This window comes from Dendrobium catenatum, unplaced genomic scaffold (genome assembly GCF_001605985.2).
Source record: "Dendrobium catenatum unplaced genomic scaffold, ASM160598v2 fragScaff_scaffold_1521, whole genome shotgun sequence".
Classification (NCBI taxonomy): domain Eukaryota; kingdom Viridiplantae; phylum Streptophyta; class Magnoliopsida; order Asparagales; family Orchidaceae; genus Dendrobium; species Dendrobium catenatum.
Genome location: NW_021319983.1, coordinates 568,726 through 640,814, shown reverse-complemented (window position 1 = coordinate 640,814; position 72,089 = coordinate 568,726). Strand labels below are relative to the sequence as shown.

General features: G+C 33.5%; 3 protein-coding genes across 11 annotated transcripts; all 3 read left to right on the top strand.

Moving 5' to 3' along the window:
- Positions 1-23,834: 23,834 nt before the first annotated feature.
- LOC110096689 (photosystem I subunit O) lies at positions 23,835-24,816 on the top strand. The gene is made up of 4 exons (XM_020822751.2): positions 23,835-24,032; positions 24,104-24,176; positions 24,257-24,436; positions 24,526-24,816. Exons 1-4 carry the CDS (start codon positions 23,939-23,941, stop codon positions 24,614-24,616), a joined length of 438 nt encoding a protein of 145 aa, XP_020678410.1. The 5' UTR covers positions 23,835-23,938; the 3' UTR covers positions 24,617-24,816.
- Positions 24,817-31,503: 6,687 nt separating this feature from the next.
- On the top strand, positions 31,504-44,583 carry LOC110096684 (putative pentatricopeptide repeat-containing protein At5g37570). 8 transcript variants are annotated; one of them, XM_028700458.1, is made up of 3 exons: positions 31,504-33,973; positions 36,869-38,221; positions 38,348-38,778. In XM_028700458.1, exon 1 carries the CDS (start codon positions 31,715-31,717, stop codon positions 33,425-33,427), a length of 1,713 nt encoding a protein of 570 aa, XP_028556291.1. In that variant the 5' UTR covers positions 31,504-31,714; the 3' UTR covers positions 33,428-33,973; positions 36,869-38,221; positions 38,348-38,778. The 8 variants fall into 8 exon arrangements, with proteins under 8 accessions (XP_028556291.1, XP_028556289.1, XP_020678403.1 ...); XM_028700456.1 differs by adding an exon at positions 35,572-35,690 and having other exon boundaries at positions 38,046-38,769; XM_020822744.2 differs by lacking the exons at positions 36,869-38,221; positions 38,348-38,778 and adding exons at positions 35,572-35,690; positions 35,886-35,998.
- Positions 44,584-46,724: 2,141 nt separating this feature from the next.
- Positions 46,725-60,989, top strand: LOC110096669. Of its 2 annotated transcripts, none has more exons than XM_020822725.2 (3): positions 46,725-47,064; positions 49,826-50,012; positions 60,492-60,989. In XM_020822725.2, the coding sequence occupies exons 2-3, from the start codon at positions 49,854-49,856 to the stop codon at positions 60,657-60,659; spliced, it is 327 nt and encodes a 108-aa protein (XP_020678384.1). In that variant the 5' UTR covers positions 46,725-47,064; positions 49,826-49,853; the 3' UTR covers positions 60,660-60,989. The 2 variants fall into 2 exon arrangements, with proteins under 2 accessions (XP_020678384.1, XP_020678385.1); XM_020822726.2 differs by having other exon boundaries at positions 46,731-47,064; positions 49,830-50,012.
- Positions 60,990-72,089: the final 11,100 nt, after the last annotated feature.

Here is a 72,089-nt window from a genome sequence, read left to right as displayed (position 1 = left end):
CTACATTCATTTTACTTCAACCCAAACAAAAAAAGTAATTCCCCCGTTTGTTTTACATTCATCTAAACAATTCCAAAATATTTAAAATACGCTACATTACTTTTACATTGTATTTCTTTTACACATTTTTCCATTTTAAGTCAACCAAATCGCCTCTTAAGTCGATTTGGAAATGATTTTAAAGCTTTATATTCAAATGAATTTTCTGAAATTTACTCTAAATATGCTTTAAGTCTTCATTGGAATCTATGAAAAAAAATTCAAGTATTTAGTGAAAAATAAAATAATAAGTTCTAAAAAAATTCTTTCCTTCGCAAAAACTTGCACCATTTAGAATGTTCAATCTAACTTTGTCTATGGGTGGTACTCTGGATCTTGCTCGCAAGATTGACTACGAAAATTAGAGAAGCAAAGATGGAAAGGGAGAGAATATGAGAGAAGTCTCATTAATTATATGAGTTATATCGACATAAATAAGTTACTTTGTATCCTTAGGCTTGCCCGCTAGTCTCTATTTATAGGTGAGAGTAGAGGCAATACTAAAAAAAATACATTAAAAGATAAATGCATGAATGTCATAATATATCTTAATAATATCTTATCATAAGAAGAATATATGCTAGTTATATCTCATTAATTATATGAGATATATATTAAAACTTTCCATATATAAGATGAGGTCGCATGTAGCCACATGAGCTTTCCAGATATAAAAAATAATGATTTCGCTAAATTCTTTTATTAAAAACCCATATATATTTAAACTCTATAAATAATTTTGAAACATCTTTAATATGATGATTTAGGCTTCATTTGAGACAATTTTCTTGCTAATTTTTAAAATAAATTTGTATAGTAATTTTTTTTAAAGCAACCAAAAAAAGTTTTAAAAAGCTGTCCTAAATGAAGCCTTAAATTTCTCAAATAATACAAGTGAAGATGAGAACACTTTATAAATTATCTTTTATATGTTCAAATAACCAAATGAAGCCTAAATCAATTATAATAGACGAAATTTTGTTTGAAGATCCAACACATACAGAGATAGAGAGAGATGCATCAATCATGATAGACCAAAATTTTTATGTGAAAAGTCCAATAAAGGGAAAAACTACAGGGTCTGGCCCAATTAAAATGAGTAAACTAGTGTTTTTCGTTGATTACAAATATTGTCATTCCTCAATGTTGCAAAAAAAATATCGCATAAAGCAAATTACATGATTGGGATTGGAAGAATATAATGACATGAGAGCCATTCTCAAAAAAATGTTGGTCTATTTGTTTGGTTTGTAAGACCATAATCAGGAGACTGTGCACATAGGGAACGTAATCGAGCGAATAAGATTGAAGGGATAGTTGTCGGGTGACAAAGATATGAGAGACCGTTGTAAGTGATGGTGGTTGGAGGGATTGTGGACCTCCAAACAGACATAGCCGGCTGCAAAGTGCAGAGGGTATTCGACCGCTCCACCCCGAGATAGTAATATATACGACATGATCTTGTCACAGGTTTCCCCAACTTGATACATTAGCTTGAGTGGGGTTTATTTGGTGGTGGAGTTCCGTTTCCCACGGGCGCAAGCCCCCGTGGTTAATTACGTCTCTTTCAATTTCTTCATGATAATAATAACAAAAAAAAGAGGCTACAACACCAACTATTATGTTGTTCAATAAAATACAATAACTGTTGTGGCTTCTTTGAATACATATTTTTCTACATCTCCACAATATTTTACATACAGACGAAAGCTATAAATACAACCATTAGGTTGTAAGCATAATTTAAAAGAGTTTGGAACAAAGACTTCAAATGATCACCAGATTGACCATAGCTTCCTGAGAAAGAAGGGACAACTGATATTTTCCATGATTGCATTAAAAACACACCTAATCTACTAAAAAAAATACATTTTCCTTATTCCTAGTTTCTAGAATGTCTGGAACTGAATATACAGATACAAAATGACTCCAACCTACCTCACCAGTTTGCACAAGACATGTCCCCAATCTAACGCTAAAAGGTCACAAGAGTGCCATGTTCATCAATTTCAGGCACATTACCATCTATGAGGTTCTCCCAAGAAATATAGTGCACTATAAAGATACACAATTAAGTCACCTAAGAAACCCGATAAAACTAAGTTATGCCTAACAAATGATTCAGTAATCGCCGTTTCTCTTTTCTATTCCGATCGGATCTTAGTATCGATTCTCCTGTTCTTCCCCTTCTAAATCTAAAATGTGAAATTAATGATTGAGACCGACAAGAACTGCTAGAAAGTTGAAAACTTGAAATGAGAATCTAACCCTAGTAGAGGAGATTTATATAAGGATATTGGATCAACATCACCACACCTGACTAACGCAGGTGGGCATGGACCCAATATCACCTATAGAAAAAGGATTTGAATTAGGGATATTGGATCAACATCACCACACCTGATTAACACAGGTTGGCATGGGTCAATGCCCACTTGTGTTAGTTAGGTGTGCTGATGTTAATCCAATATCCCTATATGAATCTCCTCTACTAGGGTTGAATTCTCAATTCAAGTTTTCAACTTTCCAGTCGTTCTTATCGGTCTCACTCATTAATTTCACATTTTAGATTAAGAAGGGGAAGAACAAGAGAACCGATACTAAGATCCGATCGGAATAGAAAAGAGAAACGGCGATTACTGAATCATTTGTTGGGTATTACTTAGTTTTATTAGGTTTCTTAGGTGACTTAATTGTGTATCTTTATAGTGCACTATATTTCTTGGGAGGACCTCATAGATGGTAATGTGCCTGAAATTGATGAACATGGCACTCTGATGACCTTTTAGAGTTAGATTGGGAACATGTCTTGTGCAAAATGGTGAGGTAGGTTGGAGTCATTTTGTACATGTATATTCAGTTCCAGACATTCTGGCAACTAGGAATAAGGAAAATGTATTCTTTTGAGTAGATTAGGTATGTTTTTAATGCAATCATGGCAAATATCAGTTGTCACTGCTTTCTCAGGAAGCTAAGGTCAATGTGGTGATCCTTTAAAGTCTTTGTTCCAAACTCTTTTATATTATGCTTACAACCTAATGGTTGTATTTATAGCTTTAGTCTGTATGTAAAATATTGTGGAGATGTAGAAAAATATGTATTCAAGGATGCCACAACAGTTATTGTATTTTATTGAACAATATAATAATTGGTGTTGTAGCCTCTTTTTTTGTTATTATTGTCATGGAGAAATTAAAAGAGATGTAATTAACCACAGGGGCTTGCGTCCGTGGGAAACGGAACTCCACCATCAAATAAACTCCAGTCGAGCTGATGTATCAAATGGGGAAACTCGTGACACGATCAAGTCGTATATATTACTATCCCTCGGGGAGGAGCGGTCGAATACCCTTTGCACTCTACAACTGGCAGTGTCCTTTCGGAGGTCCACATGTTTCTGGCGACCATGGTGGGACTAAGGTACTGAGAAAGTGGAGAAAAAAAATTATGCACTCAAAGCATCCAGAGAGAAAGGATGGAAGTGGCATCATCCATGTGATGCGGATAAGAAAGATTTATAGTCCTTGAAGAGAAGGAACTCACCCACTATTTAGGCACACTACGAGATGTCAAGTGTAGTAGCCTCGATTCTTAGATCTAAGGTGGGTTTAGTGTTCTACCCAACACTAACATCTGTGTCATAGCTAATGCACCTAGGCTTATACCCTGTCTAAAAAGCGATGACAGCTAACCACCTAAGCGCTTCAAATCCATGCAGTCGAGTCTTTATGAAAGATGGGTAGGTAATTTGAGTATTTTGAAAATAATTGGCCCCAGACTTATGTTGGGTGAATGCTCCTAGAATTAATATAATTAAAATTTTAATTAATGAGTTTCTAGTATAATGCATGCTAATTGAAGTCTCCAAATCAGATATACATAAAATTTTAAAAATAAGCTTATATAAAAATAATTTTTAGAAAAGACTTAGCCTCCCCAGGTCCGACACTTCATCCTTATAAGCCAAATTATCCAGACTCTACCCGCAGGCGGGGAGGTGTCTTATCAGAATAAGAGAGAAGAATAAATCGATATGCATGCGACCCCGGATGATTCTGGCTATTCCATAGGTCGTTAAATTTCTATATTATTTAATTCTTAAAATTTTAAAATTAGATTACGAGTAGAAAAATAAATTTTTATCCTAAAGAGCCTAGCATAAATTAGGCTAAGAACATGCAAGAAAGAAGCATAGGAAAAACATGCAATTTTTACTGCATAAACAATTTAAACACATTAATATAAATCCAAAACATAGTAAAGTAAAGTCCATGACAAGTGTCATATAAGTACAACCCAACTGCAGAAAAGTAATGGTGGTCACGCTCCACCGACAACAACCTGGATTCTAATCCTAATAAATGACGCAAGTCTTAAAAGCTGGGCATTTCATCTTCAAGTACTCTTTTTCTTCGAGTGGATCATCTTTCTTCGGATCATTTCCCTTTGGATCATCTCCTTCATGCTCCTTCTGGTTCATCCTCCAGTAAGGTACCTAAATGACTAAGAAATTTCCAGAGAAGGGGCCTTTCTTATTCTTTTTGGGTACCTTATATTTGAAATGCTGAACTTTTAAACTTTCACAACTCAATGAATAATAAATTATATTATATTTTGAAAAAAATAAAATCTAGACCTGGACTCCTGCAAGGTTATCCTAATAAAAATCATATGTATTTATAATATTCCATATCACAAGTATTTATATAGGTGCTGAAAAGTAAACACGCTTGTCCACACTCTTTTAATTTTAAGGGGGCTAAGCAGTCTTTGGAGCATCTACAAAAAACAATATTAGTATTTAAAGCAATAATAATTACAGCCCCCTTTATTTTAGCACTGCATGAGCGTGACCACCTACATAAGACTGAATTAGTATAAAAGTGACCCTAGCTCATGAGCATTCTAACGCACAAATCACATCACAGAAAGAAAAGTATAGTAGGAAAACAAGAGATCACAACAATCATCAAATCAAGCCAGAGCAAATCAAACAATCACACGTGCCACAAGCAAGATCATCACATAAAGCAGAAATAAAAGCAAAAAAAAAAAAAGTAAACATCAGCCCTAATCCTAGAGCTAAAAATGGGGCCCTAGCAAACAAATTTATGTGTGTGATAGGCTTGTGTGGTTTTGGATAGGTCCTATGTAGGATAATTAGTTCAAGTTACATAAGATTAGAGTTTGTTAAAGACTAGAAAAGAAAAGTTTAATTAATATTTAAATATTAATAAATTAGGGTCAATTTTAGTTAATTTAATTTTTTGGTCCATTTTAATGCTTAGGATAGTGATATTGGAAGTTTAAATTATAATAGTCAATTTTAGAAAGTCCCGAGTCCTCCTATGTGCTAGGCTGAAGGGGTCCAGAAGGTCATTATAGGAAATAGGCTGGGTTGGGAAATCCTAGCATTTTTATTAATTATTAGACCCTAAGATGAGTAATTAGGCTTTGGGTTTGGTGGATTTGGAGTTTTCTAGATCAAGATATGAATTTTAGAAGATTCGGGCAATTAATGAATTATTAAAAATTGCTTAATTATGGGTGATTTTAGAGTTTTTATATAAATTAACTCCAAACTGATTAGAATCACTCCCAAAGGTCATAAATAACCTAAGAAGATGTTTTCAAGTGTTGGGAAAATTTTGAAAATTTTAATAATTTTTAAATTATCTAAAAAGAGAAAAAAATATAATTTTAGTTAAAGTTTAATTAAGGCTCGGATTGAAGTCCAACTAAAGGGTCTTAATTATCTAAGATTAGGGATAGAATTCTGGACAATTTGAGGTATTATAAGAAATTTTTTGAGTTGAATTGGATTTATTAGAATTTTTGCAAGCTATTGAGACCAAATTAACAGGTTAAATTAGGGTTTATTAATTAAGGGGTCTAAAAGATCCTAAAAATTCTTAAAAAATTCTGAGAGGTTTCAAATGTCACTAAGTTTAAATGTTGAAAGTTTCATGCCAATCAATGATCTATCCTTGCTCTTAAAATATTTCTAAGTTTACTAGACGGGTCCTTAATTATTGTCCTTAGTGTGTCACTATACGTTATATGGGTTTAAAGTAAGTTTTGGATTAACCCTTAGAATAACATGTAGGGAATATATAAATAAATAAACACACCAATCCTAAAATCTAGGAGAGCCTAAGCTAGGTGTTCGTGCATCCTACACATACAAAGGATGGTAAAAAGAAATGTAAGCGCACTTATCAGTGAGATTAGTGAATGATTGGGACTCAACCACCCACTAATTCACCTCTCCAATGAATGTCATTCATGAGTAAAATTCATGTTTAAAATTCCAAGAGGTCTCCCAAAATTACGGATATAAATATATATAATTTTAAAACCATTTAAAATACATATACTAAATAAATAATTTTTGGAAAGTAATTTAATTCAAAATAGTTCAATGTAAATGCATGAATGGGAGATCCATCGGCCACCCAAGAGATGATTCAAAATAGTGTGAAAATAATTTGTAATTTCAAAATAATTATTTAAATATTAACAAAATAATTAACTAATTAAATAAAAATAAATTATAACATAAAAATATGTTTTGATATCTAAAAATATTTTAAATTAAAATTCATAATTTTCTAAAAAGAATGAGGTATTATGCGTCAAAATCAAATTTAAAACGGAAAAGATACGAATTTCCAAAGTTTAATATATTAAAAGGGGAAAGTTTAAATAATAATAATAGTAATAATAACAAAAATAGTTTACATAATAATAATAATAATTTAAACTATAATTAATACTAATTTTATTTTTAAAATAAAGAAAATAATTTTTTAAAAATATTATTATAAAATATGTATTTTATTAATTTTAAAATAATTTATGATAAATATTTAATGAAATCTATATTAAAAAAAGAATTTAAAATTTAATTAAAAAAATGGCTGCTCGTGGGCCATATGGCAAGCGGTGATTGGCCTGTTAAAACCGTGGACGCGGTTTGGCAATCGTTGTCAATGATTGCACTGCCGCGCAATCATTGGCAATGATTCAACATTGCGGAAATCAGTGTCGCGGCACTTAAACACGTCGGTGAGGTTCTGTGGCCGTCAGATCCCCCATAATATAGGATCAAAGGTCGTGATTTAGTCGGACAGAGATCAGAACCGCAGGATCAGATCCCGTAGTTGAACTGAACTGCAGAGCGACAGAATCCTTGCCGTTGATCGAAAGATCAACGAAATTGATCTCGTTCCATTGCATGCATGCACAAACCGAAACCCTAAACACCAATTCACTTCGTTTGATTGATTGAATCAATCAAATGACACGAAATTTTAAACACATAACGTATAAACGAAGAGCATTCATGGGGTATCCATATCATGTCCAAGAACGTGTTATGCAAAGAGTTTTTTGAATCTAATTGTCCTAACCTAGGGCTAGGGTTTTACCTCAATCCAATTCATGGATTCAGTAGATCTTGGGTTCTCTGAATTTGTAGACTATCCACGAATATTTTCCCTGTTGAACTCAAGCCTTGAAAAGTCCTCGATCATCGGGAAAATTATTTGGAACTTATTTGATCTGGGTTAGCCGGAGATCTTGTCGCCGGCAACCTTTGACCGATATATTTGAGTGGGGAAGGGTGAGGAGGAGTCCAAGGAGCTCCCCCAAGCCAAAACTCCGGCTTGGGGGCTCTTGGAAGAGAGAAAAGAAAAAAAAAGTCCCCCTTATTATCCCTAAAAGGCCTATTTATAGACTTAGGATTACGATCAATGGCCTAGATCTATTCTAAGATTAATGAGGAGGGAATTAGGAGTTGTTAGGCCGTGGCTTTAAAATAAAACCCATTAGGAATCAATTCAAAGCACTTAGGAGCTTTGATTTGACCTAAGTAGGTCAAATTTGACCATATAGGACTTGGGTTGACCAAGTCAAAGGTCAACCCAGTCAATGTGGTCAAATTGACCTAAAGGGTTGGAGGGTTGAACTGATTTGAAATCAATTTGGACTCATTCAGGCTTAATGGGTCAACTTGGGTTCCTCACAGAATTGGTTTAACCCACTGAACCCAATAGAGGGGGTCTTAGGGTCTAGCTTGGTCAATTTGACCAAGTTAACCCCCTTAACCCAGGCGTTTGAGCAAAAAGTAGTTCAGCAGGGATCATAGTCAGTTGATTATGGTTGGAGGAGGGAGTGTAATCGATAAGCAACTGTAGTCAATAGGACCATAGTTGGCAGGAAACAAAGGTCCAAATGATTGTAGTCAACGGGCAATAGACATAAAAATGAACATAGTTAGACGACGGATGTCGGAGGGACCTTAGTCAATGATGGTGGTATGAGGAACCGTAGTTGGGTAACAGAGTTCGTAGGGACTATAATCAAATGAATGAGGTCCAAGTACCGTAGTTAGGCGACGATGGTCAGACGAACCGTAGTAGATGAGTGACAGATGTCAGAAGAACGATAGTTGACATGCAATAGAAGTCAGACAGAGACCCTTCAGTGGCAGTCGGATGGAGCTCCAACGGTGATGGTTGGGCGTATATCCAACAGTGACGATCGAGTTAAGGTTCGACGACATTAACAACTAGATGGACGTCTAACAACGATTATCTGGTGAAAGTCACATGACAACAACCAGGTGGAGTGTCATACTTCAGTAAAGCTTACCAATAAACAACGAAAATAAACATAATTTTATTTTTGTCTTATTTTGAGTCTCATATCATAGAATCCTTACACTTTTTTGAAAACATGTCAATCACATAATGAGCATATAGACTACTAAGTAATTAAAATCTTACAACTGAAATCAATATAAGTTAAAAGAGCATAGCATAATATAATTATATAAAGAAATGTATGTATCAATTAATGTCTATACTATATCAAATTATCATTCTATAGTTCATAACATCTCAATCTATTACATAATTAGTCACAATATTAGAAACAATCAACAGTAATAACACTAGAAATAATATTAGTATCATGAACAATAAAGTTAAATATTATTAATGATAGTAAATAATATTAGTGTTAGTCACAATATGAGTAAAGTATTCATAATAGTGTCGGTATCAAAATTCATATATTCAATGAATGTATTTTAAGGGTATTTTTCTCATGCACTTTTTGACTCGCAATTAGTCGCCCTTATAACTCTCAATCAATGCACTCCTTATAACTCTCATTGAAACATGCGATTTCATTGAAACACGTGACTCTGTCACCCCAACTCCTTATAAGTCCCAATCAATCTCCAACTCCTCATAACTCTCAATCAATAAATCACATGGATCAGTTCACATGAAGTTATCATATCATGTATTTAATATCATTTAGTATTTCATTTAAATTTCAATAAAGTTATATTAAATCATTCATAATAATTAAATCTGTAATATATCCAAGCTTGCATAGTAAAAGCTTATGAAATCAGAAGATAATGTAATATTTGTAAATTTATAAGAGATAAAATTCATAGAAATCAAAATCATAAAAAACATAAGTAAGATATTAGTCACTTATAATGAATAGAGCAAAATATATAACATGAATGACTGATAAATATGATCAAAAAAACCTTTTCTCTCTCCTCTCTCATCTCTCCTCTCTCCTCTCTCCTCTTAATCTTATTCAATTTCTTTATGACCAAGAAATCAAATATATTGTTTATGGCCGAGTTCCACAGCGCTCACCAGATTAGCACAAAAGCATTCTAATTTAAATTTTTTCATGTTTTTTAAATAATTTATTTCACATATTTGAGTCATTACATAAAAAGGGTTTGGCAGGGGTGGTGCTCCGTGATTTATGCCTTAGAGGTCTCTTGAATATCTAGCCCAATGTCCCATACTCCAAATGTCTCCTTCATATAAAGAGTGATGGTCTATTTATAGATTTTTCGAGCGACATATTCCATAAATATATAATCTTTTTCTTTTGAAATAAATAAACAATTTCTAACATGCTCCGTATTATATATGAAGAAGGTCCAATGCAAATTCGTAGTGCTACATCATACAATTCATATTAATTCCCATGATCATGGAGTATTCATTCTACATTTAATTGCTATAATGACGTGGGAATTGAGCGATCATAAGCTTGTTGGATTCGTCTCGTCGAGCCGCTCGATTCGACTATAAGCATGTTATATTTTAAGATCATTTAGTGACCCAATTAATATTTTGAAGTTTCTCAATATGCTTCAAGCTAATGATTTGGGCACATTTGGACTTGGATTGGACCAATTTTGGTGTCGTTGGATTCGGCTCATCGAGACGTCTAGTTAGACTATAAGTTTTCTGAAATTGAACTATAGAAGACCCCAAATTTAAATTTTGAAAATTTTTAAGTCAAATGTGCATCAAGATAGGTAGCTAGATATTGCTAAGATTGAGACAGTTTTCTCCTTAAAAAAAATTTAACTAAAAAGTTATTTTGAAAAATAGTGATAAAGTTATCTCAAATGACGGCTAAGGCTTCATTTAAGACAAATTTTTTATTATTTTTTAAAATATAGAACTAAATTTTTTTTAACTAAAAAATAGTAAAAAAATTATTCCAAAAAAGCTTAAGTCATTATCCCAACTCCCAAGCTTCGTATGAAAATGGGACTTGTTGGATTAAATAATATATAATACGTCGAACATTTATGAAGTAGTTTCAACTTTTTATTTTTATTTTTTTTTTTATTTTTATTTTTTTATAGGTAGTTTCAACTTTGAACACGTCCAAATATCGATGCTTACCTATCAACCGGCATTAAAAAAAAATGGCGGTGTCTTTGATGCTCTTCTAATATATAATATTAAGTTTCATAATCATTAAACTAAATCACTTTTTAAAGCTTAAATAAAAGTTTTTTTGCTCATAGTATTTCAAATAATTTAAGATATGCCATATTTTATTTGATGAATATTATGACTGCGTTTGGGACGGTTTTCTTACTGCTTCTTAAGGTGGCTTTCTAGTATAAAATTTTTGATTTTTGCACTAAAAAGTAGGAAGATAGCTATTTCAAACGAAGCCTATATCATTTATTGCCATCATAAAATTCTCAAAGAGAAGAATCTCACAAATCTAACACCAATTAATTCTAATATTATCATGGCACTTAAATGTCGTAGAAATAATCTATAATTGAGAGAATTAATATGAGTTATAATGAAGTGTTAGAAGACTTTTGGTTTAAATTAATAAAATGTGACTTTGTGACCTTGTGGTAGGGGTGTCAATATTTGACACGACACGAAAACCCAACTCGGACCCGACACGTTTGAAAAACGGGTCGGGTTCGCAAATTCGACCCGTTTGAAAAAATGGGTCAGGTTCGGGCAACCCGAAAACCCGTTTATTTTAAAAAAATTTGGATTCCCGCGGTGATCATATGGTGCTCCATGATTCTTGGACCCTACAACTAAAGTCAATGTAGAGATTGGGGGCATATTTGATAGATTTTTGAAACTGACATGCCTATAAATATAGAGAAAATTCAAAAAACTCTATCAGACGACTCATATTGATTCATTTGTCATAAAAAATTTTAAGTGCATTATTGATGCTGAAATTAAGCGATCTTAGGCCAAATATAAATCGTCTCGTCTTTCCACTCAATTCGAATATAAGTATACCAAATTTAGAGATTATTTGATCATCTAATTAATGCTATAAAGTTTTGATTTTGATTTAGGCTCTTGAATTTGGCTCATTCGGTCTTGGGTTAAATCATTTTTTATGTCGTTGGCTTCTTCTCGGTGAGACTTTCAGTTCAGCTCTAAATTTGTTGAAAAGTTAGAATGATCCTAAATTTATTTTTGAAAGTTTTTAATTCAAATACGCCTCGCCAAAAATGATGTTTTTATTTATAAGGAAATGTTTATAAAAAGCCATTTGCTATGATCAATGATTTTAATTCATTAACTTTTTAAAGAAAATTGCTAGCCCATCTCGTAGCACCAAATTTGGAGCTGAGCGCCGCAACTCCGAAGTTCGGAGCACTGCATCGTTCTACCCTCTGTCTATCTCGAAGCAAACTATACAGTGCCACAACATGGCTGCAATACTAAGCGGTTGTACAAAAAAAATCATGTGCAAAGCACCAGAACCCGAGCAGTGGGAGGACCCTTTGCAACCTACCAATGTGCTCGACTAATTAAAATGAGATCTGAGACAATAGTGCAACACGATTGATAGACACAATCATATTCCACATAAACCAAACATCAATAAATACCCCCCTAGGAGTACAAGAAAAACACAATTCTCTTACGTTGCTTAAAGTTTTCTCTCATAAATTGAGATAAAAACTGTCTAATAAGAATTTAGAAACCGTCGATTGTAATAATAACTTAGTCCTCTAACACACACTCTTATTTTCTCTTATAAAAGGGGGGAAGATTGTCATGAAGGAGTTTAAAGACCGTTGATGTCAATAAAGCTTTAGATCTCTAACGCAAGCTCCTGTCTTCCCCCATAAAGGGAGGGAAAATTATCTTATATGAGTTTAAAGATTGCCTACAATGATCAAGGCACGGTCCTATGATGCAGGCTCCAATTCTACTCTTTAAAAGAAGGAAACAAATTGTCCACCATAATTTAAAGAATGTCGACAGCGATTGAGGTTGTGGCAATGATAGGTGACGACAACCTGGCAGAGGTAGTCAAGTGGTGCATTGATTTTCTTTTCTTTTAGATTCATGTTACACATATTTAAAAAGTTAACAATTTTATTGCACTCATCTCTAACAAAATTCAATTGATTCTAATCATGTTTTGGTAGGAATATTAGATTTAGATATCCTAAATAAATTTTGTTTAAAATGAATTTTAAAATCATTAATCTTGCTTTAAGATGAGTGCTCTACATGGATAAACAATCAAATCTTATATTGAACCCATCTGAGCAAAGCAAATTCAAAGACTTTAAAATTCAACTTGATCAATTTCTAATCAAGGTATTCTCATCCAAATTTTCTCAATATTTTAAATGAACAAAAAAAGAGCTACATAAAAGATATATAACTAAATAGAATTTAAGGTTATACAAAATTTAAAAAGCAACATAAGTGGCTATAACTCACTAGTCTTCTGATCAGTTCGATTCATAGTTAAAATCAATTTTGTAGAACTGGGAAGAACCCATGATAAAAAATAGGAGGATTTACATACATACCACTTTATTTCATACTATTTATCAATCTAACATCTGAAATTTTAATATCGTATGACTACAACCCATAGAACAAATATGGATGCAATAAATGAAATATTAAAATTTATAGAGTGGTATTTGTCGTATGAATGAAACATATGAGTGACATATTTAATATTAAAGTTGTTTAAGGGTGGCAGACATGAAATATTAAAGTTTTGATTATTAGATATGTAGATAGCATAATATAAAGTAGTATGTATGTAAATCCCCTAAAAATAAAGGAGTCAGTTGCAATTTCATTGAACGCACGGTTCATATTATTATCGTTTATTTTAACTCAATCAGTAAATACTTAATCATATAAATAATTTAGAGCCTAAATTACTAAATAAATTATATAACTACAAAATTTTAATTTATGACTACAAATGAAGAAGTTAGCCACTTTAATATAGGTTGGGTTTAAATTTAAATGGCATAAGATATATATTTTTGAATATATATTCAATACTTAATAAAATAAATTTTTAATTTTTGGTGACATATTTGTTTCATTAGTATGCATTATAATAATATTTGAATAATTTGATATTTATGATCTAAACTCCAATTAAATTACAACTGAAATTTTGAATTTTGATTTTTTTTTTCAAATTTAATGTTTAATTTGATTTTCAAAATCTTAGATGACTATAACAAGACAAAAAGGCATATACATTTTCAAAATAAATACCATGACAAATATGAATTCACCACCTCCTCTTCCAAATCCATGGATGCCTCATACTTATTTAAATAAGAATTATTGTTCCTTATCCCCTCATTTTCTCCAAAAGATGATCAAAATAAGACTTGGCTTATCTTATTGCTTAAATCTAATGAGAATTTGATGACTTGTTAGTTTATTAATTAGCCCCCATTATTTTTATGCTAATAGAACCATATAATATGCTTCTCAAATTTTCTATAATAAATTTTAATTATGTATGGAAATCCTGACATAAGATCTGTTTAGGATGGCTGTAACTTTTTATAAAGATGATTGTAAAGTTTAAGTCTTCGTTTGGAATGGCTTTCTTACTATTTCTTAAAGCAGCTTTTTAGTTCAAAATTTTAAAATTTTAAACTAAAAAGTTGCTATAAGAAGCAATATAAATACGATTATGAGAATAATTTATTTTGGATCAATTCTTTTAGATGATTTGAAATGAAAATATATTATGCTTTTAATTTAGAGTGGATTCATAAGTTTTTTAATGAATTTTTTAAGGAGTATAATATTTCAATTTTTTTAAGAAAGAAAAAGTAAACTTTTTTTCTTTATTTAAATCGGAACTAGTTGGTTACACAGTACTGGGCGGCAGTTAGGGAATATTTTTATTTTTTTAATTTGTTTATTTAAATTTTAAAAATTAATAGATATCAATTTTTAGATTTTTAAAAACATCTAAATTGTAGTTTTTTTTATTTGTTTATATGATAATATTTTATTTGATTTCCGCATATAATTCAATGATAATATTCATGCTATATTTTCCAATGTTTAATTTTTAAATTTAATTTTATAAGAATTATTTCGATGAATAAAATGTGTAAGCAATGGTCATATTTTAATCTAAAACTTATTTCATTATATGCATTTTTTACTTAAATTAAATGTGTATATCAAATAAAACATTACCAAACATAAAATTTTGCTATAAAATAATTATTTTCAAATACTAAAAAAAAAAGTATTAACATTTTAAATTTCATACATTCAAATTAAAAAAAAAAAAATTAACTAATTCCCCATTAATCTCTCTACTTTTTAAAAATTTTTATGGAAAAAAAAACTCCTTTCTTAAAGTATAGTAGAGAATTTGCTTTCTTTAGAGTAATTTTACTATCAATTTTATAAAACTTCGAAGCCGTCCTAAATAAAAAAAAACTTATTCTGTGCTGATATGAATGTCATTCGGAGGCGAATCAGAACGCTCCACACCACTCGTTTACTGTCTACCGGGTGATGTGACGAGTTTTAATTCGTTTCCGAACGGTCCGGCCAACTTCTCCCTACTGTGTAAATAAAAATAATTCTATAACTTAAAAAAATTGCCTAAAAAATTTCCAAAGAGATTGTTTTGAAACGATACTCTCTCGCCATTTTTCTTCTTTTTGATGCCGAATGGTAGCTAAGCGTCAAATCTTCTGACGTGTAGAAACTACTTTATATATCTGCAGGCTTCGACGTAGTATTAGATAATATTTTATTAAATATGTCCCATTCTAAAATGACGTCTGGGGTAATGGCTTATTAATATTCGGCCTTCTATTTTTGACTCGTGATTAAGAAAGTGATTATCTTCAGCTTTCAGCACCCTTTCTATTTTATTTTATTTCGTTTCCTTTGAAATATAAGCAGCTTTTGGAGAAGAAGATAAGCATGGATCTAAACTGCTCCATATTAATTATGTCAAATTTGAAAATTTTGCCTAGTTATATAGTTAAAGCTGCAGTTTCAGTATTGTTGCATCCTCGAGCATTCATGATGGTAGAGAAATAAAAAGTTTAATGATTGAGCTTTGAAAAAGATTTCAGCACAGACACATGAGAGAGAGTTGATTCTGAAAAAGTTTATATGGAAAATTCTGAAAAATGGAAAAAATCACGGGTCTTGGCCCTGTTAAGATTCTACTAATTTTTGTAGTTGATTACAAATAATGCCTTTTTCTCGGAGAGAAGACTTTGCTCAATGTAACAAATATAAACAATGTAGAGTGTATTACATGATGAGAGTTGGGAAAAATCAAATGATATGAGAATTATTTTCAAAAGAATGTTGGTCTGTCTATTTGGTCGGTAGGATCATAGTAGGCGGATGACAATGGTCTGACGAATCGTAGTTGGCAGGCGACATAGGTCACATGGATCATAGTTTTCAGGCGATGGAGGTTGGAGAGACTAGAATTGGTGGGTGATGAAGGTCGAAAGGACCGTAGTCTGAAGATGGTGCTCGGAAGGACCATACTTGGACGACGATGGTCGGAAGGACCGTAGTCGACGAGTGACAGTGGTCAGAAGAACATACTTGGGAAAATATGGTCAGATGGATCGAAGTTGGGCGAATGAGGTCGAAAGGACCTTAGTTGAGTGATGGTGGTCGGGCAACGGTGGTCAGAAGAAAGTCCGATGGCGATCTGCGATTAGGTGGAGATCAGGCGGTGCTAGGCGGCGGGGCGGTACAAACTTGAGAAAGCAATAGAAATCCTTTGTTTTTCATCTATTTCTCCTCCACATTTTGTGAAAAATGAGGGGTCTATTTATACTTTTTGGGAGTGGCATGATTATTAAATAAGGAGAAGATCAACAATATGTTGAGAGTGTATAAAAGGACGACCAATATTAACTCCCTTAATCATGGATATTTTATTGAACACTTGAATGCCTTAGTGATGTAAGAATTTGACGATCTTGGGCTAGCTGGATTCTTCTCGTTGAGCAGCTCTATTCAACTATAAGCACGTCATATTATGATATCATTTGATCATCCAACTAATGCTTTGAAGCTTCTAAATAGGCTTCGAGTCCTTAATTATGACTCATTTGGGTTCGAATTAGACTAAATTTATTGTATATGAGTTCATCTCATCGAGACGTTCAGTTTGACTAAAAGTTTGTAGAAATTAGTGTTCAAAAGGTCATGGACTTAAGTTTGAAAGTTTCATATTCATATTTGCAGCAAGATTTGTGCCCGACCAAGATAATTTTTAATGACATATCAAGTATCATTAAGGCTTCATTTGGATAGTTTTAGGCCACTATCTTTTTATTACTTCTAAGAAGTTTTTACTAAAAAATTACATTAAAAAAGCATTAAAAAAACCGTCCCAAATAAAGCCTAAGTATAAAAAATGCCAGTTAAGATGGAGTGAAGTGGTTGAAATCAAGATCCTAATTCAGTACTTCATCTCTATCAGATCATGCTATTTTATCAGCATGGTTTGATTAATGAGTATAGTTGGTATGTCAATTGCATTATCTTAAATTAGGTTGGATTAATTATATTACAAGGCAACTTATATTAATTATATTAGATCGATAGTCGATTCGGATCCTAATCTATGCAATTGACATCAAGTGCTGGTGGAGGCTGCTATAATTTATCAGACTCTCATTAAATTAAGCCAATTGATCTAAATTAAAGGCTTATTTGATTGCTTCAAAGACATAAAAGATAATTTAAGAAGCGGTGTCTTTGTCAGTTTGTCTGCACCTTTTTTATGTGAGGAAATTAAATCATTAGATTTTATATTTCAAAACATGTTGGTACTTGTTTATATTATCTTTAAAGGGAGAAATTATTCTATGCTGAGGCCGAACGTAGCTCTACGTCCGGAGGAGAATCAGTTGCAGCCACGTCAGCATTACCGAGCCGCGGTATAGAACGAATGGGTGACGTGGTGCATTCTGATTGGTCTTCGGACGGCATTTGGCGTTCGCACAGAATAATTAATCCTTGAAAGGAGGGGAAGATTTTACACAATCAGAATCATCCATTCTTTCAATGATGATGAAGTTATACAAGAAGGATAGGTTGTAATGTCTGCATCGCCTTCTGGTATGAAATTTTGTGTCAAGTAAAATAGGTGAGGAGTGATTATCAGCAAATGCTGCAGTTTAGTAGTTGTTTTAAACTTTCCAACTAAAATCAGGAGAACTGTTTGAAGGAATAGGGAATAAAAGAAGTTGAAAACAACCCAAATGACGGATTAATTATTCTGTGGGGAAATCGAACATCATCTGAAGATAAGATCAATCATAATGCGCCACATCATTTCATGTTCGATATTGTTGACGTAGCACATCCAGATTGATAGTGCTCCAGGTTTTAGTGGAAAGTTGAAAGCTGCTACTGACTGCAGCAGTGATCAGAATCGCAATGAATAGTTTTAGTTGGAATTATTCATTCTGAGAAATAAAAATCAAATAAATTCAGAGAGCCAAGTCAAACCAGTTGCAGTTATTCAGTGAGGTCTAATCGGCTATGATAATTGCAGTTTTTAATTGAATCTGCTGCAGTGGCAGAAGTGGCAGGTCTCAGTCCTCTACTGCTTGCGATTAAGGTGCCAGATGTTGACTTGAGATGGAAGAGCTCAACGGGCCTAAGATTTGGGAGCAGACAGAGGGCCGAGGCCAGACCTGAAAGGTTTAGAAAATGTTAAATCTGATTATGTTGATTGAATTGGATTATACTATTGTCATAAAATTCAAGTCTGGCTATCGTGTTTGTTGGGTGAGTGCAGGGGTCCTCCACTTAGGGAATTTTTATTGCGTCCTCTCACCCGACGTAGAGATACGTCCTCCCAGAGCTAAATTTGTTCTAAAAAATGAGAAATACCGAGCAATACCAAACAATAACGAGGAATATCATCATGTGAAGACCAATACCGAGTTATACCGAGCTATACTGAGCAATACCGAGCAATACAAAAAAAAACCTAGTTTTTCCTAGAAAAAACTCGATATTTTTTTTGTATTGCTCGGTATTGCTCGGTATAGCTCGGTATAATTCGGTATTGGTCTTCATATGATGATATTCCTAGTTATTATCAAATAATACCTAGCAATACCGAGCAAAAATCGAGTTTTTTTTGGCGGTGGGAGGACGTATCTCTACGTCAGGTGGGAGGACGCAATAAAAATTCCCACTTAGGACACTAAAAAGTTTTTTTTTTTTACAATGTTTAGTGCTATGTATGTGAGCGCTTCGGTGCTATGTATTCGAGTATTCGACACTATATAGTTCAAACTGGCAACGCAACATTGTAAGGTTGGCAAAACAATTTTTCTTTCTTGTTTTTCTTAAGGTTGTCATCCCTTGATGGTGTGTATTATATCTTTTTGTTTGTTCTTAGTAAGAGAGCAAGAGAGAAAAGAAGCAAAAATAGAGCAAGAGAGATATATACAAATTTCTCCTAATTTTCATAATATATTTCTTGGTGTGGTGTAGCTCCATGATTTTTTTTTCCGGTTTTGAATTTTATCATGTTAAATCCGGGTGTTCTTTACTTTCCGTTTTATTTTCATTTTTTTCTTGTTTATTTTGTTGCATGGTTTACGTCTACCTCCAACATAAACGACATGGTATTTATCTTTAGATATTGTTGATTTAGGCTTTGGTTGGGTTGGGACGGTTTTCTCTATGTTTTATAAACTTATTATAAAGAAAGTACATTTTAAAAAATGTTGCATAAAATTATTTTTTAGGATAATTATTTTAAAAACAACAAAAAAATAATAGTAAAAAAAATTTATTTTTACTAGAAAGTAACTTTAAAAAGCAATAAATAATTTTATCTCAAATAAAGCCCAACTTATTAAATGAATATTAAGTAAAGGTTAGTGTTTTCCTATAAGTGTGTGATGCAGGAGATCTAAGCATTAATTCCTGCACCTTATGTGAGCATCTGATATTGTTGTTAATCAAATAAATAGCACATGAAGCACTTATGGAGGTTGGTAATTGTTTTGTAATATGTGATGTTAAATTTTGTCAGATTAACTAAAGTTATTAGGGGCATTTGCTTCATAAGTAAGATATTTTAGGAATCTACAGCTTGTGGGTTCTCTGATATTGTCTTGCATGATATAGGCTTTAAGATATTATATATTGCGCAAATGCTTCAAATACATTCAATTTGATTGATTTAGAAAACATCTCAATCAAATAAATAATAGAGAAAATGATAGCATTCATGCCAATCTTATATAAAATTATTTAAAAGATTGAACATAAGTCCAAATATAATCTCCAAGTGATTTCAAGTTCTTTAGCTGGAGCAATTATTACATCCGGTGTCCGAATGCGTTCAAAGACCAGTAACCACGCACCACGTCACCTAAAACTCAGTATTTTGGACTCGGTGTTGCTCGGTATACATTCGGACCGTTCGATTTTTGAGCGGATGTAATAATTTCTCTTTTAGTTGACCCTAGTCAGCCCATCTCCTATTCATATTCCAATCTATTTATTTGTGTGGTTACCGAAGGCCCTTGCATTACTCCTACAACAACTTCAAGCCTTAGGATAAGTTATTTCAAGGCAACATCACTTTTTATCAAAAGTTTGGGTCACCATATTATTATTTTATTTTAATTATTCTTGATCAAACTCTCTATAGATGTTTTAAGATATCTAATTTGTGGTGATAAAAGAAATCAATATAGTGAAAATATGTTTATTATTTGCAATAAGATAATTATATGTTGGGAATGAAAGTAAGCACGATGATAAAACAAACAAGAAAGTAAAAGTAGCAGAAGAAAAAGAACATTAGGATTTAACGTGGAAAAACTTGAAATAAGGAAAAAACTACAAAGCGACACCACATCAAGAAATCCACTATCGAAATGGGGAGAAATAAGTACAAATCTCTCTTCTCTCTCGCTCTCTCCTTGCTTCTCTTTTCTCTTACACAGTTCTCACTCTCTATACACGAGAAAAAAATTACCATACACCAAGAGATGACATCCTTAAGAAAAACGAGAAAGCAAACTAAAAAGTCCATCTTGAAGCACTGCGACACCAATTTAGAGAGCTGTGGTGCTCAAGCCTCTATTATCGATCCATCTGACGATGTTGAAGCAGCGTTCAAACCCATAGCGTTGCGATACTACAATCTCGTGATGCCAAATCTAGCGTTATTGTAAATTTCAACTAACATCTTTTCTAATTTAAAGTTGCCGTTTGCGAGAAGTGCTGCAAGATCTGAATGCGCCATATGTGGTAATTTTCTGCAGTGAGTGGGTGAGGAATGAGAGTTTTAAGGTTGGAGATCAAGAATTTGAGTGGCGCCGGAGCTGTGTAGTCGGATGAGCTGCTGGAGAGGATGTGTTGATTCGGTGAGGAGGACACGGCGGAACCTTGTTCAGCCATGAAAGAAGCCAGGGAGAAGCCTGGGCTCTGATACCATGAAAGAGATGGTACAGGAGTCTTGGAAGAAGCAAGAAAGCAGAGAATAGAAACTGTGAATTGTGAATAATATTAAAGTAAAGGTATACAGGCCTTTATATAGGCAAACAGAGAAATATAAAGTATTACAAGTGTAACCGGTACAGGTATAATATTGATTCCTAATAAAATTTATATGTGTGATTAATTGATAATGGAAAATTAAGGTTTTGCTTGTGACTGCTTTCTTCCTGCTTCTTAAAGATGCTTTAAAAAGCAGCAAGAAAGCCGTCCCAAACGAAGCCTAAATTTGAGGCGATCAGTGATGAAACTTACAGTTCTTCGATTTAACAAATTAGAAGAAAAAATGAAGATGATGGAATAAATTGGAAGAATTTTTTTTTTTTTCAAAGAATATAGATCTCTCTCAAATAATTTTATTGATTATAAGTAGGGCACAAAGTCGATTACGAGACAAATAAAAGCATGACATATAAAAGCTAGAGCACATAAGTAAAAATATATCAATGAATTATTTTAATCAAAATAATCAAGAGATGACAAATATTTGGGGAATATATATGGAAAATTAAAAGGATGAAAAAAAATAAAAGGATGAAAAAAGTTAAAATAAAATATCAAATCAAATGATGAAATTAGTTTAACAAAAATCATCCAATGAGAAGAAATATATAGAGAAAAAGAAAAATCAACATCTATAAAAAAAATTAACTTTATATGCATGCCTCGAAAAACTATTGTTTGGATAAATATGACTGATAATTATTTGGAGAAATAAGACCAAAATTTTATTTTTGATGAAAATATCATAGTTATTGAAGTATGAGTCATAGTCTGTTTTTGTCATTCGAACAATTGAACAAGAAAGATGCTCAAATTTTCTCTTGCAACCACCTTCTCCGGTAGGGATGTCAATTTCGAGTCACGGGTCGGGTTCGGGTCGAATCCGAAACTATTCAGGTCAACCTGAATCTAACATGTTTTTGCAAACTGGTCGGTTTTTCAGACCCGAACTCGACCCATTTTGGGTCCGGGTTAACCCGACATGACCCGATGCCAACAAAAAATTGCTAGTTTTCGGGTAAAAAAATGGGTCAATCTTTGATTTTCGGGTAAAAAATCGTCAATCTCGGGTTGTCGAGTCAAAATGGGGTTTTTGGGTCAAAACATGTCAATTTCGGGTCAAAAAGTCAACCCGAACCGACCCAATTTTTGAAACGGGTTAAAATGTTGAACCGACCCTAACCCGAAATTTTTTGGGTTTTCAGATCGTGTCAAATATTAACACCCCTAATCTCCAGTGGTCTCAATACTCGAGTGATGGGTATGCTGTAAATCTTCGGCACAACCTGTTCAATTTTCTCTTCACGATGATCCCCTAATTAATCTTCTGTTCAAGATTAGTGCTTAAGTATCTTTCATCATTTAGGTAAGAATGCATTTATCGCCCCTTACAATTATAGCAATTGGGGTAATATTAAGAAGCAATTAAAAGGAAAATCATATGTCGCCTCCTTCGACGTTCATAACTTGATCGGTTTTGAACTTTGTTCAAACCTTACTCGAACGTTCTACGTATTTTGTGTTTTATCATTAGCCTCTAATTGGATTATTATTTAATTGATTAAAAGTATTATTATTAAATTGGTTGGGTTTATGCTCTTCAAATTAAAGGTCAAGTATTCTTTTGAATGAAGTATGAAATATTTTTTCAATTAATCATGCCCAAATCTCGATACATTTTGGGATTATAATTTTTGAAATTAAATTTGGGATCATCTTAACTCTAATTTTAATAAATTTATAGCCAAGTTGAGTATCAATTATAATCAAAGAGATATAGTAATTGAAACATTTCAACTAGATCAGGTCATATGATTTTTCCCTTATCATATTTTTCATATAAAATATTAATGTCTCTTACTACACTACTTTTATTGATATGTGCTGATTCTTCATATAAAATTAATATGTTACAAACTGTCTTTCAACCGTTGCAAATTTTCTAGCAAGCAACAATAGTAATATAAATTACATATATAAATTTCATAATTATTCCCCTTTCTTATTTTATATATAAAAAATTATAGTATTTCTTATAACTGAGATGTTAAATACTTATATGAAATATAATAGTATAATCCTTAAAATATCTCTTTAGAGGAGATCTTTAGCTTATATAGATTTTACTTCATGTTGGCTTGATACATGTTGAATGTATTCAAATCTTTAGCTTATTTAGATTTTTCTTCTGATGGGCATTTATAGGTCAATGCGGGAATATTAGCATTATATGCTGGTGTGAAAACCGATTGAACCTGCAAAACAAAGGAAAGGAGAAGCAGGGGGAAAAGAGAATAACAGAGGAAGAGAAGAAACACAAGGTTAGCAGGAAGAAGCAACTAGGGGTGTCAATTTTTGACACGACACGAAAACCCGACCCGGACCCGCCGGATTGGACCCGACCCGATTTCAAAACGGGTCGGGTTCGGGTTCCAGAAATCGACCCGTTTCAAAAAACGGGTCGGATTAGGGTTGACCCAACCCGTTTAATTCAAAAAATTTATAACAAGTACCCCACTTGACAAATATAAGATGACTTATCCACATGTTCTCCATGTGGCATCACTCCATTTGCTCATTTCCTGCTCTCTATCCTTGAAATCCATCTGAAGTATTCCACATCACAGATACCAATCAATCTGTATCCAGTTCTCAACAATCCATAAGCTTCCCAAGTCTTTGAACATTCAAAAAACCAGCTATCTCTGAAACAATCCAGTTTGGAAAAGAAGCAGATGGCAGCCATGGCAACCTCAACTACTATAGCTGGCTTTTCTAAATCTCCTCTTTCCCTCCCGTCCCGTTCTTCAAAGCCATCTCTCACATCAGGTAAAATCTTACTGATCAATTCCTGCTGACATGACTAAGAATAATGCTTCTGTTTTTCTAAAACTTCATAGGCTTCGTAAGGCCTCAAGTTGCTATTAAGAATCCTTTGAGCCAGAAACTGGCTTCAGGTGGAAAGTTCACCTGGTGAGTGTATCAATATAGAATATAATTAGTTAGTATAAATTGTTGACTCTAATATGTTGATTTTCCTTCTGTGAGATCAGTTTTGAGAGGAACTGGCTTCGCACAGATCTGAATGTCATTGGATTTGGCTTGGTTGGCTGGCTTGTGCCGTCGAGTATTCCGGTGATCAACGGAAACAGCCTCACAGGACTATTCTTCCAAAGCATTGGAGATGAACTTGCTCACTGGCCTAGTGGACCTGCTCTCACTTCTCAGTTCTGGTAAATAGTAATTTGATTATGTAATATATATTTAGCAATTTAGATCACTCCAGGTTAAACTAATTAACTTGAACTTGATTATATTGCAGGCTGTGGTTAGTCACATGGCATCTTGGGTTGTTCCTTTGCCTCACATTTGGTCAGATTGGTTTCAAGGGAAGGACTGAGGAATACTTCTAAGAAGCTCATAGAATTTCTTGTAATGTTCTTGTTTATAACTGAATTATGTTATGCTGCTTTCCTTTAATGCATTGCCTTATCAATGTTTTTGGTAATTTTATGACTTAGTAAGGAGGGACAAATATCAGTAATAAAATTTGTCATAGACCACCATAGTTTTGATTGTTGAAACCTTAAAATAGAGAATAATTGGTGCAGAAGAAGGATTCCTATTGCAGAGTCTAAAGATTGTTTATAGTTGTTTTGTGTGGCTTTATGTATTTTGGTTAAGGAAGAGAGGATGTTTTGGATGATTAGGAACCTTTGTATACATAATGCTGAAAGGACATAGACTGGTAGAACAATTTTTCATGGAGTTGTACGCAAATTTAGCCTGGACAAGAGTTTCATCCCAACATTTACGGTGCATTTTCCCTAAGCAACTTAGCTCATTCGTCAATGTGCGGTTCATCACTTCTATTTGCCTGTCGGTTTGGGAGTGATAGGCGGAGCTAAGTTTGATTTCAGTGTTTAATTTCTTCCATTATTCACACCAAAGGAGGTTAATAAATTTTACATCTCGATCAAAAGTGATGCTGTGAGGAAAGCCATGAATGCTCAAGATTTCTTGAAAAAATAGTTGAGCAATTTGGTAAGCACCAAATGTCTACTTACAAGCTATGAAATGTGACATTTTTGAGAACCAGTCATGATATAATCTGCTCCTTTTTTTGGTTTTAGGTAGCCCCAACACAAATCAGTACTTAAATCCTTCAAAATAGAATCTGGAACTCGTAGAGGCGTGTAAAGAGCAGTGTTTTGACTGAACCCCTTATATTCTTGGCAAACTAGGCATCGTTCGATGAAACGAGCGACCTCAAGGTCGAGATCTTGGAATGAACCCGTAGAATCAATTTATTTTATGAAGAGATATGCCCCCATGTGGTTGAGCAAGCTTTTTGCACATAATATTAAGGGATATTAACTATTTTATATTTGAAGGGGAGTGATGGCTGATGTATAAGCTTCCATTTAAAAGAGAAAATTGTTGAAGGCACATGAAACTTTGTGCTCGAACTTACATTTGATGGTAAACAAAAAAATAGTGTTCAAATACCTTGCTTTCACCTACAAGTTTATGCTTTTGAGTTGAAACTAGTTCAGTCACTTTCTCCTTTTGGTTTATCCCGGTAACAGAACAATCTATTCTGACATCTTTGATTTCTTTAGAACAGTCGGCCTATTCTGAATAGAAATGATAAAGTAATCTAAGTGAACAATTAATAGAAGAAAATTAATCTGCTTGCCGATTTAACAAGGCTGCAATTGCTCTTTCTCGACCATTCAGCTTTCTGAAATGAGTTTGATCTTGTGCTGAAACTCTCAATTGGTTCACCTTGAAATGCCTCTGGAATGCAGGAGATGACAAGGAGTAGGATCTTCGATGTTTTCCAGCAGTATGGAAAACCTTAACAACATGAGAAAATTTATGTTAGTGAATTATATATAAAAAAAACGTCTACATTTCAACTGGAACCAGTTATTCAGAACAGATTCTCTAGTCAAGATTAATGTAACGAATAACAGAATGCTAATCTCCATAGTCCATCTTTGATATCTGTGTGTTGGAAAATATTTTCACAAACTACGAAATTGCTAAGAGTTTTTCTCCACACCTGAAATTTTCACAGAAAATTTCACAGCAGGGACTCTCAAGTTGCAAAAAATTCACCAACTACTGAAATTTTCACAGAAAAGATGCCTCCAAGCCGTAGGAGGGTTTAAAATCAAAGTTGTTTTATGTAGGCATGGTCATTATAGACCTTGGTGTGGCATTTTCTGCCATCTTGAACTGTCATCTAGTCGTAAGAGCTCCAAACCATATGTTCTACACTAAATATTATGATGGCGATGTGTTGTTAGAGAGGAGCAAGGTGATCAAAATTATTATTATCATCAAAAGTCTGTGAGCAGATTATTCCATGCAGCACAAGATTATTATAATTTTTTTGAACAAAACATATAAAAGATCTCGAATCGAAGACATCTTGATTGAATAAGATAAGGTCGGTTTTGTTGGGGATGGAAGTAAACCATGTGATGACACAAACAAGAAAATAAAAGCAGTGGAAAGTGAAAAGACACTACCAAAAACTAGCCCTATCGCAGCACAATTTTTGACCTATCGCGGCGGTTATAACCGCCACAACTTTCTTCACAGCAGATTTAAAACCGCTGCACCCCCGCTTATCGTCCCTGCTTGCCAAATTACTGTTGCTTTCTTTCCTTGGGCCAGACGGACGCGGGATGTCGAGGGGGAGCTAGGACACAGGGCGGGAGGGAGAGGGGAGATAGATTTTTAAATTGTAAAAAATTTGTGGCGGTTTTGCAAACCACATCTATAAAAAGATCTGTGAAAATTTTAAGTTTTTGATAATTTTTTAGCAGCGGTGAAAAGCGCTGCTTATATTAATTTATAGCAGCGGTTTTAAAACTGTTACTAATAAGTGCTGCGAAAATCTCACATTTTTTGTAGTGAGATACTAGGATTTAACGTGGAAAAACTCAAAATTTGGGAAAAAATCACGGAGCGACACTACACCAAAAAAATTCATTATGAAAATGGGGGAAAATAAGTACAGGTCTCTCGTCTCTTTCATCCTCTCCTTGCTTCTCATTTCTCTTACACTGTTCTCACACTCTAATCACAAGAAAAGTTCCAAGTTAATAACACAAAGGAATGCCACCCTCCAGCAATATGAGAAAGTAAACTGGCTAGTCCACTTTGAACTTTTTTATTTCCTAAACACGGAGCGCCGCAGCGCTGTGACACTCCACTTCACTGTGACGCCCAATCTAGAGCTTTTTGGCACTCTGCTCTTTGATGTTTCTACTCTGCAGCCCTGGGCGATGCACGTAAAAAAAAATTCAAGTGTAAAGCACCCAAACCCAAACAGACGGTAAACCCTCCGCAAACCCCCAACGAGCACTAGAAATTACCTTGAGGTACGAGGCAACAATACAACTCGATTGATCTACACAATCAATTAATCATATTCCACACATACTAACATGTTTGGTATGATTATCATTGTTGGTGAGGAAATTTCAAAAGAAAATGCTCCTAAATGAACTGAAAGTAGTCTATTTATAGATTTCTCTGAGTGTCATCTTAGTTCTCATTTGACATATTTTCCTGCATTGTATAAAGAGGGTCAAATCCCGGCCTGATTGAAGTTCTATTAGATGATCCCTGTCGTAGGTTAGCCCATCGAACCTCTTTGTACTCGGGCTACTTTGAATGGCTAATGGCAGCGAATGGAATCAACTAAAGCCAGTAATTTCTTTAATCTTAGATTTGAACATGCAATATTATATAGGCCATGAAATCATGAGTATATTGCCGGTGATAAATCAAAGATTGATGAAAATAATTACAAGAAGATTTTTTGCTTATTAAACGGATTCAATAAAATTAAACAATAATATCATATCATTTTTACTTGAACATTATATGAATTTTTTATATTTAAAAATTACAAATATTATTATATATTTTATTATATTATTTTGAGAATAATTTCGAAATGTATTTTAATTTAAATGAGAAGTTTGATAAGCTTACGAACTGAGCCAAGTTGAGCTCAAGTATGCGCTCAAGCTCGAACTCAAGTATGCGCTCAAGCTCGAACTCATGGCTCAATAAGCTCACCTTGTTAGTTTGTTGACGTGTAAAATTCAAGTAGACACACAAGCCGACTTTGCTTACTTGCACCTCTAATTGGAGTTATATTCTAGGAATTATTTACTGCATTTTCGACACTTCTCCTTTGAGGAAATGAGACTAGAGGCCAAGATGTTGATGTCGAGAGTCAAGAGTTAGTGTTAATAGTGTGCATCAACCTTATAGGCGATAGCATGCATCGATGTTATTAGTGATGGTATACAACAAAGTTAGAATGCATTAGTATTAGTTTCGATGATGTGCATCGTCCGTATAAGCAACATTGTGGGTTGATACTATTGATGATGGTAGACATTAATGTTTGTATTAATGGCTTACATTAGCCTTATATGTGATAGTATGCATTAACATTGTTGGTAATGGTTGGTTATGGAGTCATTGGGTGTTGGCTTTTGTGCTGACAGTATGCATTAACCTTATATGTGATAGTACATATCATCATTTTTGAAAATGGTGGGCAATGGAGATGGAAGACATTATAGTTAGTGTGAACACATACATCTACCTTATATATGATGATGTGATTCGATGTTATTAATAATGATGGGCATCAAAGTCAATGGACATCAATGTTGGTGTCGGTGGAATGTTTCAATCTTAAACGTGATAACATTATTGACAATGATGAGCAATAATAGTTGAGTGATAGTAAAGATGTGTGATTATAATCGATCAATTATTATAGGGTGACAATAGTCAAGAGACTATAGTTGAGTGATGATAGTCAAAAGACTGTGGTCAGGTGATGATTGTCCACAGACTATGGTTAGGCGATGATGATTGGGAGATAATTGTTGGGATGATGATTGAAAGATCATGATTGGTGTATTCACGTAATGATGATTAGGATATCATAGACAGTCAACGATGATTAAGCTGCTATACTTGATTTATAGTAAAAGAATATAGTTGTGTAATAGTGGTTAAGAGACTGTAGTCAGACAACTGTTATTAAAAGACCTTGGTGGAGCAACAGTGGTAAAGTAAACATGTTTAGATGACTATGGTCAGACAACTATGGTCGAAAGATTGTTGTTAGGCAATGTTGGTCGAGTGACATGATGGTGATAGTGGTTAGGATATTATTGTTAGGCAGCGATCATCATGAGACCATAATCGTGGGACAATGTTGGAAGATTGTGGTCATATGATGATAGTCAAGATATTGTGTTCAAGCAAAGGTGGCTTGAAGATAGCATTTAAAGGATGGTGTTTTGGCAAAGGTGATCAGGCGATGGTGGTTTGCTGGTGGTGGTTAGACAATAATGGTTCAATTGTGGTGGTTAGGTGTCAACAATATAATGGCAATTCAATAGTAGGGTTGGGTAGCACTAATCCGATAAGAGTGTTAGGGTAGAGCTATAAGAAACGTATGAACTCTCTCCAACTTCTTTCCCATCCTCGATCCCTACATGTGCAAAGAGTATGACTCTATTTAATGTTTTGATGTTGGCATTCTTTGAAAATATAACTCAAATCTAAAGCAATTCATCAGACGACCAAGGTATTCCCCATTGTAGAATATTCCTTCAACATTTAAGTGCTAATGATGTTAAAATTAAGCTATGTTAGGCTCATTGTATTCATCTCCTCAGACGTTTGATTTGGCCATAAGCATGTAAGATTTGGATATGATTTGGTTATCAAATTAATTTCTCAAGATTCTCAATCATACTTTGAGTGTTTGACTTGAGCTACTTTGGACTCAGATCGGATCATTTTTGGTGTTAACTATTTTATCTCATCGAGTTGATTAGTTCAATTATTAATTTGTTCAAATTAGAGTTCTCATAATAGTAAATTAAAATTTGAAAGTTTTATTCCAATATGCTTTGAATATCATGAACCCTAGAAGTGGATTTTTTTTTTTGTTATATATCACACATTTGCGTTCAATTTTTTTAATTCATTCATTTTTTAATGCATATTTGTAAGACTATTTTATATTGAAATGTTTTATAAAATTCTTTCCATAATTTATTAAGAAGCAAAAGTGACGCAAATTAAAAAAAAGAATATCAAGGCGATGTAATTTTTTGATATAAAAACACCCAAATGTTCAAACTTCAAACTTTGTGATTCATAGAGACAAATCCAACAACGGAAGAAATTGATAAATTGAGCTCTATTGGACCTAAATTGTATACCTAAGACAATATTTGCAAACTTCTCAATGATCGAAATAATTAGAACACTCTAACAAAAATTGTAAAAATATGCACATTCTTTATACATTTAAGGAAGTGCTATAGGAAAGAACGTGATGACTGACACTAGCATCTGCCTTTACTCTTTTGCCGTTGGTCTCTATTGCCTGATCATAACATCAATTGTCAATTGACCCTAAGATCTACCATTGTTGACATTTGACGTCGCTTGTTAGCCGATGCCAAACTTTGGTTGATCTCGATCCGTAGGTCATCTGATTCCGAAATTATTCTGTGCGGATGCCGAATATCTTCCGAAGACCAACCAGAATGAGCCACGTCAGTATTGCAGCGCTCGATACCATGATCTCCACTTGATTGGACATTCGCTGTTCAATATTGCTCATCACTGACCAACTCTAACATTTGTCCTAATCTAATATGAATGAAAATCAACAATAAAAATGACTTAGACTTTGCTTGGAACTTATTTTTTTTGTTTTCTAAAGCAATTTTTTAGTACAAATTTTTTTTGAACTAGTAAATTTGTACTAAAAAAATATTTTGAAAAGCAATAAAAAAGCTGTCCCAAATAAAACCTTAATGATTCCCTTCAACTGCCGCATTGTATAAAATCTGATTGAAAAACATATCTTGGTGGAAAAAAGAATTATGTTAGAATACTATTAGTATTTAGTTTAAAGTTTTTTATTCATATTGAGATGAGTACAATATAAAGTATTATACATAATTAATTAAAATATAATTTTTAAAATTTTAAAATATGTTCTTATATATGTTATATCATGAGATAATTTTTTTTTTTTAATTTGTGAATCATTCTCTAATTAGGATTTCTTTTTCGGAGGATCATATTTTGAAATAGAAATCATTAACAAGTTGAGTCATGATTAATTCAAATTTGACTTATTAGCTTATTGAACTCGACTCACGAGACATTTAGCGAGTCGAGCCAAGCCCGTTGACTAATAAGGCTTGGCTCACATCTACCTGAGCCGAACTAAGATTTCGTTTTGAAATAATTTTCTTATTGTTTCTTAAAATATCTTTCTCTTATAAAATTTTTATATAAAAAAATATTTTAAGAAGCAATTAGCCGTCCCAGATGAAGCTTAATACAGCTACTCGAGCCTAATCAATCCTTGACGGCCATGAAACGAAGCGAGCGGCCACTCGGTTACTGTCCTTGCTTTGCTTCGCCGCTCTATGACCCTTTTCCTTCGCTGCTGCTGCCGTTGCCTATCTTATTCCTCAGCAGCAATCCTTGCTAACACCGCACCTACAGCCGCCGCCTCTTCTTCCTCTCTTTCCGTCGCGTCTCTCCTTCTATCCTGTCGAACTCTTCGATCCCTCGAGCAAATCCACCCTCACATTATCCGCAAGGGCCTAGAGCAGCACCAGGTCCTCGTTTGCCGCTTTCTCGTCCTCTGTGCTTCCCACTTTGCGCTACGTTACGCTTCAGAAGTATTTTTTCGCGTCTCCTCGCCCAACGTCATCCTATGGAACGCTCTCCTCAATGCCTCCTCCAACCTCTCTTCGCTCTCCGACACTCTCTCCCTCTTTAATCTCATGCGCCATTCTCAACATCCTGATGGGTTCTCCTTTCCGTGTCTTCTCAAATCCTGCTCTTTCCACCCCGCCCTTTTCCTTGGTGCTTCCCTCCACGCAGCTATTGTCCATCTCGGCCTGGAGGACGACCTCTTCATCCGCACCTCCCTTATAAACTTCTACGGAAAATGCCGCCAGGTTGACGCTTCTCGGAAGTTGTTTGACACAATGTTGTACAGGAATGAGGTCTCTTGGACCGCCATGATTACTGGCTACGTTATTTGTGGCAATGTAGTGGCCGCCCGCCTTCTGTTTGATCAAATGCCTGAGAGGAATATTGTTACTTGGAATGTCATGATTGATGGGTATGTGAAGGCTGGGGATTTGATTAATGCTCGGAAGGTTTTTGATGAGATGCCGAAGAGGAATGAGATTTCCTTTACTTCAATAATTGACGGGTATGCGAAGGCCGGTGACATGGTTTCCGCAAGGTTTATGTTTGAACAGTTGAACAACAAAGATGTTTTTTCATGGTCTGTGATGATATCTGGGTATGCACAGAATTGCCAACCCAATGAGGCTTTCAAGCTTTTCGTTGAGATGTATAATAGAAAGATTGAACCTGACCAAGTTGTTATAGTCGGATTGATGTCAGCATGTGCACAATTGGGTAGAATTAGTATTGCTAAGTGGGTAGATCTATATGTTCAGCAGATCTCCCTTGATGCTAGTCAACCTCATGTATTGGCTGCCATGATAGATATGAATGCAAAATGTGGAAACATGGAAAGAGCTTCCATTTTGTTTGATTCAATGCAGATAAGGGATTTGGTCTCTTACTGTTCGTTGATGCAAGGCTATTCTATACATGGTTTTGGAGCTAAGGCAGCTAAACTGTTTGATCAAATGCTTAAAGAAGGGATCATCCCAGATGATATTGCATTCACAGTGATACTCACGGCATGCGGCCAAGCTGGCCTCATTGAAGAGGGTAGTGGGTATTTTAAGTTGATGAAAGATGTGTACAATATCGATCCTTCGCTTGATCACTATGCATGCATGGTAGATCTTCTTGGACGAGCCGGTTTGTTGAAAGAGGCATTTGAATTTGTGAAATCTATGCCTATGGAGCCTCATGCTGGTGTGTGGGGTGCACTTTTGTTAGCATGCAGGATGCATTGCAATACAGAGCTTGCCGAGATAGCCTTGTTAAGGCTTAGTGAGGTAGAGCCACAAAATGCAGGAAATTTTGTCTCGATGTCAAATATCTATGCTGCAGATAATAGGTGGGCTGATGTTTCCCAAGTAAGGAATATTATGAGATTGAAGGGGTTAAGAAAGATCCCTGGCTGTACTTGGGTTTATTCCTAGAGAATTTTTTTTGGTGTTGATTTGGTAATTGAGATTGGCTATTTCTACAAAATCTCACATGGAATGGCGGGGAATATGACCCGGCCGATGCTATTGGTTTTTGGAGATCTTTGCATTTTTTACTGGAAGGCATACCTTGTTTTGTTGATTTTAACAACTGCTACAGAGCTGCAACACTCAATCATGAAGAATGATATTGTTCTATTCGATTTACAAAAGTTGGTTATGCAGCATTGTTGTTGAAAAGCGATATCATAGTGTGTGACTTTGACTAGAAAACTGAGATTTTCGCTGACTTTTCTGAGATTTTAATCTTAGTGAAGTAATGAAGCGGCACATCTGTATATAGGAAAATTGGAAGAGAAGATGAAGAGTTTTTGTTTCTCCATTTTAAGCTGATTATTAAATCAGCAAGATGCGAATCAGTAGATTGAAGATTCGACTATTCTCAAACTTCTTGGCTTGCATGCTAAGAAGGATTAAATAATTCATGATTTTTGGACTCAATCTGGATATGCATTGTCCATAAGTTAATGCTGTTGTAAGGTAAGGACATCCTCCTTCATATTCTGTTAGTGAGTTGATAGTGTACATCTTTTCTTATCAAAGAGAGTTTCAGGCATTTTTGTTATCTTAGATAATGTTAACATTTATGTCGTTAAAGAGGGAGAAAAAGCTTATGTATTTTGGAATCATATGCTGCAATTCAATTATTGTGTACGAAATTATATCTTTGAAATCATGAATGATTCTCGAACTAAGTAACTTTGCCAAATTTTTGTATAAAATTTTTATTTTTCTTAAATTCTATCAAACACAATGTAGAAATCTTAATATTATTGTTACGTGTTAGAAAACTTAAGTCGGTAAAATGTGTGTTTTAAGTCTCAGCGCTATACAAAAATTCAGCATGCTTAGGAAAAATGAATAAGATACATGGAAAACTTGGAAAGGGAAAAAATCACGTGGTCTGGCCCAGTAGAAAAATTCATTATGTAGTAAGTGATACAAGAATCCTCCTTTTGTCACTGTTGAAGAAGAGGAGGATTAAACAAACTTATGATTTTCCTGATGGAGATTACATAAATCAAGTGTCCATGGAAGGATAATCTATACCCAATAATAGAACTTGATTTTCTCCACTAGGGAGTATTGGAAGCACGTGTACCCACAGGTGGGCAACTATGCCCAACAGTAGTGTTAAATTTTGTCAGTATTCTGGAGATGGTGACGTGGTAGTTTTCTGCAACAATAGTTGATGGTGGTCGTCGGCGGCGATGACTGAAAAATGCAAGAGAACTCTCTCTAGTTTTCTTTCTTCTCTTCCCCCTTCATGTGAGGAATGATGACCTATTTATAGATTTTTGGAAGTAGCATGCTCTGTAAATATGAAGAAGATTTAGGCCAAGTTCAGAGAGTTTCATCAGACATCTCATATTGATTTTCTCGATCATAAAGCGTTCGTTAAGCATTTAAGTGTCTTAATGATGTTAGAATTAAGTAATCTTGGACTCATTGTATTCGGCTCGTCGAGCTTCTCAATTCGACTATAAGCACATCTTATTTGGAGATTATTTGGTTATTCAATTAATATTTTGATGCTTTAAAAAATGCTTTGATCCTTTGATTTGGGTCCATTTGGGCTCGGATTGGACTGATTTTGGTGTTGTTGGGTTCATCTCATCAAACATTCAATTTGACTATATGTTTGATGAAATCAGAGTTTGGATGGTCCCTAATTTAATTTTGGAAGTTTCAAATTTAGATGTGCATCAAGATCCTAATCAAGCCAATTTTTGGTGACGTATTAATTATGCTAAATTGAATTTGCATAAAATAAACCTTTTTCAAGTTTGTTCTTAAGCTTATGAAGGTTTGATCGTTTCAATGAAAACAACTTAAGAAAAATGATATTCCCATCCTAATAAGTTAGGTATATGACATTCTTCTCGTGAATGCTTATTTTCACAGCACAAGGATATTTCTCACCCATATAAAAGAATTCTATTAAAATTATTTTCATTGTAAATCAAAGGATAAAGTCAATTATCATTAATATGGGAGTGTTTCATAAAATTTTAATACGTACGCTCGTCCTCCCAGCTGATTACAAGCAAGTGCATATTTTTTCTTCTTTTTTGTAGGTTGAGAAAACACGCAATGTCCATATTTCAAAGCAGATGGCACGGGCTAACTACTGGTAATATAATTATGAGGATTGACTGTGCCACAAACATCTTGCCATATTGAAGGGGAAAAAATGGTTAGGCACTGTCAACTCGTTTCTCATTCTCTACATCCACCTCTTTCCTCGCCAATCCTAAACAAAAGTACAACTAAACTGAGCTTTTGCTTTCTGTTAATGGTGATTAAAAATTTTGCTTAACAAGACATGGCAATGTGCAGAAGTCGCTCGGAGGAAGTTAATTTAACTTCAAGTTGCTAATTCCTTTTGTAGGAAGGTCATATCCTAAGAAGCAAACAAACCCTAAAGGTGGAAGGAACTTCTTCAGAAAAAATACAGTACTGTGTCATTTGGGGGAGCGCCTAATGGGGTCAATACCTCTGAGGGTTTCAACTATTCAATAGAAGGAATGATATGATTAGCTTCTTCATTGGTTTGTCTTTGAACTTTTATATCATCTTCAATAAATATCATAGCTTCTAATTCAGGCTCATCAAGTGAAAGATTAGTAATTTCTAATATTCTCAAATCTTCAAGAGACTCAAATCCATCTCGAAAATGAGATCTTTTTTCGCAGCCCCGGAAGTAAATACGATGCTTCTTTTTTTTGGATTTCTTTTTGTTTTTCAACGGATACACGTGTCCTTTTGAAATTAAATAGTATTTTAATTGGATACGGTTTTGGTGTATCCGACATGTATTGGTGGCGTATCGGAGGCGTATCCGTGTATCGATGTATCAGATACAACACGCCTTCATAAATAAGTGTATCGGTGCAACATAGTGAGATGGCTAATGCTTTGGTTACACCTGCTCCTTTTAGTTCAATGTTGAATAAGGGTGTTTTGGTTGATACCCCTCTGGTAGATGTGCCTATATATGTCATTTCAAGTGATGCATTGGTAGCTCAGTTTGCTTGTACCTCTAGGAATAAGGTGTTGAATGAGGATTGGCTGGATGATGGAATTTCTTCTGTTGATTGGGAAGAAATGATTGAAAAAGAATCGGTGGCTCAGGAAAATTTAGATTTAACTATTTAAGTATATTTTAAATTGCTGACGTTGGTCTTTTTAAGAAGAGTGGTAAGCATAGAAAAAGGAAACGCAAAAAGAAATAATTTTTGTCTAGGTTCGGCTTTTTTTTTTTTTGCCTTTTGTTTGATGTTTTATGTGGTGTTGCTCTTGATTTTATTAGATTTTCTGCTGTTTAAAGTGGTACTGCTCTCGACTTGTTTCTTTGGCTTTCATGGATTTTAGACCGGGCAATGATGTGGAGGTTTTCTATCATCTCCTGGACGTTGTGACTTGTTGGCAACCACTGGTGTTCCTTATGGTGTGCTTTTTGGGGTGTCAAACTTTGCTGGATCAGTTCTTCCCCTCCTATGGATGGTCCTTGTCTAGCTTCTGGGTGATGGTTTTAAGCTTCCTGTTAAAGACTTAGCCCGACTGTATATGCCTTTCCACTGCTTGTTTCATCTTTGGCGTCTTTTGTATTGTTATTTTGACTTTTGTCCTTGCTTGGACTTGTGTCTGTTTATTTTTGGTTTTAACGTTAGGCCCTTCGTTGATCTTTTATATTAAAAAAAAATACAGTACTGAAAAAATCATTCTATCTTTGGTGACTACTTAAAAATTGGTATTATCTTATCAATTGATCCTGCTTATAATTCTTCATCCTAGCATGATACTTGATATGCTCTCTTTCCTACATATGCTGCCCATTTCTATATGTCCTTGTAATAATAAGCATGCCACTACCGACAAAATCAAGAATCATGGTGACATATACCTACAAAATCTCAGAAATCATTTTGGCGATGTTAAGAATTGGGAGTTTAATGCCAATGGTACTTTATTCAAGCCTTTTATAAGGTTCTAATTTCAAGAGGTGCAGCATCTCCTATTTACTAGGCTTCTAAAAATGATCATATTTACCTGTTTAGTCCTCAATAATAAGATCTTGACTAACGGTAATCTATAGAGACCTGGCTGGCAAAGTGATATGTATTTATTATCATGTTTTGCATGGAACTGTTGATCATCTTCTTCATCTATCTCTTAGTCTGATTGTCTGCTTTTTTACTTAATGATGATCTTCCTGCTTTTACTATATGCCTTTTTCTTGTAACATGTTTTGTTGACCATGCACTCTACGAGGGATATAAAGCTCTTTAGTTATTTTATTCTGAATATTTAATGTTTTTTTTGGTAAGTCTATTTTTGCCATTACTCTTTGCTTCAAACTTATTCATTTAATTGTTTTTTTTTTCTAAATAAGATATTTTAATGATGGAACAGAAACTCAAGCTTTCAGTGATTGGTTTCACTGAGAGCAACCCTTCTATCTGTGTATATGTAATCTTTTGTAAAGCTGTAGCTGGCCGCGGACATTTGTTGTTCCATTTTCAGCCTCACTACTTTATTTTACTAACAGCTTTATCAATCATAATACCAATGGTGACCTAGTTGGTTCTGGCCTTCTGGGTCATGGCAAGCATCCATGAGCTACCTGACGTCACATCCCTTCTTGTTCATGCCTCAGCATCGACAACTGGTGGACTGCTACAACAAAGAAAGCTTCATAATCTTGATCACAGCCCATAGCTAAGTGTGATTTTTTGTTACATTTTTTCTCTTGATCCCTACCTTTTTTGCAAGGATGGAATTAACATAAAGTTTCATATTTTTTCTTAGAAACTCTCTTATTTGTCTTTCCTGGGATGATTGTAATTGTAGGCTGCATGATTGATCAAATTCCTCTATGATGGTTGCGGATCCTCCTTCCATGTTCAATGAGGCTAAGCTGGCTAGCAACATTGGCCAGAGGCCATGGTGTTCTCTAGCAGCTTCACTGATGGGCCACTGAATTTCTATGCTTAATTGCAACTTTTATAACAAGAGAAGCAGAAAAATAGGCAGATTCTAATGATAACTTGCTTCAGTTTTCTGTTTTGTTATTAAATTTGAATTGGTATCCCCATCATATTTACATCTAGTGTTCTCTGATATGTACCTTTTTTCCAGTTTGTATTATTTCATAGTTCTTCAATTCATTTTTAATGTATTGAGGGTTTTAAACTCAGTGATACTTTATTTGTGAGCATGGAAATTTTAAAAGTTTAGTTAAATTATTGTTTCATATAATTGAACCTTTGTGAATTGGCATTCTTACAATGGTACATGCATTTTTCCTTACCTGATTGATTTGAGTTGCTATTCTTGATGTGCATGGAGTACACAAATGGTCCATCAATCTTTCTTTTGTGGCTTGGGTGAATGATATATGTTGATACCTTGCAGATTTTTTTTTGTAGTTTCCTAGATTAAAGGCCCATTTAAATTGTTTTTGAGTTTGATGTACCGGCTCTTGGCAAAATGGAGCCCAATATACTGCACTGTACAGAGTCACTGTTTGCTTCATACTGTTTCATAAGTTGTCATCTTTGCTGTTGTATTTTCTAGATACATTTTCATGATTGAAGCAGTTTCTGTAAAGTAGAACTGGCTGTATTTTAACTGCAATGTGAGAATCGTTTCCAGCAGTTTCTGTTCGAACCAAGCTACAGTTTTATTATTGTCACAGTTTCTAGGATTTTAATTTGAAATTAGGTTGAAATATCATATAAGCATATGAAGAAGAGCGCAGGAGGAATTTCCAGGGGTCTTTAGAATGATTGTGAATATAATGTTGAACCTGGTCAGATCTGCAATGAATATTAGTTAAGAAGTCAATGTAAGTAGAAAGAGGCAATGATCGGGAAAGATAGTTAACAACTGAAATAATGGTCATGTTAATAAGAGAAAACTGAAATTTTCCTGCTGTAAATCTCAGTTTATCGCAATACAAAATCATAGGTAAATAAACTAGCAAATGGATTCCAAGTGCTGAATGTAACTCACTGTATTGTTTCGCAAAAATAATCAGAAGCTAATTACATTAAGAACCCATTAGATTGTTATTTCTTAAAAGCTAATTGATAGGAAGAGGATATAATTTCCTCGAAATCAATGAACGACGATTAGAAATTAGGAAGAACACACCAAAACTCTTTATTGCAAGATATATGAAAGAAAATAACAAGATACAGTTGGATCTTCAATTGGAGAGGAAGATCCCGCTCTCCCAAATCCCTAGCTGATGGCTAGAGCCCTCACAACCTAAGATATTCTAATTTCAACAAACTCAAAACATTATCCTAAAATCACTATATTGTTAGCCTTAAATAAGCTCCTCTAATTCCCTTCCAAATCAAACCTCTTTCTCTAAATAATTCCCTCTCATATTTGAATTCAAATTAGATCTCTTGCCTTTAATAATTCTCTTCCAATTATAATTAAAAAATTTATAAATAATTCATCTTTGAGTAAAAAACCTTCCTAAACAGCTCTCTTAATGAGAAAACTTATTAATTCTCTCGCAATCAAATCAGCCGGTCCATCAGAAATGATTTTTTTTCCTATCATTATGAGTGTGAAATTAAAATCCTTACTTTTTAAGGATTTTGATGGTGTTTAGAGTCTGAAATTCATATTTATTTCTAATTATATCCAAGCAGATGATAGAATTTAGTAAACTCATCATTTTAACAGACATGTTTACTAATTTCAAGCAACCAAACGAGTCCTAATTGATAAAACTCCTAGTTGGTTCTGGCCTTCTGGGTCATGGCAAGCATACATGAGTGTGTCAATTACTACCTGACATCACATCCCTTCTTGTTCATGCCAAATCATCGACAACTGGTGGACTGCTACAACAAAGAAAGCTTCATAATCCTGATCACAGCCCATAGTTAAGTGTGATTTTTTGTCACATTTTTTCTCTTGATCTCTACCTCTTTTGCAAGGATGGAAGTAACATCATGTTTCATATATTTTTTTTAGAACATTTCTTATTGTCTTCCCTGGGATGATTATAATTGTAGGCTCCATGATTGATCAAATTCCTCTAGGATGGTTGCGGATCCTCCTTCCATGTTCAATGAGGCTAAGCTGGCTAGCAACATTGGCCAGAGGCCATGGTGTTCTCTAGCAGCTTCACTGATGGGCCACTGAATTTCTGTGCTTAATTGCAACTTTGATAACAAGAGAAGTAGAAAAATAGGCAGATCCTATGAAAGAACTGCCATGGTCGATGTTGAGATTCTATTCCGTTTCAGTGGGATACAGAATTCAGGTTGGAGTCCGTTGAAACTTTATGCTTTGCAAAGAATATTTCTTTTAAGTGAACAATTCTCTTCACCTCCCTCATTTTACTCTCCACAATCTCTCGGGACACCCTCAGGCTAACCTTGCACCACCACCACCTAGCCTTCCTACTCTACTGCTACTGACGCCAGCCTATCACACTACTACTACCGCCTCTAGAAAACACAGCAACAACACCGTTTACTACCACCAATCACTGTTAGCAATCACAAAGAGCTATGAGAGGTAAGGATAAGGGATTGATTTTAAAATTTTGTTTAATAGTATTTGCTTTCCACATGTCCATGATTACGATAATGTCAACCGTGATTATTTGCGGTTAACAGAGAGGCAATTTGTAAGATGCATTAATTTTAGCTGTATGGGCATTAATATGAAGGTTGGGTGTTAAGTTTGTAATATAGCGGTTTCGGTTGCTTGAATGTAAATTCCCTTTTCAAAATTTTTGTATCTTTAATATTGATTCCCTGACATGTTATGTTTTCTAGCTTCTTAGGCCTTGGTTGGTGCTTGGCTTTTTGTGGGATTCGTAGTTTTAAGTTGGTAATATTGTTGTATTTTTTTTAATCAATAACTATTCTATTCTGTCTATCCCTACGAACATAAATTCAATGATAGATTGCTTCAGTTTTCTGTTTTGTTATTAAATTTGAATGGGTATACCCATCATATTTACATCCAGTGTTCTCTGATATATACTTTCTTTTCCAGTTTGTATTATTTCATAGTTCTTTCTTCAATTCATTTTTAATGTATTGAGGGGTTTATACTCAGTGATACTTTATTTGTGAGCATGGCAATTTAAAAAGTTTAGTTAAATTACTGTTTCATGTACTTGAACCTTTGTGAATTGGCATTCTTACAATGGTACATGCATTTTTCCTTACCTGTTTGATTTGAGTTGCTATTCTTGATGTGCATGGAGTTCACAAATGGTCCCTCAATCTTTCTTTTGTTGCTTGGCTGAATGATATATGTTGATACCTTGCAGATTTTTTATTGTAGTTTCCTAGATTGAAGACCCATTTAAATTGTTTTTGAGTTTGATGTACCGGCTCTTGGCAAAATGGAGCCCAAAATACTGCACTGTATATAGTCACTCTTTGCTTTCATTCCTGTGAATGATCTGATTGGGAAATGATTTCAAACGAAATGCGTCGTTATTGTCATTCAAGTTAAGTTTCGTAGTTGCTGCAGTTATTTTAACTACTGTAGTTTCAAGATACTTTTTCATAAGTTGTCATCTTTGCTGTTGGATTTTCTAGATACATTTTCATAATTGAAGCAGTTTCTGTGAAGTAGAACTGGCTGTATTTTAACTGCAATGTGAGAATCGTTTCCAGCAGTTTCTGTTTGAGCCAAGCTACAGTTTTATTATTGTCACAGTTTCTAGGATTTTAATTTGAAATGAGGTTGAAATATCATATAAGCATATGAAGAAGGAGTGCAGGAGGAATTTCCTGAGGTCTCTAGAATGATTGTGAATATAATGTTAAGTCTGGCCAAATCTGCAATGAATGTTAGTTAGGAAGCCAATGAAAGTAGAAAGGGGAATTGCTCGGGAAAGATTGTTAACAACTGAAAAGAATGGTCATGTCAATAAGAGAAAACTGAAATTTCCCTGCGGTAAATCTCTGTTAATCGCAATACAAAGTCATAGGTTAATAAACTAGCAAATGGATTCCAAGTGTTGAATGTAACTAACTGTATTGTTTCGCAAAAATACTTGGAAGCTAATTACATCAAGAACCCATTAGGTTGCTTATAGATGGTAAACATTTCTTGAAAAGTAATTGATATGAAGTGAATATAATTTCCTCGAAATCAACGAATGACAATAAGAAATTAGGAAGAACATACCAAAACTCTTTTTATTGCAAGATAAATGAAAGAAAACAATAAGATACAGTTGGATCTTTAATTAGAGAGGAAGATCCGGTTTTCTCAAATCCCTAGCCGGCAGCCTATGTTGCACCGATACGGATACGGCGACACGGATACGACACGATACGGATACGGGACACGTCAATTCTTTAAAATACAGGATACAGGTACGGCGCGGACACGGCATCATAATTTATAAATCATACATAAAAATTAAGAAAACAATCAAAGCATAATATTTGAAATTACAAAAAAAAAATGACAATAACATCATTTGTAGCCTTGTAGGTTATAATATCAAAATATAAGTAAGCATTAAATATCTAGTACAACAACAAAAGCATAAACATAAATTGTCTAGCTCATAAAGTTTCAACTATTCAATAGATGGAATGATATGATTAGCTTCTTCAGTGGTTTGTCTTTGAACTTTTATATCATCTTCAATAAATACCATAGCTTTTAATTCAAGCTCATCAAGTGAAAGATTAGTAATTTCTAATATTCTCATATCATCAAGAGACTCAAATGCATCTCGGAAATGAGAGAACTTTGCTCGCAGCCGCGGAAGTAAATACGACGAATCTTTTTTTTTTGGATTTCTTTTTGTTTTTCAACGGACACGTGTATCGGATACGCGTATCCTTTGAAATTAAATAGTATTTTAATTGGATACGTCTTTGACGTATCCGACACGTATCGGTGGAGTATCGGAGGCGTATCCGTGTATCGGTGTTTCGGATACAGCACGCCTTCATAAATAGGTGTATCGGTTCAACATAGCCGGCAGCTAGAGCGCTCACAATCTAAGAAATTCTAATTTCAGCAAACTCAAACATAATCCTAAAATTACCCTATTATTAGCCTTAAATAAGCTCCTCTAATTCCCTCCCAAATCAACCTCCTTTCCCTAAATAATTCTTTTCATATTTGAATTCAAATTAGATCTCTTGCCCCTCAATAATTCCCTCCCAATTATAATTAAAACTTTCCTAAATAATTCCTTTTTTATTAAAAACCTTCCTAAACAGCTCCCTCTTAATGAGAAAACTTCTTAATTCCCTCCCAATCAAATCGCCATCAGAAATGATTTTTTTTCTTATCAGTATGAGTGTGAAATTAAAATCCTTACTTTTTTATGAATTTTGATGGTGTTTAGCGTCTGAAATTCATAATTATATTCAAGCAAATGATAGAATCTAGTAAACAGACATGTTTACTAATTTCAAGCAACCAAACGAGTCCTAATTGATAAAACTGCTATTTATGGAATTACTTATCCTGCTTTATGATGATGTCCTTGCAAACTTCTCCCTTAAGGATGCATATGTTCTTCAGGTTTCTCCTGTTGCAGATTTTGAACCACAGTGATTGAGGTCTTTACATAACATTCTCTGAATTTTTATGCAATGCACTTGGACTCTCCTAATGGTTTTGGATATTAGGAGCAAACAGTTTTTCTACTAGTTGGAATCCAGGACCTAATAATCTGTTTTTGTTGTGCCAACTCTTGTGCTTCTAATGTTAGTATTTCTTTATGGACTAAATTCTTATAACATCGCTTTCTTCTAAAAGTGTTCGTATTACAGGGTATGTTACTACAGCAACTACTCCAAATGGAGTATCAAATGAAAACTAGTCGCCAAGATAAAGGGAGAACAGTTATAATGGCACCAATATACAACCGAAGTTCAACTTTTGATGTCTGTCAGAACAGCAGGAGCTTCTATCATGATAAGGGCATATTCTTCTCCTGTTTCAAATCAGTATCTGTTCATTACTTGAGGTTGGAGAAGTGCCAAGAGTCTACTTATTGATACAACAAGATCATGGAGCATTGACATTTCTAGGCGATCGAGCTTGGATATAATGGATACTGTATTGGGTATGTCATTTCAATCTCTCTCTCTCTCTCTTCTTTCTTTTAATTTTCTGAAAATTTTAAAATTGCTTGGCGAATTTTTGGACACCTCTTCCTCTTCAACATATCTCTACATGAGTGCATTCACATTCCAAAGGGAAATAATGCTTGATAAGGCAAGGGAAGGAGAGAAAGCTCTTTTTAAAACAATTTGTTCTTTTGTTTTTATTGATAATTTTTTTTATAGAATGTTTTTTTGTTTTTATTAGAATGGAGTAGAGATTTTCATATGTCATATACACACACTTTTACTTTATAATGCTAGGTGAAATAAGAGTATAAAGTAAAATGGAAACATAAATGGAATTGTGACATATTATTAACATATGAGAGGAAGTAATAACATTGCATATGGATGTGGACTAATCCATCTATGTCCTACAACATTGCTCCTTTATTTTTCAATGTAATATCCATTTGGTGTCTGAGTCCCACCTATTCCAAATAACCTTGCTCATGTCTTGATTTCATGTATGTGCATTCACAATCCAAAGGGAAATAATGCTTGGTTAGCCATGGAGAGGAAAGAGCTCTTTATGCAAGAGATTTTCTATTCAACTTCAATTGATCTTCTTTTTGACATAGTATATAATATATATAAATAATATGAAAAAGACTAGAGACTTTCATATCATTTGTAAATTCACTCATATTTTCCATATAATGCAAGATGAAATAAGAATATAAGGGAATTTCAAATAAAATTGTGACATTACTAACATGCTAAAGAAAACACAAATGAGTAATGTTAAAATTGGTCTTAGGATCGAGTAGGGTATGATGCGGAATAATCTGACTGTGCCTTGCATCATTTTTCTTTATTATTCAATGGCGTGTCCAATTTGATTGTGGGCTCTAAAATTTGTGCCCCGATGTGGGCTTCTAAAATTCGCACCCCGGCCTTTTCTCGGCCCTTTCTCTTTTTCGGGTCATTGAAGATAGTTTTAACGAGTAAGTTCCAAGGCAAATTTTCAAAAGACATTGGGTTTTAGATAAGACATTACCTTGAGATTTCGCCCTCGTTTTGCAAGGCTTTTATGATCTGATTTAATATTTCCTATAGGCACAATCACTTATAGTTAATTATTCCTCCCGATAGCGAAAGAGAACTTTCAATTAAGGCTAGCCGTCAATTAGATACAGAGTATTTGACATATAGTAGTAGCATGATTTAGGTATTTAGAATTTTGATATTAAAATTAAAAATTCATCACCTTGCACTTAAAACGGATGGTGGGGGGAGTGATGATAGACCCGATCAAAATCTCATGGTTCCGTCATTCCAGGTCATGATGGTCCCTAGTCTACTTAGTAAGAGGAGGTAGTCGACCTAACCTGATAGAAGGATTTTTGTTGGCATCCATGGATTACTTCGTCCAATAATATCTTGTATATCTCAGATGAATATTTATTTAAGGGGACAAATTTGAATTTATCTTGGTTAAGAGAGGGCTTTATGACATATCAATCATATCTTATTGATTTATTGCTCAATAATTTAATGTCATTGGGGAACATATGAGCTATAACGATAACTGTAATTCAATGGTGTCATTTGACTGCAAAACCACCCAATTAGAAGGTCTCGGTCATAATCATTTACATGTGGTGTCATTTAGCGGTGAAACCACCGGTTAGAGGACAAGTGTTACGTTCTTACTGACGATAGACGAATTGAGAATGAATCCTAGTGATATTCTCGACTAAACATAAGCTATTTATGAGTTGAAGTAGTTTTCTACATGTCAAAGGCAGAGTTAGCGTGGGTAGTTTTGACGAAGTGATAATTTAGATGAAACCGAGTGTATTTGAATGGTAGATATGCAAATAGTATACTTTGGATATTAGATAAGTAAATATAATAATTTGGAGTGTTATGATATATATATAAGTTTCTCATTTAATGTAAATCGGATTACCCAAAACAAATTATTAAAATCAGAATTTTTTATTTTATAAAACTGTACTGAACTAATCTTATTGTTCAATTTATGTTATGTTAAGTGATCATAATCAATAACCACACAGTACACCTATAATGAACAAATAATCATTGATAATGGGAGAAAATCCAAATCCCTATTCCTGAGTTTGGATGACCGGTCATTCGGTCAATTGACGGAGGCTCGAGACCCATTAAAGACCCCATTGTACGAACCACGACCCTCGACTTCGTCCGCACTGTGCGGACCTCTCACGATTCTGTCTGGAGGCTAGAAGGAATTTCTGATAAAGGCCGAATCGACCCCGCATCTCTTGTTAGTTTGAAATCGCCCATCAGTCTGGAAGCCGTGGTAGCGACGAAGAGTGATAGCAGAAGGGATTGGTTTTTTTGACTGGAGGGAAGAAGATCACGTGTGTTTCAACCGACGGAGAAAAAGCGCAATCTCCTCGTCTCTTTCATCACCGACTACAGAATGCTTTTTTGATAGGATGCCCCGTAAGTTTTCCGTCTTTGCTTATAATCTCATCTACTGGGATCAATTCAGCCCGGATCCACCCTAGTTCTCATAGCTACAGGAAATCTAGAGTTTTTAAGTAGTTCCACTTTACATTCTGGGAAGGCTGAGAAGCTTTTGTTGAAGGAAATTATGTTTTAGGGTTTTTCTTTTGCTTTGATTGATGTGAATAGGGGCGTGTAAATCTGTCTTATGCTCTGTTAAATTGTGGTTTGTTGCCCGTATTTTCCGTCGGTGGAGTAGAGAATTGGACTGAAGATTCATTGGTTAATTTCATGTGAATTACGCCAGGGAGTTGTTTGGTTAACAGACATTGTAATGTTATGCTATGCGTTGGGCTTATTTGTTTGATTGGAGATGTAATATGAGTTTTAGGAGGTGATTTTTCACTCATTGTGGATGTAAAAATGAAATCATCATTAGAGAGGTTTTCATTGTGCTTGTAAATTTTTAAACGAATTTTAATTTCTAAATACATCCAGCAGAATTGCACAATCTAGTATCGTGCTTTAAAACATAATTTCTAACTTCAAGTAATTAAATAGGCCCTAAAAAGAGAACACCTGGTGTTTGCTTGTTTTTCATGAAATAAATTATCTCCTTTTCTCATCTCCTTCATAGTTGTATCTATGCTATCACTTTTTTCTTAAATTTTATTTTATGCAAGATTTTTAATGTAAAAATAGAAGTTATTTCCTTCTCTAAATACTGTTCAATTGAGCTGTTTTTGAATTTCAACAATTTTAAATATTATTAAACTAAAGCAAACAACAACATTTGAGAAATAATATTGTCTGAATAATCTCGACATTTGTATAACATTAAGCCAATTAGCTCGTAGGTTATTAAGAAAGCTATTCATGAGCTTTAACATAATAATCTGTTGCTTCCTTCTATTTTTGAAGTAGCCTTGAGTTTTTTTTTTAAGGAAAATTTGTAAAGAGTTCTCTATAGGTTTTAGTCTTGAGCTTTTTTTGAAGGAAAATTTGTAAAGAGTTCCCTATAGGTTTCTTTTTTTAATTTTGTATTAGTCCAATAAAGGCTTCATGCCATGGCCACCTTTACTTGGGGTGGTCTATGATTTGACAACCTGCCCAAGTACATGACTCATTCGATGTTTATGATATGGTTACGAATTATTCTTGTGTGAGTAACTTTGACCAATTCCTATGATTTAAAAAGGAAGGAAATTATAAAAGGAAGCAATGCTTAATTGTGTGTGCGTGTAGCGTTGTGGTATAAGAGTGCACAAAGAGCCAAGGAGTGGTAATAGGGAACTACTTGAGTATTAACTCGTTTCTCTCTCTCTCAGTGATATTATTGTAATGAACAAAGGTGAGTGTTTATTTTTTTCTTCCTCTTACTTGAATCCACTCAAAGACACCAATGTATTTTTGGTCATCAAACGTGATTTAGTTTTTTTTTTTTATCAACTGTGATGCAGTATTGATCATGGATTCATCGTGTGAGTGATGATGCTACAAACAACATAAGTGTGAAAATGATCTTCAATCCCAATTTTTTCTTTTCATGATTATGCTCCTCTATGGATTTTGCAGTGTATTAAATTATTAGAGCCACAACATTATCATCCTTGATTTTATTTTTCAATGGAGTGTCTCCATCAAATAAAAAAAGGAGCAGAAAGTGATGGTATGATAGTTTGTTGTGCGTAATGATTTTTATATTGCATTGCAGTGTGCATGGGCATGATACTTCAATTGTCCTACGTGACAATCTGCATATTTTCTTAGTTACAACTATGCCTTATGATGCATGTAAATCAGCGCCATGTGTTGTCAACTATGACCATTGTTTTTTGTCCATACAATTTATCGCCATGTGTTCATTTAATATTTGTACATGTTCTAATTATTTTCATGTCTTAAATGTATAGTAAGGATGCATTATTTCTTGCTTATTAGTATTCTTTATGTCTTGAGGGGACCCTATTCTATGTAAACAGGTACCTTAGGATTGTATGAAAAATTGAGTGATTAGTATAGAATTGAAGCAAAACAAGTTGCCCTCCTTATGACTATTGACCCTGTCCTAGGGTAGTCACCAGGTTAACTTCTCTCCTTTCATTTCTCTCATTTTCTATTCTCCATGATGATTAAAACTTTTTCTCATCCTCTATGAGAGGCCCCTCTCTTCTACCTCTCTTCTTTCTTCTTCATCTAAAGACTAGCCTTTAATTTTCATGAAGTATTCCTTAAACTTTGACTTATTTTATAATAAATAACAGTTTTGGAAAGTAGTTGTTAATTTGCTCTATCTTCAATCCTTCTTCCTGCTTATAATCACCACCTCTAAAGGCAGCAAGCTTACTTACTGCTTTCCAATTTGTTTTTTTTTTAATTAAATTCAAATAATATACTGTGTTGTGAAAATACTTGCTGTAATGGCTATGTTATTATAAATCAAGTCATAATTTCTCAGTTGCTAGAATCATTGCTAGGTTGCAAACTTGCAACTCTTGTAATAATATCTTGGTTGCCACTAACCTAGGCTGAATACCTGATTTTCATGGAATCCAGTTGTCAATGCTAATGTTTATCTATCTAAATTGTCATTATTTATAAAATAGATTAAATTATTATCCTTATTAAAAATCTATTTTCCACAAAAGGGCTAACTGTCGAAACTTTCTGTACTATTGAATTTTTTCTTGGCTTGGCAAGAGGCTAAATATATCTTTTCATTTTTCTTGCTCTGTGTGTAATTACATAATTATGTCAGGCAGGCTGTTTTGTTGCTGCTGGCAGTGATGTCAAGGCCTATCGTACTTGTTTTTCTTCTGGTGGTTCTTATAATTACATCGCAGTTTGAATGGAAGCAGCAACTGGTGAATGACATGGAAGCAAGCTCAAGTGTTTCTCAAAAGCAGAGTCATCTTATGAACAGAGAAGAAGTCGTTAAAGAAAAAGTAAGTGCACAATCATAAGGATTAACTTATTTTACTTGTGTACTTTTTAAATTTGTGCTTATATTGGGGAATGCTACTTCTTGAATTTTTTTTTTTTAAAAAAGTGATTTCTGTTTCAATAGCAAGAATGTTGTATATCTCCCCTTTAGGGTTGCTATAGGTTGCTCCAAATCTTTCCTTTCCCATTTTTTATCTGACATTTTTTAGACATTTGGTCAGATTTTTGGCTTCAGTTATCTCCTTAGGTGTATTAGAACGTATCGGTGCGCTGTTGGTTAAGAATAGGACATTTGATTGCCACTCATTGCAACCTCTTCATTGGAAATTAAACAATCAAAATCATTATGTACATTGTATGTTCATTCCTTGCATATTATTGCCGTGATAGTTTTAATGAAATCATTTTGATCATTGTTGAACTCTATGCACCAAATCTAACCTTGATTTGGATTAGTTTGGCATTATGTGCAATTCAATAACAACTAGTCAATATCTAAAAATTAAGGTGTGGTGCAGTTGGAAATTATCTGGCAGACAATGTCATATTTAAAATTTGCCAAATTTCATTACTATTATTATTTTAGAACATTTGTGCATCTTATGTTAAGATGAATTCATGCATCTCCCCACTCCTTAGAGATTAACTTTGGGTATAGTTATCGTCGTTAATAGACATTGTCTGACAGCTTAAGCTAATCAGTTTTTTTTTTCAGCTTAAGCTAATCAGTCTTTTACGTTGTTTTGGTTGCTCTTGGTTTTTGTTAACGTATTTTCATATAATCAGCCATTTATTGCCATTTTTAGAAATTTTACTGGTTAGTTATTTCTCAGTTCAACATAGCCTATCTTGCGAATTTTTTTATTTAATTTGAATTCATGTTTTTCTTTTCCCAGATATTCATTGTTTTAATTCTTTTTGGAGGAAGAGGTGACTAAGGAGATAGATTTGTATAGTTATCTTTTTTTTCCTTTTTATTGATAATTGGAAGATTGTTGTAGATGTGAACTATGTGTAAAGCTGGGTATTTTCTACAGTTCATTTCAAGCGCCTGAAGGGATCATATGCCCCGATAACTTTCTGAACTTTCAGATTATAAAAAAATATGCTGGTTGTACTTTGAAAATCGCCATAGAATGGCAATGATATTGCTGGATTTCGGAGACACCAAGCAACACACGTATGCTAATATTTTTTTCCCATAAATGTTCTTGAAAACATAAGTAAACTTTATTTTTCTTTTAAGGTCAAAGCCTAGAGCAATTGTGTTTCAACTGAGTAAAGCTTACCCCCTTCTATGGCTTCTAATATTTCCCCAGCATTGTTTAATGTAAAAGTTTATTAAATCAAATAATTAAAATTATCTATTTTACAAATCCAATCATGTATGTACAATTACTAAGGTAAGATGATGACAAAAGGCGGGTTAGGTGAACTATGTCACGTAAAAGTTATATGCTAGAAAAAAAGTGAATTAACTGAGAGTCCTCACTGTAGATTTAGCTGTGAGCATCACTTAAAGGGGAAAAAAAGGAAGAATCAAGAGAACTGTGTGATTTGATATTCCCACAAAATAGATAGAGAATTTCTATGGTAGCAGTACATTAAAATTTCTTAAATTCAGATAATGTTTTAATGAATGCATATGATATAAAAGACTTAATAGTATGTTAAGTAAGACACAAATGTCTAAGGAAAAGAGTTATGAAATTTTTTCAGGCTTGTATAAGGCTTCTTAAATGGTTGAATAATAACGGATCATTTCATGGCTTAAACTAGAGCTAAGTTAGAGATAACTAGCAAAGGATTGCAGCTTCAGCAACAATGCAAATATTGTGCTGTTTTTAGAAGTTTAGCAATGCAGTTTTGCATTTTAGGAGGCATTAAAGAGGCATTCTGGATTGGAGCATAGTATTGGTACTAAAATTTCTTGAAAATTAGAATGCGAGTTAGGAGAGTAAAATGGGAGATTTTATTCTTGAATATTATTCGTATATTCCGTGTAAAAAAGATGATGAAAAGCTATACATAAATAGATGAAGAAGTATTCAGGAAAGACATATATCTAAAAATCAATATTTAATTATGGATATCATAAACAAATACACAATAAAAATAAAAGGCTATTGTCCACGTCTCCACGAATTGTTAGATTGTTGTACATGGAATTTTGCTGTCCACGGATTGTAGATTGCAGTGGATGAAAGTAGTTGTCTACAAATTTCTGGATTGCTATCAACGTTTAAAATTGTGTAAACTTATGCGTTTTTCATTTGTGAGGTGAGGCGTAAGCCTCAAAATACTAAATTGTGTAAAGTAAAAATAAAAGTTAGAAGTATTTTTTTATCTAATACCCAAATAATATGTTAAAGGATGACATATTAACTTTATATTGAACTATGAAATAACAAATTGACATATATATAAAACAAAAATTGCACAAGTCGTAAAGTGGCAAGTGATAAATTGTATGGAATAAAATTAAAATCCAAATATTATAAGAGGAAAACAATACAAAATATAGGAATTGCATAAAAGTATCATATAACATCAAGTTCAACTCCAAATTACTTCTTTTTCAGTTCCTTACTCATCCACATTTAATTCCTAAAAAAAGTTGAAATAATTGACAACTCCGAAATCATCTGCATTGTCATCACTCGGGGTATAAACAAATCGAGTTGAGCTTGAGTCATACCTAACTCGAGCTTGACTCGCCGGCTAAAGTATGAGCTCAAACTCGAGTTGAGCTCATAACTAGCTCGAGCTCGGCTCATGGTGGTAAAAACGAGCTCGCGAGTAGCTCATGAGATCCCGTTAGAGAGGAAGATCGATGATCGTTGATTGGTGTTGGAGAAGAAGGACGTGTGCGAGGCTGTTGTGTGAGAAGAGGAGAAATGGTTTTGGTTTTTATATATATTTTTTTAGGGAATAGTAATTGTTTTTTTTTTTCCTTAATGGTGTAGTTTATTTTTCCAAAAAATTGTTGTACTTCACTGCAGTTTTTTAATGTTTGGCAACCTATTTTTATTTTTTCAAATCCAGTCGTACATTGTTTTCTTGGGAAAAGCTCTACATTTTTTAACAATCATTATTTATTTTCTCTTTGGTTTTTTGTACTTTTTTTAGAGAAAAAGTTAGTTAAAAAATAAATAAGTTGTATTATTACAAGCTGGCTTGTGAGCAAAGCCTCATCAAGCTCGAACTCGAGCTCGTTTATTGATGAGCTCGAGTATAGGCTCGAACTCGTGGCTCGATAAGCTCGACTTGCAAGCCTGCTCGGCTCATGTACACCCCTAATCATCACTAATGTGGTCATTATTTAAGTCATTGTCATAATAAATCGGTCTTTCCCCTGTCTCATCCTGTAGAGTCTAATACGTTCAAATTTGCTTATTTTTCATTTATTTCAATCATCTTTCTTTTTTATAAATGTTTATCATCAACATGAATATTAGATTAATACTCCAAATTTTGAATTATTTTATCTATCCCCCTCAAAGTGGGTTGTATATGTTGATCATGTCCTACTTATTGATAAAATTTTCAAAACATATTCTCATTAAGAACATGGTGAGGATATCTATAGTTTGAGAGTTTGTTAAAATATGATTTAGTTGGGCTAGTTCATTTTCAAATTTCTCCAAGATGAAATGTTGCTTAATCTCAATGTTTGTAGTCCTGTCATAAGGGATATGTGTATTTACAATAATAATGGCAGTTTGGTTGTAACAAAATGATTTCAAAGTTTTTTCCAATTGATAATTTAGTTCAACCAATAGTTTTTATGCCCATATTCATTCACAAATATCAAGTTTCTTTGCTCTTTATTTAACTTCAACACTGCTTCTTTAGACCATAGATCTTATTTCTCCATATACTAGGTTTCCTTTTGCATATGTATAATAGCCAAAGCTGGATTCCAACTCTTCATCATCTCTGAAAATTCTGATGACCATGCTAGATAACTTTTTACATAATAAGCCTTTTTTGTGATATTATCTTGAGTTATCTTAGAATGTGGTTAACAACTTTCATGCTATCTTTAATAAAGGTTGTTCACGTAGTGGCTAACAACACTAACACAAAAACCAATATTATAATGGTTGAGAGACATAGATGAGTTTGCCCACAAGGTTTAGATGCCCTGCCTTTATTAATTGACGTATTGTTAGTAATGATCATTTTTTTTATTGTGTCCATTGGTGTATATGTGGTCTTATGTCCAAATATTCATGTTTCTTGAAGTAGATTAGGAATACACTTCTTTTGGTAAATATAAATACCAAGGTTTTCAAAAGCATCACAACTCTTTCGTACGTTAACTATGCGTGAAGCGGCCACTTGCTCGAGTGCGCACATGAGGTAGATGACGACCATAAAACATAGCAACTCTGCTGAGCTTAATTTAGTTTTTTTTTTTTTCAATATATCGGTCTATATTATAAAAGGCTTTGAAACCTTTAGATCGGGCCCCTTCTCAACCACGTTTTAACCCTTCATCCTCCTTATGAAATTGTGATGTCATCGATACGCAACTGCGACTTTGTCCTCTCAATCAAGCGGCGACACTCAGCATCAATAGTATCAACTGAGCAAAGGAACTCGATGCTGACACGTGGAATCAATGGTATTGAGTATAGGACTACGACTTTCTTGACTGACTGAAGATAATTTTATTTAGGGTTTTATCGGAAATGAATTTTTGGTATTTTTAAATGATTTATGATTATTTCTAAATTGATTTTGAATAAGTATAATAAATTGAAAATTATAATCACTTGATTTTTCTCCTCAACTTTCTTGCTTCTTTGTGCGTATATGGGAATTTGGGGGAGAAAACAAGGCTTGTATGTTTTCAAGTTATTAGTATTAATATTAATTAAATAGCATAATAGCATATATTAATTAAAAATTTAAACTGATCTTAATAAGTAATATTAATTAACTAAAATACATTAATTTATTAGAATATTAATCTCTACTAGTTATAAATTAATGACAAAACTAGGATTTATTATATTATCTCATAGAATTTAGTAAATTAGGATTTACTGGATTTATTAAATCCTATTTGGTGTTTGCAGCTAAACAATCCTAATCAGATATATTTAATGCTTTAGATCAAATGTGTTCAAACTTAAAAAGATATAGATTAAACATAGTTCTATTAAATTTATGTTGTTTAATGGCATATATGTAATGAAATTTAGGTATGATCGATATAACAAGGAGGAAAGATTCAACTTATAAGCACACAAAGTTAAAATTCAATTCAAGTACTCTTTGTTACATATGTATTTATCGCAATATTGTGAAAACTGGATTAGATATTGAACCGGAAGAAGGAGGTGTTCAATGGTTTGACCGGGGTTGAAGCAGATGATGTAATAAATATTAGAATTATTTAAATATTATCTAAATGAAATAATAATGTTATAATAATCATGCAATATCATTTGGGAACTTTCTCTTACTATTATTTTTTTTAACTTTTGGGTTTGCATATGTTAAGAACTCACATTGAGTGGTGGAGCCATATGAAGATGCTTCATTGATGTTTTTGGGCAAATAACTATTATAAGAATATCATGCTTATTAAAAAATTAAGTATTTTAAATTTAAATTAATTTATAAATTATGAATATGATTTAAAATATATTCTTTAATGTAATAAATTATTTGTTTTAATTATTTAAATAATTTGGCAAATTGTACCAGCTAGTTCAAAATAACTTGGACCGGTTTGTTGGTTGAATCGGCGATTCAGGCCAGTTCAGCCTCATTTGATGTTGAAGTGTTTTTTAGGATTGATCAGACTGGTCTTATAATCGGTTTAAGAACCATCCAGTCCAGTCTGACTTTTAAAACCTTGATTTATCATGAAAAAGAAACATGGAGTTATATCTTGAGCTAAGGAGCATCTTATCGGTCTTTATGGATCAACCAAAGGAGTAATGTGGAAAAATGCAAGACAGTGTCTTTAAATGTAAGAGACAAATTGGACACTTATAAAGACAATTGAAATAAAGTTTTTTAGAGAAAATAATGTGTGGTTGGTAGAGTTCACTGAAGAATCGAATCTTCAAATGTCATGCCCATGCATTGTGGTAAAGGATCATTTGAATCAAGTTCTGGAATAGAAAATATCAACATTCAACACACAAAAAAAGAAGTATTTTGGATCATTTTATGTATCAAGAGCCTGAAAAGAGGTTGCAAGAAGAAAAAATATGAGACAAATGGGAATAAAAGAAATTATAGATAAGGAAATAAGGGATAGAATGGTAGAATGCATAGTTATGTGGTTCTATCAAGCAAGCATCCCTTTCAATGCGGTGAAGTTGGAGAGTTGGAGGCTATTACACAATATGAATTCTCTTTGACCACTGTCTTATCTTGAGTTGCGAGTCCCTCTACTTGAAACAGAAATGCGATTGACAATTAAAGATGTAAAGGAGCACAAAAAAATCAGGCAAGAGTAGAGGTGCACTCTTATATCAAATGGGTGGATTGATCATAGAGAACTATCTATTATAATTTTTTTGGTTAATTCACCATCCAGTACAATATTCTTGGAGTCCATAGATCCATTTGAACATATAAAGACAACATTCAAGCTCTTTGAACTCCTTGATTTTGAAATAGAGAATACTGGAGAGAATGCGCTTCAAGTGGTTACAGATATTCACTCCAGATATGTTCTTACAAGTCAATAACTTATAATATTTAATGTTTATTTATTCAATTAAGATTTTAAAATTGACTTGCAGGGCTTGTATATGTGAGAGGAACTTGAGTGTTTTCGAACAGGTTAATAATTTCTTGATTTTGAATATACTAAATAATTCATATGTTTTATACATTTTATTATGATTCATACAAAGAAAAGAAATCAGTTATATAAAAAATGCGTAAATGATTTAGTGTTAATCACATACAGTGATACAGCCAAATTAAAAAAAATAGGATTCAATTTCAAAGTTGTTATTGATCCAATTAGTCTGAATTCTATTGATGGGAGTTGTGAGTGGTTAATTGGAAAAATAGTGGATGTTGATGCGCAATAGTTTGGTGATGAAGATATCTCTTGAAGACAAATTGAAGAGGCATTAGGAGAAGTTAATTGAAGATGTTCTATAAGATTTAGCTGAAAAAAATAAGAAGTTTTCATCCACAATGAGGGTTAGTTCATCTGTACCTAAATTAGGGGTGTAAGTGAGCCGAGCCGGCTCGAGCTCGACTCGTTTATGAGCTCGTGAGCCGAGCTTAGAGTGGCTTTACCCTTAGAGATAGGATATGAAATGAGCATATACGTGAAAAGGTTGGAGTAGCTCCAATAGAATATAAGATTAGAGAAAGTCGCCTTAGATGGTTTTGGTCACATAAAACGGCGGCCTTGTGATGACCCGGTTAGGAGAGTAGAGGTATTAGATTTGACTTATGTTAAGAAAGGTAGGGGTAGACCTAAAAAGACTTGGTTAGAAAATATTAGGAATGACCTTTCTTGATTAGATTTAAACGAGAATTTGACTTTTAATATGTCACAATGGAGAAAAAGGATTCATTTAGCCGACCCCACGTAGTGGGATAAAGGCTTGTTGTTGTTGTTGTTGCTATCTCTCTCTCTCTTCTCTAACAGTGACAGGCCATTGAAAAATAAATGCTTGCACATTTTCTCTGTCAAACGGAAAATCCAAAAAATCTGCTAATCTCTCTCTCTCTCTCTCACTAAAGTTGTAAAATACCGCCAATTAATTTTTTTAGAACGGTGCCTGAAATTTTTTGAGAACAGTGCCTGAGGCTTGACGAGCGGCTAAACTCATTTATGGAGGAACGAGTCGAGTTCGAGCTCGAGCTCGATATTTGACAGTTGAGCTCGACTCGAACACCCCCTGACTCGTGCTCGACTCGACTCGTTTGCACCCCTAACCTACATCCACGCTAGTTCATCTCGACCTACAGCCACTTATATTAATTAAGAAAGACAAAATGAGATTGTCTCATAAGGAGGATAAGAAGGGAAGTTTGAAGATGAAGCAATTCTATTTGAAGTAGATAGAGATAATGTGAATGAAAATTAGGATGATGACTAATGAATTTCCTTTAGCTTGCTTTATGAAAGTAGAGACTGCATTTAAATTTAGTCTTTTTTTTAAATTAAATGTATTTTTATACAATCTTGAAGTTTTTAGCAAACTGCTATATTAGTTTTAAATTTTTATTCATTTGTTAATTCCTATGCATAATAAAAAAAAATGGTTAGAAATTTCAATTTACTGGTCACTTTCGAAGTTTGTCTTGAAGTTAGGCATGTACATTGCAAATCTTTTCTATTCTATATCAACTTTTAAGTATTTCCCAAAAAAAAAAAAAAACTTTTAAGTCATCTATTAAATACTACATATTTTATAATTGTTAGTGAATCTCTCATTTAATTTATAATTTTATCTAAGTTATGAGCACTTTAGTCAATAAGAGAGTCGTTTCTCTTGCGCTTGTCTTGAAGTAAAAAATGAATACTTGCGCATCGCATTGATCAATACCATGTTTTGATTGTGTTGCTCTCATAACAAGAAATTATTTTATATTTCTCACAGTTTTTTTTTATTTTAAATTCTCTTGTAAAAAATCCTTAGAATCTAATTTGCTCTTCCTCAAAGGCTCCTGTACATAATCAGAACCACTCTTTTTCTTTTAGACGAGCTCTTGACAAAGAGTGTGATCAACTTGACACTGAGTGTACCTATGGAGAATACACCAAATCACACACATAGTGATTGTTTGAGGACATATAGAGTTTTCTAAGTCTACATACTTTATTGGTCTTTATTTAATTTTCCAATTTATATCAGATTTACATGTACACTTCCTCAAGTTTCCCATCAAGAGGAATATTCTTAATTTCAAGATGATAGTGGCCAATCCAAATTTGTTATCTAGAAAGCAAAATTTGAATTATGTTGAGTTTGGCAATAAGAGAGTTTTTTATACTCAATACCATTTTTCGGTGTACCTTTTTTGGTAAGAAGTCGGATTTTAAATTTATCCATGCTCTTATCTGTTTATATTTAATTGTAAAAATTCATTTGCATCTAAATGACTTTTTTTTGTGGTGGAAGTTCATAAGCTTCCCACATCTTTCATTTCTAAGACCAAAAATACTTATCACAGCTTTCTTTATATTTGGGGGTTTTGAAAGCTTTAAAAACATTGTTTGGATGTTATATTTTTTCAAGTTTCAAAATACAAAATTTAGGTGAAATTCTTTTATAAGTCATAAAATCATTTATAGGGCGTTTGGAGCATGACCTCACTCATTTTATTAAGGCAATATGATAGTTGAGATTAATATCATAATCAATGAATTTATTTAGTTCTTAAACCGGGTTTAGGTTCTTTGACCTGTTGTAGATGTATTGATTACTCCCATTCTTAGTTTTTGTTCTCTCGTGTAAACTCGAATCTCATTATGAATAGATTGGGTGTATTTATAAGGTGATGGGTGAGTTTCTGGTGCTAGTGAGACTTTAATGGGTTGTGTTGGTTGTACTGATAAGTTGATGAGAGAATTTACGATTTTAGTGAGGCTTCTGTAGGCTAAATGAGGGGGCAGTGAGAAATGTTTATTGTCCATTGGTTTGATAAGAGAATGGTGGATAATAAAAATAAGTTTAAATCTTGAAAATCTTGTTCTTAAAATTATCTGCATTCAGATTGAGCATCTTTTTTTCAATCCATTATTTTGAGAAATGTTTATTGTCCGTTTGGTGCAATGAGTTGTTTATAATATCCAGAATAACTTTTTAAGAAGTATATATTTTCACACTTACACCAACGTTTATAAACGGATCTAATTGCACCAAACGGACCCTTCTCATTGATTGTTCTAAAACCTGGTATTTCTTGCTTGTGGAGACTATTTTTATCGAATAAATATAAACTGAGCGCCATGTTTAACTAGATTATACTTCTTCAAGATACTTAATTGCTGAGAAAATTTCACCTAGCCGTATGATTGTTATTATAATCTGGAATGGCACCAAGTATTAACTCAGCAGTAATATGTTAGGCCGGTTCCTCCTAAACCGGCTCCAACTCCAACTCTTGAACCGGCCCACCCAGGGCCAGTTTATGTCTATAGGAGGCAGGCTAATACCGCCTCCTCTCTCCTTGCCGCCCACAATAGTGGTCCCATTATTCAAATTGAATCTAAAGGGGGAAAGGAGAGGGCACCTAGGGCTTTGGAGGGAGTTTTGATTTATAAAGTTTGTATTAAATAGGAGGAGGTGTTTTAGGTTTATGTTATGCTTGATTTGTGTTCTCTTGAAGTTTCTTTGGCGTCTTGAGCTCTAGACTCCTTGTCTAGAGATTTGGGAGAGAACGATCATCCTCTCGAATTGAGGATCACTTGTATCTGCTTTGAGTTTGTTTGACTTTAATTCCATTATTACAATCTATGTTCATCTTTTCTGTGTCAGATAATTTTATCTCAAGAAAAAAATATTCAGAGACTTAACTCGCTTGTCCAGAGCCTTCAGCAACAATTATCGCAATGCCGCAACATCAATAACACGGCAAGCTTCTCTGAAAATAGCTTAACAACAAATGCCAATGAGACTGAGAAGCAGCAGATCCTGGAAGATTAGTTGCTATTGTACAATTTGATTGTGACAAGAAAATCCATTAAATATAGGTTATTGTGGATCATATTAAAATTCCTAGTTTAAAATACTGAAGGGATGTGTTGTTGTGGCAGTTTATGTTCCCTATTATTATTGATGAGACCATGAAATACTTAATTTGAAGTAACCAGACATGCTTTTAGAGGTGTTGCAGGTGTACAAGTTCCAGGATTAAAGGCTTCCTAAATTATATTGCTTGAGCATATTACATATTTGATGTTCCAAATTGTTATCAGGACCTCTACATTGAACTTTTATTGAGTTGTAAATAAAAACTTCTGATTTCTGAACTGATGCTTTTCTATTTATTTGGCTGTATCTATCAGTTATGATCAAGGTTCTATATTTTTTTCTGTTTTTCTCATTCATGGTTGCAGCACAGCTTTCATTGAAGAGATTTGAGGAAGTGCAAATGTTAGCCTTTCACTGCAAATATTAATAAAATGCAGAGCTTTCATGGGATGTTTGGTTTTAATTTTGATAAGGATGCCGATGCCAAATGTGACAGCCCAAATTCTTAACTATTGAGATATTGTCTGCTTTGACTTAAGAGCTTCACGGTTTTATCCTGTTGGTATAACTTCCCAGTATGTCATCCATCTTAGAATTGCTTTAAGATGAGTACGCTTAATTGCTGAGTTTCTTAAGGAAATTCCAGTCATTACATCAAAAGGTGTCTCGATGTTTAATAGTTTAATTTTCATTTACTTAAGTGGTTTCTCCAAATTGGACATTAAGCTCTATAAAGGCATAATAGATTCCCTGTTGTACCATATTATAAATATTTAGGCTAAATATAAAGACTAATACATCACCATGACTAAGCATATTTGTACCTATTATTAAGGTACATCTAATCAAGTATTATGGTACATATAATAAAATCCTTCCATTGAAATCTTTCATTTTTACATATGATTTTTCATTGCATAAATCTACCACCTCTTAGGTTTGCATTACACATATGATTAAATTCTTCTATTTTCTCACTTTATTAGTTTGAACATATGATCTCTCAATCATATTTATGATGATCCAAAACCTTTCATTGATAGTATGTACACTCATTTATCATAAATATGATTTACATTTTTTTTTTCATTGATAAATGATTATATGCCAATTGGAGGCACTAAAACCAAGATTTTTTTGTGAATATTTGAACTAGTGTACATATGCTTTTACTTTATATACATTAAACTATATGCCTTTTAAAAAAAAATTTTGACTTCTCACTCCCTAAACCTCCACTCCACCTTGCTTGACTTTCCCGGCGCGGCGGCCCGTCATCAAGGAATTGAAGCCCGCAATCCAGTGTCTGATTCCTTCTATTGACCTCAAAAAATTGGACTCCAATCCTCCCTCTATCTGATTCCTTCACGGCCCTTAGCCACTTACCTAAGCTTTGTTTGTTTGAGCATTTTTTTGCCTTTTCCGTTTGGAAATGGAGAAATTTTTTTTTTTTGTGTTGTTTGGTTCGTCAAATCACGTTCCCAATAAATCCTTTTTTTTTCATTTTTCTGTAGTTTTGAGAAAGCTTTTTATATATGCTTATCCGTTAGAAAACTCCATTTTTTGAACTAATGTTTTTTTAAAATGTCTTTTACAAAAACACCAAAAAAACAAACGAAGCTTAAAGCCCATCCAAAACACAAATCAAACCAAGGTAATCCCTTTGTCAGGTTTATGTTAACGTTAATAGCGTGTGCTATTAACACAAAATTTATTTATTTATTTATTATTATTATTATTATTATTATTATATACAAACACAAAAAATGCACAAGCAAGCATGCAAACATATAAATATTCATGAAAATGTCTGTACACACATGCATATACATCATATATATCCACTACATATGTATAATAATCATATAAATGCATAATGCAATGCATACAAAAACATATATCCGCATGGGCCTCGACGAGCATAATGCATGCCCACACGTGACGTCTAAAAAAGCTGCACCAGCCAAGAAATGAACTTAAGTTTGAGCCTGATCATTATATGTGAACAAGATAAAAGTCAACACAGCTCGAATCATTAAACAGATATACGATCGCGACATTGATCGGGATATTTATTTTATACATTCATATTATTCTTTCAAGTTGTATAATAAAGAAAATTCACTAATAAATGCATAAAGCCGACAATAATCCATATCCTTCCTCGTCAAGTAGACAGTTTCAACAAGGTTCAACCGATAAAATAAAATTATCCATAAAAACTCCGATGATGACCGTGTTGAATATTTATCTCAGTCATAGGGGGCCACAAATACTTAAAAAATGCCTCCCAAAAATCCATAAAAATTCAAAATCTCAAAAATTACCCAAAATTAAGATATTTAAAATGAAATAAATCATCAAATGCTTAAGGCAAAATCTGTCCACACTCCGCAATAGTTTGTTGGAGTGGAAAAATTAAAAACTACTTCAGCTCATAAAGAGCTAATGTCTGGTCGAGAATATTACTAGGATTTATTCTTAAATCGTCTCTTACTAGTAAGAATGTGGCATGTGTCGTCTAACCGATAGTTTCACCGCCAAATGGTGTCATTATATTATGATCATTGTCAAAGCCTGCATGCTCGTCCATGACATTAAATCATTGAGTAATAAATCAATAGCATATGATTGATATGGCATAAAGCTCTCTGTTAGCTAAGATAGATTCAAATTTGTCCCCTTAGACAAATATTCATCTCAGGTCTACAAGGTACCCTTGGACAAAGCAACCTATGGTTACCGAAAGGATCGTTCTTTCAGGTTGGGTTGACTACCTCCTCTCACTAATTAAACTAAGAATCATGATGACTCGGGACAACAGAACCATGGGATCTTGATCTGACGTATCATCACTTCCCGTCCACCATCCACTTTAAGTGCATGGTGGTGAATTTTCAATTTTAAATATTAAATTTCCAAACATCGATAGTTGATACTACTATATGATACTATGTATCTGTTTGATGACTAGCTTTAATCGAAAGTTCTCTCTAATTATCGGGAGCGGTGATTAAGTATAGGGGCTTACGCCTATAGGAAACATGAACTCATATCATAAAGTTCTCGCAAAATGAGGGTGAAATCTTTGGGTAGTGTTTTATTCACAATTCAATCTACCTTTGAAAATTTGCATCGAAACTTAAATGCTAAAACTCTTCTTGAAGACCCGAAGAAGAAAAAGAAAGGGTCCACGGAGAGGTCGAGGTGCAAATTTTCGGAGCCCGCAGTAAAAAAAATGTCCTAATTAATGATTTGGCATGTCATTGCTAATAACTTAGAACAAAAGTATAATATTGTCTTTTATTTTCCATATGATTACACCATCCTTTATTTCATCTATCAAAACTTCCATTATATGTTTAATCCTTTAAGTCAGTGAAGCATAGAGGAAAGTGACAAGAAGAAGAAGAAGAAGAAGATAATGAAAAATGAAGAATAAAAAGAAGAAAACAAGAGGGAAGTGACAAGCAAAAGAACAAGAAGATAATGAAAATGAAGAATAAAAAGAAGAAATACAACAAGAAAGATTACAAATACCAACTTAACTAGATCTTCAAAGCAACCACCTTAATAGAAACACCAAATAAATAATGTTGATGACAGATGAATACAGAACTTAAATTCCATAAAGCTTAAAGTCAAATATCACTTTTCCTTAAAAAAATTAGAGCCAGAATGAATTATCTCAACAATATTGGCATGACCAACAAAATTAATTGGAGGTACAATTTACATACTTTCATGAATATTTACATTACAAAGGGTCATTACATTATGAAACTCTTTTTCCTCCATCCATAGAAATTTACTTATTGCTAACTTGTTTATTTATCATATTTTTAAAATATCAAAGGGGAAGGAGTGAGTATATTTAGTTGTATTTTATTTCCTTTTTAATATCCTTTCCTTTATCATGAACTCATCTCTTGCTAATGAAAACTTGCATTTTATAAATATCATTATTTACTTAGAGAAAGAGAAAACCTAGAGTCATAATCTTATTTACACATATCCTAGTCAAATCTTTTAAAGGATCTATTAGTTAATATATTGTTATTTGAACTTATAATTATAGAATAGTTTACTGGGTTGCATGCAAACCTATGTAGTGTTGAATGTATTAGAAAAATCCTATGCAATTTTACTAAAGGAAACTTAAAAATAAAACTCACAAAGATGTTATAAAAACTATGTAAATCAAAAACTAACTTATACTAAAACTACTCCTTTGGCTTACAACCAATTTGGCACTGAGAGAGCTCTTGCCAAAATTTCTATTTCATATATTTGAAAGCTGAAAAAGATTCTTGGAAATAAGCTTTGAATGTTGAAGACTGTTTGTAAGAAGCTTTGGAGAAGTAAAAATTGAATCAAGGAATTTGCAATGAAACTTGAAATAAAAGAAACTCTAAATTTTGCATTTGCTTAAGCTGTGAATATTTTGCAAATGATTCAATGGAGAAGAAAAACTTGTTCTCAGGTTTTTGGAATATCAGTAATCGACTGAGAGAAAAAACTGGCACTACTAAAATATATCGGTGAGGTTGTATATGACATCCAAGAGAAGCTTCGGGTGGTCGTGACACTGAGTATTAATGATGGAGTATCGCCGCTCAGTCCAGTAAATATGAAAGTCACAAACAGGGAGGGCGAACTTAGGATCTAGAGCACGAAAGAGAGATTGAGGGATATTACAACAGCGGTATAAAGCAAAAAATTTTGAAAGTACTTTTTACAGTGGTTTCGAAAATGAATGCTAGAAAAACTAGTAAAAAATTTAGCTGCGGTGTAAACCGCTATATATACTAATCTATAACAACGATTTATAAACCGCCGCTATGAACTGCTGCGAAAACATCAAATTTTTAATAATGTGGAATGAAGAGCCATAAAGAAACTTTGAAAAGCTGAAAAACCAATTTCAGTTTTGCAGAGTAAAGAATTCTGCAATGAAACTTGAGAAAATTAATGCTTATTAGATCAGTTTGGCATCTTTGTAGCTGAGGAAGAAAAATTGTTAAAAGAAGATTTAGATTTTATAGAATCTATTTTATGAATCAAAACTAGTTGTTTGGGTGTGTTTTAAAGTGCCTAGTCATAATAGAAAAGTCATATGAAATATGTTTTTTATGATGATGTCTTCTAAGGTATTCAGAACAAAATTATTGGTTGGGACCATTCTTTTCTTTGTGCATGGTGTCATATTTATTCTAATCAAACATGTGCTCAACATAATACCACTTTACCTTTAGCAAGCCCTTCTTAGGAGAAATTATTCTATGCGGACATCGGATCATTTGGAGGCAAATCAAAGCGCGACACGTCATCTAGTACACAACCTCGATACACAACAAAGGGGTGCGTGGCGTGCTCTGATTTGTCTCCGGACAGCGTTCTGTGTCCGCACAGAATAATTTCACCCTCCTAAGAGAGTTGTTGAAAATTTAAATAGATATTCTAGAAATTCTTTTAGGGTTGCTTTAGATAATTGTACTATGACTCAATTGTCCAAGTGGGGGGTTAGTATTTTCCTTTCTTTGAATGAAGGGTATTTTAACATTGTATCTTTTGGGGATCTAATCAAGAATAATTTTCTAAGGCTTTGGTGGAAATTTAAAAGGACTGACTTCATATGGGCTAATTTTCTTCACATTAATTATTAAACTCATTAAAGCCTATTATTGGTTCCAAACTTTGAGGCCTTCTTCTTCGTCATGAGAATTGCTCAAGCCTAACATGCTAACATTCATATCAAATTTTACGTGTTGTTGTTGGTTAACCATTTTCTACTGAGATTCAACCATAAATTTAGGATCGGTTTGGGATAACTTTCTAACTGATTAGTTTTTCAAACAACAACCATAATTTTGTTTGACTATTATTTGTTTACAGCTTTCTCACTGCTTTTTAAAAATTTCTATGTTGAAAATCTATTTTTTGTTATTAGAATAGCTAAGCTATTTTACCCTCAGCAACTTCACAATCAACTTTATAAAACGCTGCAGGCATCCCAAACAAATCCTTAATCTTATCTATAAATTAAGAAGCAATGCAAACCAAGAAGCTAGATGACCTCTTTGCCAACTTGGCTTTCAAATGCAAAATTTAGAGTAGTTCTTTAAAGGCAATCCTCATTACTTCATTTTACTTTGGATGCATTTGCTGAACTCATCCTCTCATAATCCCAAAATTTTCTTGGTTTGCTGATATATTTGCCATTAATGGTCTGATTAACTTATGTATTAATAAAAGTAATTAATTAGTAGATATATCTATATATGTAGAAGAAAATATGGGTGGTCCAAAAGAGAATTATGATAGGTGGCCGGATGAGAACGGAAGCTTTTGCTAGAAATACATAAACAGCCATGGCTGTGAAAGAAAGCTGTGCTGAATTTGAACTACTTAATTCAATAAAGCTGTAACTAATGAAGCCGAGATTTGATGAGCAAAAAAGATAGCAATTAAATACAATAGTTAATGTTTTTAAGCCGGCCTTTAATATTTCTGCTGCTGTGGGCTGTTGGTCTGTGCCGGCAACGCCAGCTGTAGCTATTTACGTCAACCCTCATATTTAAGAGAAGAAACAAAAAATAAAATTTGTTTTTCTTTGAATATTACACTCATCTATTGTGAAGTAATATTCAAATATTTTAAAATTTATCTAAAGATAACACATTAAGGATCCCTCTTGGCCCCTTAATGGATTAATTATTCTGTGCGTACGCCGAAGGTTGTTCGGAGACCAAACAGAATGCGTCACATCACACCTTGCTAGGTACTGCAGCTCGGTACAACTCGGTACCGTGGCTCGGTAGTAGTGATATGACGAATTCTGATTGGTCTGAAGATGATATTCTACTTCTGATCTCCGCACAAAATAATTTCTCCTCTTAATGAATTGTGAAGCTTCAACAGATGCTTACTTTGCAATCACTAACTTGAGGGTTGGCAGAAGAAAGTCCTAGCCTAGACTATGGGTGGCTCGGACTGCTAATACCAGTGTTGTGATGGCTTTATAGGAGGCACAAAGGAGCCAAGAGGCTTTAGATGATAAGGCTGTCATAGTTAGAGCTCTATTTTTAATTTCTCAATATGTGATGCTTTAGATATCATCAAAAAATGATCTTGATCGGACGCGAATCTCAATGCAAAGCCAAGTTGGTAACTTCCAAAATTAAATATGGGACCATATATACAAACTTCGATTTCAACAAACTTACAGTCGAAGTGAACGCCTCAAAAATATGAACCCAACAACACCAAATTAGACTCAATCTGAAGCCCAAATTGAAGACTCGAAGTGCATTTAGAGAGTTCAAACCATAATTTGGATTACCAAACGAACTCCAAATGTAACATGCTTATAGTCAAATCAAACGGCTCGACGAGACGAATCCAACGAGCCTAAGATCATTGATCGAGTTCACAAGAGACACCAAAATTTTTTCATTAACAACCCTTAAAAGGGGGAAAAACCAATGGGTCTTGCCCAATCGAAATGAATTCGCTGGTATTAATAGTTGATTACAAATCATGTCGTCTTTCCATGGGAAAAGTTTCCTTGGGAAAGATGTTGGCTCAATATAGCTAATGCATATTGCATAGAGTGCATTATATGGCAGTAGTTCTTAAGAGCGTGTTGGTATATTTATTTGGTCAGTAGGATCATAGTTGGCTAGAGTCGGTGTTTGGAAGGATCGTAGTCGGTGAGCAATAGTGGTAAAAAGGAACATAGTTGGCAGGCGACGGTGGTCAAAAGGATAGTAGTCGGCGGGCGATGAAGGTCAGAAGGATTGTAGTCAGACGATGTCAACTCATCTCTTAACTCGATGACACGGAGAAGACAATATGCGGAAGAGATTTCCAAACTTCAAAAGATTGGTCCATTTGATGTAGATTAAACAATAAAAAATGTTCTATCAATATATGGGAGATGTCTAGAAATGTTTTGTTGTTGGGAAAATATCTAACATAAACCAATGAATAGCCAAAAGTTCGACGACGGTAGGTAACTAGAGTCCAGTGACAGTTGGTGGTAGGGAAGGGATTTGGTTGTGATGCATGCTTGAGAAGGCAAGAGAGTTCCTTTGTTTTTCTTCTCTTCCTCCTCACCTTTTATGAAGAATTAGGAGTATATTTATAATTTTTTTGGAGTGGCACGACCAGTAAATAGGGAGAATATCAAGGGCATGTTGGGAGTATTTTAATGTACAGTCAATGTCAACTCCCTTGATCATAGATTGTTTATCGAGCATTTGAGTATCTTAATGATGTCAGAATTTGGTGATCTTTGGCTCGTTAGATTTGACTCATCAAGCCGCTCGATTCGACTATAAACATTTCACATTTGGATATAATTTGGTCATCTAATTAACATTCTGAATCTTCCAAATAGGCTTCGGACCCTCTTTTTGGACCCATTTGGCTTCGGATTGGACCAATTTTGGTGTCGTTGGGGTTGTCTCTTATATGCATTCAGTTTGACTATAAGTTTGTTGAAACCAGAGTTTGATGCTCACGAAATTAATTATAAAAAATTTTTATTCATATTTGTAACGAGATCCGTGCTCAGCCAAGATAATTTCTTGATAACGCATTAACACTTAAGTTCATCATCCTCCCTCTTGATTCATGTCAAATAGGTAATCTAATTGCATTTTACCTATCTCCCTCACAAGATAATCTTACCTTCAATAAAATCCTCCACATACCAAAAACAACATGAAATATATATTTAATATCCTCAAGTATTCTAAGAAAAGGAAAGCCCTATTTCATCCTTGGATATAATAAAACTTTAAAATTAATTTTTGATGATATATCAATATAAAATAGGGCTTATATACCTCAATTTTAAATAGAAAACTTAAAGAAAAATACTAATATCATATTATCCTCATATAAATTTGTATCAAAATGAACTTAAAAATAATCAGATTTGCTTTGAGATCAGTGATATATACAAAAAATTTTAGATTGCACCAATCTCAAAAAATTTGAATAATGGGAAATAAAAAAGTAATTAATTTGTTCACAGGTTTTATTTTTATCATATTTTGCTTCAATTCCCAGCTTTCAGATAGTGTAGAATAAATAACTTTGATTTTTTTTTATTTTTTAAAAAAGGTAGTTAGTTGGCTAACTTTAACAACCATTAATCTCTTCAAGTTAAGGCTGAGGCAGTGGTTATAGACCAAACTACGCGGCTGCTACGTACATCAATCGTTATCCAAATAAAAGCTTGTTGTTGCTTCCATGTAGAAAAAAATTATTTCATTAGCTCTTCATTTATAATATTTTGAAAAATAAAATAATAAAGTTTAAAAGACACACATTTGTATCAAATCTTGTTGCGTGTTAGAAAATTTACGTCGGTAGAGTGTATGTTTATTTTCTTAGCTTTATACAGAAGTTCAGCACGCGTAAATAAAAGTTACGAAAGAAGAGAAAAAAAGTTTATTTGGAAAGCAAATAAAGGAAATACCACAGGGCCTGATCTAGTTGTAATAACTCACTATATGATAGGAGATACAGTAATAGTTCATCGCAATTGAGGAAAATGAGATTATATACCGTTAAGTTTACATATATGATTCATGTTATAGGAATTATAGAAATTAGTTGTCCACAAGAGGATAGTTAAAGCCCAAAGAGAGCGGTTTTATTTTATTAGTCAAGTGGCAATAGTCGGATGACAAAAATCTGGCGATGTTGGTGACGATTGTTGATGGAGGTCATCGACAATGATCGCTAGAAATTGCTATAGAGTTCTTTAGCTCTCAGCTCTTCAATCTCCCCTTTATATTGAAAATGAGGACCTAATTATAGCCTTATTGAGATAGACACTATATAGTACGGTCTAGATTGATCTCTTGATCGGAGATCATTTATCAAACATCTGAGTACCTTAATAAGGTCATAATCGAATGATCTTTAGCTTTTTAGATTCGTCTCGTCCAACCACTTGATTTGACTATATACACATAATATAGAAAGAACGTTTGATCCCTCAATTAGTTTTTATAAGTTTTCAAATATATTTCACTTGCTTGATTTAAGTGTATTTAAAGTCAAATTGGATCATTTGTGGTGCTGATGGGTTTGTCTCATTCAGGCATTCAGTTAAACTATAAATTTGCATAAATTAGAGTTTGGCTTAGTTAATTCCGGAAGTTTCTAATTCAAATATTGCATGAAGATTCAAGTCCATTAAGCAAATTGTTTGGAGACTTGTCAAATCTTAAAGAGAAATAGGATATAAAATTATAAGTATTGGTATAGAGTACTAATTAAATAGAAAAATGAAGTCATTTAAAATTAGTTTGAAAATAAAATAAAAAATTTTATGATATATGAAATATAGAGATTTATAGTGAAATTAGAATTATAATTTTTATAATTTCATAATTAATATAATATTTCATATTTTAAAATGCTCTGACTAAAAAGTATGATTTCCTAAATCATTTGTTAACCTTGAAATGGTCACTAAAAAATCATAAAAGCATATCTTTGGACTCATAATGTTCCTTACTTGATGAGACAATTCAGGCCATTTGTGAATACATAAATTGTAAAACAAGAAATATTCTTATACAATTAATAAAAAAATTATAATAATTTTACATATTAAAATGTTTTGTAATAATTTTAAAAAATATTAGCAGATTCAATAATCCTAAAAATTGAGTGCTATGGCTTTCTAATAAAAAATAAAATATTATAAAAGAGTTCTATTTTGAGATATCATATTACAAAATACATTTTTCTTTGTCCATAATTATATAAATTTTCAAATATAGCAATAGGTGAAATGATTATCATAGAGTAATGAAAAATAACCTGGGAGAACCTGTTTATTAAACAGGTTAAAAATTTAACCTGAATTTTACTTGTTGAAACACTTATTCTGTGTGGTCAAACCAAATCAGACTTATCAAGATACAAAATAGACAGGACTAGGGCTGCAAAAGAATCGAGTATGTCAGTGTTCACGTTTGAGTTCGCATATCATTAGCTTGTTCAAATTCGGTTCATGTTTGATTCGAGCTTTATTGTTTGTGTTCATGTTTGATTCGTTTAATTTAAGGGTGTCCATGTTTGGTTCATGTTCGATTTATTTAGTGCTTATCGATCTTTAAACAAATAAGCCTTAACAAGCTATGTTCGTGAACATATTTGACAAACAATCTAGTGAACAAACAAATCTTAAATTTGTTCGTGAACATCTTAAACAAGCAATCTAGCAAACATGATCAAACATTAAATATCTCTTATTCATGAAATGAAATTTATAATAAAAGTAGTTGTCTATTTAAAATGAAAATATGATTAATCAATATGAATAAATTTTCAAATTAATTTGATGTTCTTCAA

Excerpts from the sequence above, each read along its gene's own strand:
- LOC110096689 (XM_020822751.2), top strand. The coding sequence starts at position 23,939 with ATGGCAGCCATGGCAACCTCAACTACTATAGCTGGCTTTTCTAAATCT. Across the intron at positions 24,033-24,103 it reads AAAGCCATCTCTCACATCAG|GCTTCGTAAGGCCTCAAGTT; the intron begins GTAAAATCTTAC and ends AAAACTTCATAG. Across the intron at positions 24,177-24,256 it reads TCAGGTGGAAAGTTCACCTG|TTTTGAGAGGAACTGGCTTC; the intron begins GTGAGTGTATCA and ends CTGTGAGATCAG.
- LOC110096684 (XM_020822746.2), top strand. The coding sequence starts at position 31,715 with ATGACCCTTTTCCTTCGCTGCTGCTGCCGTTGCCTATCTTATTCCTCA.
- LOC110096669 (XM_020822725.2), top strand. The coding sequence starts at position 49,854 with ATGTCAAGGCCTATCGTACTTGTTTTTCTTCTGGTGGTTCTTATAATT. Across the intron at positions 50,013-60,491 it reads AAGAAGTCGTTAAAGAAAAA|ATAATTTTATCTCAAGAAAA; the intron begins GTAAGTGCACAA and ends TTTCTGTGTCAG.